A 71,864-nucleotide genomic window follows, 5' to 3' on the forward strand; every position below is an offset into this window, starting at 1 on the left:
TTTGCTACCACTTTGTGGCTTCATTAGATACTGCTCCAAGATCCACAAAGGAATTGCTTCTAATCTCATTCACCAAAGGGATATTTCATACCAAGCAGAAGGAATTTTGAAGGGGGTGGGAGAGCACCTGGCTCCCTTCCACTGCTCAAGAGTACTGCTGGGCATCAGTTGTGGGGCAGTGAGCTATTGCTTCTGCATCACTTGTTAGTCGTAACTATTATCTTCTTCCTTTTCTCTGTCTTAGTAAATAGTTTAATCTCAACCCATGAGTTCTTTTTTTCCTCTTCTCTCCATTACCCCATTGGGAAGGGAAGAGTAAGTGAATTACTGTGTGGGTTAAACCACAACATTAGCACCCAATCTGGGGCTCAAAGGCTTGAGTTAACAGCTGATCTGAGTGGAGCATGTTAACGCAGGATGTTGCAGTAATTTGATATTTGCTGCTCATGATGTTGATATTTTCCCTATGTATGGAGCTCTTTGAGAGTCTTCTCATGGAACTATATTGTGTAGCATTTTACTCACTGCTTGTTTTCCTTGTTGCGTTGTTTATCATCTCTGGGGGTTGGATTAAGGTTTTTATTTTGCTATGCTGTGTGGCCCTGGCTTATATCATAAAAAAATTGGCTGCCAAGAAACTAATGCTTTGTGCATATTAGTGATTACAGTCATCTTTGGGTTTTGGAAGCCATATTGTTGATACTATTAGTAATTAACTCTTTCCCTTGTCTCCTCAAGGAGCCTCGCTATGGAGGAGATAGGGGAAGACACTCAACTTCCCTTCTAATTTTCCTTCTTTCCCCAGAGCTCTAGAACTATACAACACTGCTTGATAATTTTGAGTATCCATGTTCAAACCAGTATGCTGCTATTACTGTGTCACAAATGTGTTTCCAGTTATGTTTTAAATTAAACAATTATTTAAGGAAATAATCCAGAGATCTGCCCAGAGGTGGGATAGTTCTGAGTGGCAGGGAGTGTTGTATGCTATGGGCAGGTGCGTAGAGCAGTGGACTGAAGTTCTAGACAACTGGGAGTGGTTTGGAACTTCACCTCTTCGTTACTGCAGAATTATTAAAAACTGGGAGAATATTTGGAAAAGGTCTCCTGTTGCCTTGGCAATCCTACAAAAGCACAAATCATGGCAGCATGCGGGGGCCTGGCCCATGCCTACTGAGCTCTGTCCAACATTATTCAGCATCCCCAAGGGTAAGAGAATCCCTATGGGTCTGAACTGAACAGAGATACCTATAGGTCTGATAATAAAGCAAAAGACTCATCCCTCATGACGAGCCCTGCAGTTGCTCCTGCTACAGGCTGTTGCAAGTATTGCAATGAGAAAAAAAAGTCCTCCCAAAGTAGGTGCTCCGTGCTCAGACAAATCTGTGGTTCATCCACCCCCTGCAACGGGTCCTGCAATTGATCTGACCTTTTCGACAGACCCCACAATTATTCTAAACCTTTTGATGCCACGACTCTCATGACCAGTCCTGTGCCACCTGCTGGATCAAACTGCAAGTACCCAGTTAATACTTTTCTTTATATGCGTTTACCATTTCAATCTCTTTTCCTTCTATGAATGGAAAAAAATCCAGCTCTGCAGCCTCTACCAGGCCTTATCAAGTCCTTGTATATGAGGATTGCATCTAATACAGTTCTTACACAGCTGGCCATGCTGGGAGCTGCCTGTTTTAGCTGTGAGCTGAAAGTACTGCTTGTCATTTGAGTTCTTTTGTAAATCATAGGTACTAGTTATTGCCATTTGCTTAATGTCTCTCTTACACTCTGTTTTTGCCTTCATTGCTTCATTTGGATGCTTTGTTCATCTGTTGCATCTTTTTGTAAGTTATTCCAGATCTGAACTGTAATGCATGCAGGCAGACAGCAAACAACAGTTGAACAGTGGCTTTTCTTTTTTCTGTAATTCTGTAATTTAGTGTTCAGAGAGCATTATTGCAGTCCTAATTGAAATCAGCTGTAATACAACTACACAGGAGAAGCTCTGTATGATAATGTAGGTATTTCAGAGAAATTAGTTTTCTCAGTGGATACATTTCCTTCTTTCACCATGGCAAAGCCATCTCTGCAGGTATACTGTATATCACCCAGTGTGAGTACACACTGAATTCAGAGAAATCTTCAGCCCTTCTGCAAAGATGCAGAGTAGAACATTGAGCAGTTACAGGAACATTCAGTGATACATTCAATAAATGTATCACCGTTAGTGAAATCACACCATCAGTTAGCAACTCCTGTATTACTAAGCCAATACAACTTGTTTGGTGGTCTGATTTGGGACATCGTGCCCTTGATCAGTGTTTAGGATCTGTTTTCTTTCTGTCTGTCCAATTTTGGATTTCTTTTTAGCAATTACCACCCTCACAATTTCCTAAAAGCTCTCTCCTTAGAAGGAACATATTTGCTGGACACAGTCTGTCTCATGTTCTCTGCAGTGGAGTTTTTAAGAAAAGTCTAGATGCTTAACTTAAATTTGTTATTCAAGAATTATAGTAAAGATCAGAAAGATCTTTCTGTCACAAACAGATTTTTGTGTGCATGCCACAACGTGAATTTTTAACTTTGAGACATCAGCGTGATACTCAGATGTAAAATGCAGCAGTTACCAGGAGTATTCAAGTGTGCTCAAATACCTGCTGGCTGCAGCCTCACAGAGAAGTGTGTGCACTACATTTCATGAGACAACTTTTGAAATCAAGGGTTACATTTGCAATTAAAACATTATTTTGAAGATTGGGAAAATAGCTAATGGTAAGCATGAACAGTTTAATATTCCAGAGTTTCAGGAATGTTCAAAACAGATTCTACTTAGAAAAAAGCTTCTAACTGATAATCTACATTAACTTGGGCTGTGAAGAGAGTGGGTTTTTTTCTCTTATTAAGAGCAAACTCTAATCAGTATGTCTGTTTAGAAGTCATTTTACTCCCTAAGTATCAATAAATAATGAATAATAATACACATTTATTTTTGAAAGTTAATATGTATTTACATATTAATACATGTACCTGTATTAAGTATCAAAATGTTTTACTGCATATGATACTGTAGTAAGCTGTTATTCTTCATCTTTTTTCAAATGTTTTATGTCTCATCTACGGATAAGTAAGAGGCATCAGATATGACGTGAAATCCCGGAGTGCTCAGGTGCAGATTGCTGTTGGCTCCAATAAAGCTACACACATGAATGAATGGTGAATTGAGTTCTCAAGTGTTTTGCTAAGTATGGCTGCAAGGCCAAACACTGAAGTAAAAGGGCTTGAATAGCATTCTTAATAATACGGTTAATATGGTCTTAATACCGTTCATCTTATGTCAGGATTTTGGAAGATTCAGACATCTGGCGTGGGCACTCAAGGATAACTCAAAGATAGCCATTATGTGAAAACACAAGTCTCCATGTAGAAGACATCCGCTGGATACCTTAAAGAGCAGACAGACAAGAACAATCTGAAAATAAGTTCCTTTCCTTAGGATAACTCCCAGTACAAATAAGCAGAAACAGGCTGTTGATTTTCCACAGAATTAAATGTTAGTCTCTTAATTAAATTAACTTGATTAGTAAAATGTAAGGTGAGAAAGCAAGTTTAATGGTAAAGGAATACTGAAGTATGAACCAAGACTATTACTGCATTGCACAAACATGGCTCCAAATAGGTTTGCCTGCTCATGGGTTTCCACAGCTGTTTTGGAAACATCCGGATTGAGCACCTCATGTCATGGTATCAGCAAATATCACAGGTAGTCTCCATAAGGAATTCTTGCTGTGACAGTGGACGAGGCCAGGCTTCTTTTTGCAATTGGGCTACATGTCAGGAAGAGAGCTATTTCGCTGGAATTGCTTTAGGAGATTTGATTCATTTCTCCATTACTACTCTTTTCCACTCAGGACAGCATGCTGTCTCTACATGTTCCACAGCTCTGCTTTTATTTTAAATGAAACCACTGCTAGAAAAACTTTGAGCTTCTATTTAGTAGTTGGTCATCTTGTACTTTCCTGAGTACAGTACTCACTGAGTCATTAGCAGTGCATTCTCTTACAACTGTGGTGCCAGCTGTATGTACCTTGCTGTCAAGAACATTTTATACATAAATCAGACTGTTACTTCTACTTACATTAAATCTTGTTCATTGATTGAATTTCTAGGATTGCTTTGCTATTTTCACCTGGCTAGAAATGCAACAGGCAGTAGCTTGTTCTTTTGAGAGAAAATTACATTATTACCAATTATTGTATATTGTCTTTGGGAACACCGTCTCTGCAAGTGTCCACTTGCCTACTGTTATTCAGATAACAATTATATTAAAGAATTTGTGACTAGTAAAAAAGTTACTTATATTCTTGAATTTTCACTTAATTTGTTTTCAGAAATGCTAATAGCCTTTCAGGACTCAGAAGGATGTCTGCCTCACATTACCCTGAAAATTGCGTGTATAAATTTTACCTGCTGTTTGCCACTTAATTTCTTGATACAGGAAATACATTCTGGTGTACCAGGAGTCCACATCAAAATTTTGGCAGAAAAGAGTGCCTGCACAAGTGGCTTCTGTGAGACAAGGTGTAGGACTGTGTTGGACACAGTGAATGCACAACGGACTCACCACAGGACATGTGCAAGTCTGTCAGCAGCACTGGTAGTGCCACTGTGAAATATTTATTAAGGGTAAAAAATGCTGTATAACAGCTGGGAGATAGGAGAGAGAAAACATGAGAGAAATGTCCCTGCAGCCCCCAAGGCCAGTGCAGCAGGAGGGCAGGATGAGCTCCAGGCACTGAGCAGCAGTTTGGCTGCTGCCTGTGGATAGGACAGCAATGAACCACGGTGCTGGCCCACACAGGACCGTGCCACAGCAGTGGTCCATGCTGCAGCCATTGAAGGACTCTACCCTGTGGCAGGTATGTCCTGAAGGAAGCTGCAACCTGTGGAGAGACCATATGGCAGAAGGAACTGCAGCCCGAGGGGGATCCGCGCTGGAGTAGTTAGCTCCTGATAGACAAACCTGTGGAGAGGACTAAAGCTGTTCTTGAAGAGCTGCATCTGGTGCAAAGGACTGTATCCTACGCAGACACCGTCGAGAGATCTCACACTGGGAAGAAGAAGCAGAGGCTGTTACAGAGGCCTGTGGACTAACTCCTACATTAGAGATGTAAGAGGTAGAAGAATTGAGGATGAGGGACTGAAGTTGACCCTGGGAAGAAAGCAGGGTGGAGGGGAAAGTGCTTGTCATTTTTTTTCTTAGTTTCTTACCACCCTACTCTATTGTTTATTGGCAGTAAATTCATTATTCCTAGGTTGAATCCATTTTGCCTTTGATGGTAATTGGTAAATCATTTCTCTATTCTTATCTCAACCCTTAAGCTCTTCATTCTTACTTTTTCTGCCCCTGTCCCGTGAAGGAGAGGGAATGAGAGACTGGCTGGGCAGGCATTGCTCAGCCATCTGATGTCAACTTACCACATATAGCACAGTGCATTAGGCCAACTGCTTTAGCGAAACTTATATCCCTGTTTGACTTTTTAGATGATAATATAAAATGAGCACACACTATTTGTAATTAAATAATTAAAATAAAGGCTAAAAATTCCTGCATCACTACATCTATACGTTTTTCAAACTGCATAACAAACAGTGCAAGCATAGTTTGTATAGCATTCCTTGTGGACAAGGATCTGCAGACTACCTAGCTGGTGTTCAATAGTGTAAACATTGTGATCTACTAATAAAGAAATGTAAAATACATTGAAGTGTACATTTATATTCATATGCCAAATTTAATTTCAGCAGTTAATGTATTTTGGAGAATACATGGAAGTACCATTCTTGAGAGGTTCTTTTCTCTGCCAGCACAATAATTTATTTTATGACTTCTAAAGAGAAACTCCAAACATGGCATTGATGCTGCAAATAGAGGCAAGTTACATGAAATGATGCTCTGGAAAAGATTGGAAAAATACATGAGAAAAGAACAATCTACTTTCAGACTGAGATGCTACTTGCAGTGAAATTCAGGTAAAAAATATTTACATGTAGATCAACAATATTCATACACTGAATTCTTAACTATCATCAAACAAATATGTCAGAACTAGAACAGCATATTCTACGCTCATACTTACATACTTTTATACTCTACAGTCTACACTCCTCCTGTACTCACAGTTCTGTACTGCTACTTCCTCATTCCACCCCACTGCACTCTTACTTCTACACGCCTGACTGTGATGCTGGATTTTGTTCTTTTAGCATTTTGCTAACAATACACCTAAGACTGGATGGCTGCCAAACTACTTTACAGAGCCCAGCAAATGTTACTTTGTCTTTATACATCACAGTTGTGAGAATAATTTCATCCTTGACTGCAAGTCTAAAAAAAATACTTTTTTGAGCAAACACAGTGTTTTCCTTAGTACTTCTAAATGCCATCAACCACATATACACTGCAATAAATTGCTGCGGACCCAATTTTCCAATTCCCTATGTGAGAAAGTTCAAGAACTACTGCAGAATCTTGAGTGAGTCATTGGGTTTTATCAGGGTAAGAGAATAGGCCTCCCTATCACTCTCTTTTTTATTTACTTTTTGAATTTGGATTGCATAGAATGCATCTCCAGTACCAGTAACACCAGCACTTGTTTCTGAAGAGCTTAATTCTTCCAAGATACTGGTCTAAAGTTCTAGTTCTGAAAATTTACAAGCAAATTTAATGGGCAACTACATACACCTAGAAAACTAAAATGGAAAAGAAAAGAAAATGAAACGCTAGTGCATTCTTGGGAAATTATAAATTAGCTATAGAAATATGTGGCTACTACTCGAAAATGATTAATATGTTTCTAACTGTTTTCATGAAGTCTCAGAAGTCTAAACAATATTTTCTAATGAAATTCTGAATTTCTGTACTTCAGCATAAATTTTTAGTAAAAAGACATACGTGCGGGAAAATATTACAAAAATAAATGTGTAAGAGTTCTGTATTTCAACAATTTTTGCTCCAGATTATAAAAAACCAAATATTTTTTTAGTTCCAAAAGTATCTGCCTATCCTTTAATTTTCCATTTTTGAAAGGAACTTTTTCTGGAAATACAAATATCAAGAATTATAAAATGTTCTTTGGGTTGCCCTAATAGAAAATTCCTTAAAGAGACAGGAAGACCTACAAAAGTATGCAAGAACTTTGAGTCTAAGCGAGCCTCATTCAATGTCACAGAAGGACATGCTATTAACAGAAACTAAGATGTCATTACACATTGACTAAAATGTCAGACATGATTAAACTAGTAATGATGAAAAGCTGAGCAGAAGAAATAAATGTATTATTGTAATTATGTAATAAATTTTTGATGAATTAATCCAATTTCATTTGAAATTTCATTTCAAAATAAATTTAGCTCTTTGACCATGTATAGCTAAGTACAGCTCTGGTAATGAAAGCTGTACAAGAATTACAGCCTGCTGCACTCTGTGTTGCCAGCTAACTCTCCTTGGTGTTCCTCAGGCTAAGATGCATGGGCATTGTGAGGGAACATCTAGTTAGATGTCTAGCAGCAGTGCTGAATAACAGTGCTTAGTTCCTGTCTATGCTCCCTATGCTTAATATGGAAAATTCAGTGTTCCTCAGGCATTGGAGATCCCCCTGCAATATCACCTTACACATTAACATTACCAAGCTGGACAGAGAACAGAAAGCATTTGTCCTTTCAAGCATTTAACTCTATGTGATTGAGTCTTGTAATCTTTATCTTCCTCCAACAGATAAAAAGCATTTCTGAAACTTATCATAATGCAAACAGACTATTTTTCACCCTACTTCAGTACTGAAATGCAGAAAGTTACTGTATATGTCAAAATTAATGTACTAATGGTACAGCTACCACAGCTCGCTGTGGCAGTTCAGCCTGGGCAGGTCTCTGCACTGAATCAAAATACTATGACTAATTCTATGCAATGAGGTCTAGAAAATGGTTCCTAAGCTAGGAGGAAATGTAAGGATAGGAAGAGTTAGCTAAAAGTATATTACTGTCTTATACGTTCCTTATACCATGAATTTTACCTACATAACTATCTATATCAGAAAGAAAAAAAAAAAAAAGAAAATTAACATATATATCCTTATAAATACAGCCGCATGTAAGTACACAGATGCAAGTTTTAGATAATGCACAATAAAGTACTATATAGTACATTCTGGATAACGTATTTTGTACATATGCAAATAGAATACAGAATGTAGCTTTTTTTTTTTTCATACTGTCCTTCTACATCCTCTTCATTCATTATTTTGTCACTTCCTAACTCTCGAGCATTTAATTTCTTGGGTGATTTTTCCTTGTGGTTTCTCATACACACGACTTTCAGAATCAATCACAGAATCACAGAATGGCTTGGGTTGGAAGCATCCCCAAGGACCATCAAGCCCCAGCCTCCCTATTGCAGGCAGGGCTGCCAACTTCCATATCTAATACCAGACCAGGCTGCCCAGGGCCCCATCCAATCTGGCCTTGAACACTTCCAGGGACGGGGCATCCACAACCTCTCTGGGCAGCCTGTTGCAGCACCTCACCACTCTTCTGTAAAGAACTTCCCACTGACATCCAACCTAAATCTTCCCTCCTTTAACTTAAAACCATTTCCCCTTGTCCTGCAGTTATCAACCCCTTCAAAGAGTTGATTCCTCTCCTGTTTGTAGGCTCCCTTTAGGTATTGAAAGGCTGCAAAGAGGTCACCCCGCAGCCTCCTTTTCTTCAGGTTGAACAAGCCCAGCTCCCTCAGCCTTTCATTGTAGGAGAGGTGCTCCAGCCCTCTATTTTCTAAGAATTTTCTTCCCAGATGGCTGAAAAAAGATTTTATGTACATTCCTGATAGTGAGACGGAAAGAAGTTACAAGATTGTACTGTAGACTGCAAAGACGTAGCTTTTTACAACAGAAAAGGAAGCCAGTGGTACACAAAAGAAAAAATTTCTACTAAACAACTCCTTTGCACTCAGCCAGGTCTTATACTCTACTACAATGAAAGCTTATCCATAAAAATAAGATAGGGTGTTATTTGCAGAGACAAAAGAACTGAATTTAAATGACCTATATCCATCTCAACGTTTTCTGAAACAAAGAACATTCACCCTTGAGGTCTCAGCATTTCTTTTTTTTCCTCAGTCTATACATATTTTATATTTCCATCTCACCCAGCTTTTTCTCTCTCTTTTCCCTTTAGGCTGTCCCGAGTGTTACTTCCTTAACACTGCTTCAGCCATGTCTACCCCATGTTTCTAGGCCTTTTGTACAACTATTTAGTAGTAAATTAACTCAAACAGAGTTTCAAAACTCTTTTAATCATTCAGTGTGCTTTACTATGAAAATTCACAAACAGTAGTTCATTTTTTTTCTAACTGGCATGCCTTTGGACTGTCCCGAGAGAAATACTGAGATTTTGAGCTTTCTTTAAAATATTTCCTGTGTGTTAAAGTGCCATGTCCTTCTACGGTATAATGCATATAATAAATAATACTGTGCATTTGTCTTCATGCAATCATGAAGTTCCAAGAATAACATGATAAAGCTGTCTAATGATGACACAAATTAAATAACTACAATCAGGAGGAAGGGCATAGTTTTTTTTAAGACCTGATAGTGATAGGGAAACAGAGGAATGATTTTAAAATAAAAGAGGAGAAACTCATGTTAGCTACCAGGAAGAAATTCTTTACGTCAAGGGTGTGAGGCACTGGTAAAAGCTGCCCAGAGAAGCTGAGGGTGCCAGGCTGGATGGGGCCCTGGGCAGCCTGAGCTGGTGGGAGACAACCAGGCAGGGGATTGGAACTGGGTGAACTTTAAGGTCCCAAACCATTCTGTGATTCTAATTATTTTCTGCTTGCTTAAAACAAAATTCTTAAGTTCCACCAATACATCTTTTCTTGAGGAACACTGCCACCTAGCAACAAAGTTCCCCCCTCACTTCTGGACGAAAGAACTGTCCTAGTAGCAGCTCTTAAAACTTTTTCACGTTGTTTAGGAAACAAAGCTTTTGTTGTTTTGCTAAGTAGAATTCAACGCCAGATTGTCTTCTGCAGAATATGGCAAAATTGTTAACCATTTTGTTTTACAAGCAGACTTAGGAGAGCAAGATAAAGAAACTGAAAAAAAAAACTAACAAAAAACCCAAAAATGTTAAGTCATCTAGTAGGCTGACTTTCAGTCCACATATCCTTACAAAGCCAAGAGAAAATATGACAATATCTGCTGCACAAACAGGTTACCTGATAAGATTAACTGTACATTTTTTTTCTTCCATGTTGTCAATAAAAAGACTAACATCAGCTCCAGTGTAAAACTGACAATTGCTTGTAATGTTAAATTTGATTAAAAATTAGAATTTGTATATGATAAAAACTAAACAAAGCAAAACAAGAAGCCTAGAAAAATACAAGAAAAAAAAACACCAAAAAACCCCCCCCCCCCCAAAAAAAAAAAAAAACAACCACCAAAAAAACAGTTAGAAAAATCAATTAGTTTAACAAATTCATCAAGATGATGGCTGATTCAGCAGGCATCATTTACCAAAATGATAATATAGAATGGGTCTGTTTCAGAGCTGTTTTCTATAGCAGAGATACCCAGTATCTCATCAAACCTTTTCATACTTCTGAAGACCTAAAACTTTCCAAAGTAATCAGAAATGTCTCTGCCTAGAAAAAGCAAGGGTTATATTCACAATTAGAAAATACAGGATGTTCTACATAAAAATGAGAAATCTGGCCAGAGGAAACACAAAACACTACAGTAAAAATTCCAAGTCTCATTTTTTTTTTAATGCTCTCGTGAAATCAAATATCTAAATAGCTTCCACAGCATTGTCAGAATATTGTCAGAATTGCTAAGCTGGCAATGAATGAACACGAATGAAAGCAATACAGCAAAATGGCTTAGATCTCCAAGACCTAGGTGCATATATGTTTTTACAAACATCTTGTACTTATTATACATCTAAAAACATAGTATGAAGCGTATTGTTAATAAAAACAGAGATTTTTCAATACTGACCGAGTTGGGCAATACAGAGCAATGAACAAACTCAAGGAATGCAGGAATAAAAGACAAAAAATAATATTCTCAACCACTAAGAGTACATGCAAAAATCATTTTCTAACACCGTGGATAATTTTTTCTGCAGAAAAGTTGGGTGCTCTGATACATTTATTTTTCATGTTTTATTTGTTCTTTCCAGATTAAATACAGGAGGCTGGCACAATTACTTGGAAATCTGTGAGAACAAAAGACTTCAGAATACTTTTCAATGGCTGGAATATAATATGGATTTTTTTTTCTTATTTGCAAAACCAGAGAGAATACAGTACATCTTCAGGTCAAATCTTTGTGTGGTTAGGGCTGAAGTAGCGAAAGCTTGCCCATGTGCTCATTTTCCTGGACATCCAGAACAGTTCTTGAATGACATTACATTATTAAATCTTTTACTAACTTACCAAAAATCCAAATCTTCATGCTATTTTCAAAGCACACAGTGGTCATAAAATAGGATTACTTCGGTTACTTACAGTTACTTGAATCACTTGCAGTTTGTATGCTGTGGAAACACCATGGATGCAAAACTGTGATGGGAACTGAGATAGTAATGGCAGATTCATTGTTATGTATATTTATAGCTGCTGCCTAGGGCATAAAGCCCACACTGAAAGTCTTCACAGCGATTCACATGCACAGAACATTTTTGATGCTTCCTCAGCACCCAGGCAGCTGAGGAAGATCCTGGGCAGATCTGTGCTACATTAACCAAAATTGATTATAAGAAAAAAGAAAAAAAACACTTTAAAGGAGCAAGTAGAATGAAAAACCAGTGAATTACAGAATCACAGAATCATTGAGGTGGGAAAAGAGCTTTGAGATCATCTAGCCCAGCTGTCCACCTACCACCAATAAATCAGTGTTGACAAAATGGATACTCAGCTCTGATTTGAAAAAAAGAAACAAGTCTGGTGAGAAGCAACCTGCATCAGATTCTCTGCAATATTCTGAATTTCCAATCTGAATATGTTTATTTACTAACAAATTCCCTTTTAATTATAACTTGATTGTGACCTTAGTAACTTGCAGATTTCAAGATCTAGGGCAATTGTTTGACAGAACATGATAGAAAATTGCAGGAGCTCTGTAACAGTGCAATCACTCCTCATCTTGATTTCTTCAGGTTTAATCTTGATGCAAACACATGACACTGTATGTGTAACAGTTGCATACAGACACGTTTCTTGCTTCATCCATATAGCAACGACAGGGATGCTATGATTCAAGTTCTGTTTTGAACTTCCAGTCTTTACAACTGAAGCATAACTGACACCAGAATTGACAACAAAACGTAAGGCTGAAGTGCTTCTGGTAGGTAATATCTTTAGATACCAAGTGTACTCCCCTGGAATCTTCAGAGATCCTTTCTATCTTCCATGGCTTAGAATGCACAGGATTCCAAGTTACAACTGAAATAATAGATTAAGTACTTTAGATTAATTTCCCAAAGGAAATGGGGAAACGATTATAAATTCAACTCATATGTGGTAAGATAGGGTTATAATTCATCTTATACCTTCGATTTGTAGGGTTAAGATTTGTAGACACCACCCTCCACAAAATCAGATTTTTGACTGAAAGAAAAAACAGCTCAAAAACCTAAAAGGAGTGAACAAAAAAAAAAAAAAAAAAAGTGATAAAGGACATATTAATCAAAAACAATTTCCAGTGCTTGTGAACTAGCACTGAAGATGTATTATAACTCCTATTCTGTTAATGGTGAGTTACCAAAACAGCACAGGCAGCATTTTATCTAGATGTGCCATAGATTTGAGTTTGCTTGAGTTTTGTCTGTGACCATAAGAGGCATTAGAAGCGCTGGGAACTTTGTGTTACAGTCAGAATCTTCTGTTACCATTTGGATGCTTATGGCCCTGCACAGTTTGCCTTTTATGCTCAATTCACAAAATGTCATGATGAAACAATTTGTACAGACAGTGACCTGAGACTTACTGAAATAATTCTCGTTCCAGCACACTTCATTGCATCACTTGGGCTGCTTTGGTTACTTCTGATGCTGATAACATCAGCTGTACATTGTATTACACCTCTGTGAACAGAAAGCATTCAGACAATGTTCTAAGGGCCTTGATCTGCTTAATTTCTTTAGATTTCCTATCTTTGAAGTTTAATCCTGCTGTCTGCAAGCAGACTAGAAACACTAACTGGCCAAATAAGCAAACTGCTGTGACACCGATTTATAGCAGGCATTTTCTTAAGTGGTTGGTGCGCCTTTCAGTGAATGACCTGCCATTCCAGGGTTGGGACACTGAGTACGTGGAATTGGTGGAGTTAGAAGGCAGGTACATCTAGGGCCCTCCACTGTGTGCTAACAAGGGCTTTCCAGTAGGGACTGCAATCAGGTCTTTCTGAATTAAGCCAGCAAGGTAATGAGAAACGTGACTAGGGAAGAAGGGTTTATTTGCTCTCCAAGCGCTCAGACCAGCTGTCGGAAGCTACTGCTGCCAGCCAAAATGCTGTGATGTACTCAGTTCACAGTGCCCACAACACGCCTCTCTGGTAGCGCAGATATAGGGACGGTAGGCAACAGGATTGCTGTTTTCCCGGCCTTTCCTTAAAAGCTCTTTTAAAAAAGGAAAGGTGTGACATACTAACAGCAAAACCTCCACGAATCGTTCTCCAGGCGGCAGTTTGCCCCGAGCACAAGCAGGCCTCTCACAAGGTGCACAACTAAGGCCGAGGTGCCGCGTTCCGCCCGCACACCCACACCTCCGCACGCGTCCCCAAGCCGCGCAACCCCCCACTGCCGGGGGGGCGGACGACGGGGAGCACGGCTCCACTCGGGGCGGGGCGGGGAAGGGGCGGGGCGGGAAGGGCGGTGGGCGCGGCCATTTTGAACGCATGGAGGGGCCATGGCAGAGGAGTGCCCGCGGCGACCTATTGGGGCTGGCTCGCTGCGCTACGTGGCGGCGGGCTGTTGGGCGGTTGGCTGCCAAGGGAACGGCCGCGCGTGTAGGGGCGGTCGTGCGGGCCGGGCGGCGGCGGAGCTGGCAGGCTGGGGAGGAGCTGCGAGGTTAGACCCGTACCCGCTCGTACGGGTGGGACTTGGGGCTGGGCAGGCGGGGGAAGGAGGCGGCCGTGCCTGTGCTGGGCGCAGCTGCGAGGAGACATGTGGAAGGAGGCGGCGGCCCGGCTGCGATAACCCGTCGGGCGGGGGCTCTGCCCCGCTTTGTGCAGGTTGGGCGATGCGCGTTGTCAGGGAAGTGGGGCGCAGAGGGCGGGAGGGCGGGAGGGAGGGAGGGAGGGAGGCAGCGAGGCAGCGAGGCAGCGAGGCAGCGAGGCAGCGAGGCAGCGCCCCTGGTGGCGGGGGCCGGGTGCGAGGTGAGAGCAGCAACGCACCGGTCTGCGCGCTGTGAGCGGGGCTCTGTTGTGCTGGGCGTTGGAAGCGCGCGGCTTGTGCTTCACGGTGCAGGCCGCGTCAGTCCGCTGTGCCCTGCCGGAGACCGGGAGGTGCTTAAGGAAGTGTATCGGCGGGGTGAACATGAGCTCGTGTTGCAGCTCAGGGTGCTGGGCACAGCCCGTGCTTCTGTGAGTGCGTCTCGTGTGAGACCCCCCCGTCTTTTTTTTGAATCCGTACGAACTTTCTGTTTACTGAAAGCTTTGTGCAGCTGAGTATCTCAGGTTTGTTATGTGCTCTATTTTAATGCTAGCCGATAGCAAATATACATATTGCTATATATACATATTTGATAACTTGCTTCTGTACCAAAAGAGCAAATTAGTTTTCCTTACTTTCTCAAAGCCAGTCAAGACATTCTGGAGTTTTGTTAGATCTGTTGATATCCCTCTGCAGAAGAGTGCTGGTTTACATAGTGGTTGCTCAGTTGGGAACCTGGATGGCCTTTCTACATTGAATGCTAGGGCCAGGAGCTCCATGGGTGTGATGGGCAAGTGGTGGAGCAAAATGAACCATGAGAAAGAATAGTGATGAAGTACCAGAGATGAAAGCTGTGGTGCTGTACACTGATTCATCCCCTGATCTCTGGATGATTTTACAACTGATGGTCACTTTCTGAATGTGAAGTATTGGACTGCAGTTCACTCATTTCAGTTCCAGTGACCACGATGTGCAAATTATCTAATGCTAGCAACTTGGAGAGCTGAAGTAAAAGGGAATAAATAATAATAACTAGTGAATAAATCGGAGTAGAGGAACTAAGAACAGCGCTATACAATTTCAGTCATTAAAGTAATAACTTTTTTTAATCCCAAGTTATATTCTCAGAAGTAGCAGTCATCGCAGGCTTGCACACATCCATTAATTCTCCTTTTCTGAAGGTTCTTGAAGCTTTGTAGCCTTTAACAGTACAAACAAAAATTTGGTATTCTGTGTGGGATACTTAATTCTATCTTGAGTCAATTTGCAACCCTCAGGCAAAAAAAAAAAAAAAAAAAAAAAAAAAAAAAAAAAGGCATGGGGTGCCTTTACATATTTCCCAAATGGGAATTTGGAGTTATGATTGCAGGAAGACAGTTTATGAGGGTGGATAGTGATAGGACAAGGGGAATGGTTTTAAACTGAGACAGGTTTAGGTTAGATATTAGGAGGAAGTTTTTCACACAGAGGTGGTGACGCACTGGAACAGGTTGTCCAAGGAGGCTGTGGATGCCCCATCCCTGGAGGCATTCAAGGCCAGGCTGGTTGTGGCTCTGGGCAGCCTGGTCTGGTGGTTGGTGACCCTGCACGTAGCAGGGGGGTTGAAACTCGGTGATCATTGTGGTCCTTATCAACCCAGGCTATTCTATGGTTCTGATAGAGAAAATAACAAGTAGTTCTGCTAGGAATAGCCATTTGTATCTTTTGATTTTTGGGTCAGGAGATTTTCAAGGCTTTCAGGAATCTGCAGATCCTGATGCAACTAAATTAAGCTTTAAAATGAAAATGTGAACTTATCAGTAGTTTGTGCTTGTATGTTAGATTTTTGTGGTTTTATTCAACTAATTCAGTATGCATGCTGAGTGGAGGTTGATGCTAAATGAATTTCTTGTTGAAAGAAGTTGATATATTTTTTCCTTATTTTACAGGAACATTTATCAAGTAGAAAAATGATTGATTCTGTCCAAGTAAGAAGACAATGCATGCTGGATTTCTACTCACACTATGAACATCTTTGTGCAGTTCAAGGCTCTGTCCCACTGAAAGCTGTGAAAGTTAACCTGACTCAGGGTACCCTTGATCTAACTGTAGATAGCATCAAAGCTGCTGACTGGACACCACTTTTAGATGCTATTAGGCATGATAAGAGTCTGACTTCTGTTGGAATAAGAAGTTTTCATCAACAAGGTCTTGGAGAATCAGGTTTGTAGGAGTGTCTCTGCTGATATGTATGTTAAAATTGTGTAAAACTTCTGTGTGATCAAGTGCTTGAAAAGGATTGAACCATCCAAGGAATTATTTTTATTTAAAAGCAGCAACAAAATGTTTTGTAATTATGCTTAGTTTCAAGTCAGTAAAGGCTGGGGGTTATCACTGTGTAAATTTTTGTTTACTAGGTGTTGAAAGATATAAAACCTACTTTAGAAGGAGAATTCCAGCAATTAGATCAAAAGATTTGACTGGCCAACTATGCAAAGCTGTCAAAGGCTGTCTCAGCATCTCAGATGTACTAAAAAATTTGGAACTGCAAGGTTTGCTTCTGAGGGAGAGAGATCTAATACTTCTAACAAAGGTGAGACTATATTAGTATGCAAATAAATGAAAAAATGCTTGGAGCCTAACAGGAGCTGCAACTAAACTTTATTTGTGACAAATAGATCATGTTAAAACAGGCACATTTTTGTACATGTCTGTGTTATACAGTGTATGCATGATTCTTTTGAGATACTTAGTGTAACGTTGTTTGTTCTGTCAAAACCTGTCAAAATCACACAGATTTCCTATGCCCTGATTAAGGAAGGCTTATATGAAAGTTATTAACAACTTTCCTGTGTTGTGTGTGGCTGTATATGACTTACACTTGTGGCTGTAACTACATTTAATGTGAATGGCAGAAGAAAAGTGATAAACCAAGAAGATTAAAGCAGGTCTCTAAGGTGTGTTAACTAGAATATGTCCTCTAGTTTGCGTTTGAATGGCTTTTAGGAAAGGAAGTGCTGCTTGTTGCAAGTAGGCTAGGTTCCTCCTGTGTTACAAAATGAACCATCTGAAAGTGAGCTTTACAATGACCTTCCTCCCAGCTCCCTAGGATTTCTTGTAGTCTTGGACTTCTATTTATTTGTATTTTTGAGTTTTGAGTCAGTAAAAAACACTGTTTTTATTCTGAAGGGCTTGGCCACAACTTCATCTCTAGAGAGCATTTCTTTAGCCCACTGTCCAATTGGAGATGGAGGATTAGAAAGTAAGTTGAGAATCAAAAATGTGTCAATATACTTCTTTCTTATAGTTTTCAAACAGGTCAGTTTTTGAAGCATTTGTCTTACTAAACTTATTTGTAGTGATTAAAATACACTTTATTCATGAGTTTACACTATTTAGACTTGAATGTCCTTTCTTGATACTGGCAAATAGCTAAACTACTTAATAATTACAACTGCTAGAAATAAAACTGTAAGTGTAATATGTAAGTTTGAGATGATGTCATCATGTTGAGATAAGTAAACAGAAATAACACCTTTTTTTGCATGTTCAGATAATCTTTGCTAAGCACCTGCACTGAAATATATAATCTTACAACAACTTAAAGGCATCTTTGACATGGCATTTGCCCACTAAAATTGATTCAGCTTCTTAATATGGCAGTGAAAAGATGTTTGTTTTGATAGCCTTATTGTGGTGTGTGTACTTAGTATGCAAGGGTTTTTTTTGTTTTGTTTTGTTTTTGGTTTTTTTTTGGTTTTTTTTCCAGCAGTCTGTCAGAGTGTGAAGAATTCAGCTACTATCAGATATGTTAACTTCACAGGATGTAGCCTTACCTGGCGAGGAGCAGAACACATGGGAAATGTATTAAAGGTAATTTCATCTCATTTCTGGGAACTAAATTTTCGCAGTAACTTAAATAACTAAGAATAACAACTAAATTCAGCTTGTAACAAATCCTTGTCCCATTTTTTAATTTGATCATAAAAGCAGTGCTAGTCCATGTATTGTACTGAGCTCAAGGAACGGTTCATGACTTTAAATCTCAGGGAAGAGAGATTATGGCAGCTATGTCACAAATTGCCCTCTCAAGATAGATATATAGATATATAGATATATAGATATAGATATAGATATATAGATAGATATATCTATATATCTATCTTGAAAACTGTGTTTCGTTGTGAGAGGGCTTTTGCCATGTTATTTTTTTTTTTTATGCTGAGCTAATTTTTATTGTAATGAATTTCATAAGCCTACAAGTGATTGTCTAGGGAGACTGAATTATTTGTTACTTTTGTTGAAGTAGATTTAAACATCTTAGTATATCACACAAGCAATAATAAAGGAAAATGTTCTGATTAACAATAAGAAAAGTATAGGCTATGCTGTGTAGCCTATACTGATCACTGTGTTATAATAGGACTGAGCTCAAAGGAAGCAGTATGTTTTGGAAGTAAGTTCTTTTACATCCTCTTCCAAGTTTTTCCCAATATATTAATAAATAGCAGGATTGAATAACGAGTGAGTTGTCATTCTAAGTGGCAGTGAATGTGCAGGCGTGTTTTTTGTTTTGGTTACTATGTATTTCCTTAACTCTGAGTGTAGAATTAACCTGTGTTATTGAGCGCTTGTTTTTTTCTTTCAAGCTCTAACCCATCAAAGCATATGTGATGTTAAATGTGTGAACAGTCCTTCTGAAGTTTGTGAAACTGCATTCAGAAGAAGCGTATTTGTGGTGTGGGAAATTAAACATGGTCTTCCTTAATAGGCTTTGCTTAAAGAAATAACAGTTTAGACTGTCTTTATTTTTTTTCAAATGGGGATTAGGGCTGTAAATGATAGCTGTTCTGAGGAGTGCTTTCATCATTGTCGCAAGTGTTTCAAAATGTTTTAAGTATTCTTAAGCATTTAGTAGAAATAATGTAATTGTTTGCTGTTGAAAAACTACTAATTAATAAGCTTGTGACTAGCACAATGTTCTAATTAATGTTAACATTGGCTTGCATGAAAGCACAAAACTTCCTACTGTGTATGTCTTATTCAAGATGCATTGTGAGTGGGCAAAGAAGGTGGTAAGGCGTTTAGAATTCTCTGTTCATATTTAATAACTTCACTGGGAACTGGATGATGTGAACAAACATGACTTAACTGTAATTTTGATGCATGACTTGTATTATAAATGCTTCTACACTCAAACTACTAAGTACTAGTATTTATCTGTTAGTTATTTATAATGGCTTTGTCTTCTTGCATTCGGTAACGTTTTGTTTCAAAGCACCAGGCAATGAAAAGACATGGTGAAGCTTGGGCTGAAAGTTTACGTTACAGGAGACCAGACCTTGACTATATGACAGGCTTGAGGCGTGTTACTTTCAACTGCAACATGCTTGTTGGAGATCGAGGAGCAAGTGCCTTTGCAGATTGTCTGGGAGAAGACCTGTGGCTTAAAGGTATTGTGATACTGTATTGTGATATAGTAGAGGCAGATGGGAAATAAAATTTGCTACCCATTACAGCAAATGTAAGCAGTAGAACAATTCTGTATTTATCTAGGAAAGAATAATCTCTTTGGAAAGCAATGTCTTCTTAGAGAAAGTGTCCTGTAGGATACTGGAGAAGTACTTTGTTCTATACTATGTATGTATAAAATGACTAATAGTGATAGTACAATTCAAAGCATTCTGTACATGGAATCTATTTCAATACCTAAGCCTCAGAGCCAGATGTACAGATAACATGCATATTGGTATAAGAATTACGGATTACTTAAGAATTAGGGATTACTTAAGTAAACTGGACATATGGTTGACTATGGGTCCTGATGGGATACATCACAAATGCTGTAGGAGATCCCTGATGTCATTGAGTTCTGTCTCCGTCTTTGACTGATCTAGGTGATTGGAAGAGGAGCCTGAATACAGGAGGAAAGCAAATGATACTACTTTTTTCAGGAAGGGCAGAAAGAATTCTGGGGAGTTGTTGGCCAGTGAGCCTTATTTTGATTTTTTGGGAAGGTGGAAAAGTGCTGCCACCCAGAGGGTCCTCAGCAAGCTGGAGAGATTCAGTGCAGTGAAGATGAGTTCAGAGTGCTGCACCTGGGAAGGAATAATCCCATGTACCTGTACATGCTGCGGGCTGACTGGCTGGAAAGCAGCTTAGCAGTGAAGTACATGGGGGTGTCCTTTTGTAAACAGTTGACTGTGAGCCAGCTGCTTGCCTCTGTGACAAGGAAGCTGTCATACATTAGAAGTGTTGGTAGCAGTTTGAGGAAAAATCCTCACTGCTCAGCACTAGTAAGGCCACCACACCTGGAGTAGTGCACTCTTGTGCAGGAGAGAGATGAATCTGCTAGAGAGAGTCTTTCAAAGGGCTTCTAAGATGGTCAAGAGACAGGGCAATATGTCCTGAAAGCTAAGGCTGAGGGAGCTATTGCTGTTCAGCATGGAGAGAGAAGTCTTAAGGGCAGATTTCCTCAAATGTACAGCTGTGTGAGAGGAGGCAGAGAAAAAAATGGAGCTGGATTCTATTCAGTATGTCTATTGACAGGAAAAGAGGCGATGGGCACAAACTGAAGCACAGGAGATTCCATTAGAAATGTTAAGAGAGATGTTTTGCTATGAAGGTGACAGAGCACTGGTACAGGTTGTCCACTGAGGTTGTGTAGGCTCCTTCCTTAGAAATTGTCAAAAAAAGATTCAAATCTTGCATCCCATTCAGATTGTGTATATTATGTTACTTTGGGCTGCTGAATTAACTGGTATCCGGAAATATATCTACTGGGAATTTTCAATCACAGTGACTTAACTGTGATTTTGTATTCCTTCATTTGCAGTTGCTTAGCAGTCATTTCTCAATGTTGGTCTGTAATACTGATTATTAATTTCAGAAGTGAAAGGTAGAAATTTCAATGTTCTCCATTTATGTTCTGTGAAACAGGGTCTTTGAAAGGTATGGATTAAATTGTATTAGATATTCACTAGAAGTTATACCACTGACTAACTTATTTTTTTTAACCTCCCTAAATATTTTAGCACTTGATTTACAGCAGTGTGGAATATCCAATGAAGGAGCAAGGTCACTATTAGATGCTCTTCAAACTAATACAACATTAGTGATTCTTGATATAAGAAAAAATCCATTGATTGGTATGTATCTGTAGCTGCCTCTGTCCTCTTCCGCGTAGGTTTTTTTTTTTTTTTTTTTCCTAGTAACTTGAGTGGGTGAAAATACAATGTTTTCAAAGAAAAAAGCATGCAACAATACTTTGTTCAAGCATTTAAAAGTGGCTGACAAGAGGGGGCAGCCATTAGTTATACAGTGATCTATTTTTATAAATACCTGTCTCATAGGAAATTCTCTCAAATTGAATTCTTAAGACTTCTTAATTCATTCTAGATCACGTTTTGATGAAAAACATCATTGAAAGAGTTCTCGTGAATGGAAATAGTGCTAATTCAGAGGTATGTGATAGGCATTTTGTTTTGTTTTTCTTGCACCTGGCTTTGCATTGTTTTGTTTTGTTTTTTTTTTTTTTGGCAAGGTTTTGTTCAGACTTAATCTAAGGCAGCTATTCTAGTTACAAATAGGGAAGTGACACTTAAGCATTAAAAAACCCGCTTAATTTAAACCTTAATTTATTTTGATACTTAATAGTGTTGATAATTTACATCATCAATTTTTAAGTTACTGGAGACTATTCTTTCCAGTATTAATCATCTTAAAAAAAAGTAAAAAATTCTAGAGATGTACAGCACCTTTTGCCATCTTAGTATGTAATACTGTGTACAGTGCTTAGAGTAACTTCCATAAAATGTCCAGACCATTTAAATACTAAATCCTTTGTTCATAACATAAAAATCTGATTTAGTTGCCCGAAGAGCTAGTAAGCAAATAGGTTTACTCTTGTTTTCTGAGAAGTGCAGCAATCACAGGTCCTGTTTTGGAGCTTACTGCATTCTGGCTTTGAAAAAGCTTGAAAGTTAGAGCTGTGGGTTCTACAGGGAGAATTTAACTAACTGTGAATTTCATTTTGGCATCTCTTGGATTAATATGGTTTTCCATTTCAATGTCTTATTTACCTTTCTGGAATAACTGTGAAAGACTCCTCTTTCTCCTTGGCAAATGCAGTCAACACTTAAAAAATGTTGCAGATATGACATGAAAATTGGTATCTGCCTAGTGAGAATGTAGCTCAAGGTGATTGGAAAGTTGAACTATGAAAAGAAGCAATTGTCTGGGGAATGTCCCATTTACTGAGATTGCTCTACTCAAGACATTTGTTTTATATTCATCAAAATAGTTCAGTATACTGTGTCTTACTGTCAGTGCTAACAGTCTTACATGTCCAGTTAACAATATAAATGAAAAATAACACATCAGCAGCTTGCTAAATAGCAGCTTCTTCCACAAATTACAACACACCAGACTATAACTATTATCTCATAAACTCTGGGGGTGGTCTGTTGTAAGTAGCATTTACTGTTTATCATGGTGACAGTGGAGACATTCAAAGTTGGATAATCTTGTTTAGCCAGATGAATACAAACATTTGACGTTGTGGTTGATACTCTTTTGAAACTGAAACATTTACTATCCTAAGCTCAGTTTTTATATTTAATTTTTTTTTTTTTTTTTTTAAGCTCAATTACATGAGCCTTAATATTATCACAGAATCATAGGGATTGGAAGGGACCTCCAGAGATCATCCTGTATCTTGATGTAGTACATACTAACAACAGTATTGATGTGTTATGTTTTGCATAGGATTTGGTGCATTTTTTTTTTTATTTTTTTTTATTTTTTTTATTTTTTAACAATAAAAACTGAAAGAATGAACTTTAGAGGTTGTCAGGAATATCACATCATGACTTGGTTTGGAAGGAGCTCAGTGATCACCCAGTTCCATCCTCCTCCTGTGGGTAAGGTTGGCATCCAACTGGACAGGCCAACCAGGGCTCCATCTGCCTCTAGGGATGGGGCACCCACAGCTTTTCTAGGCACCCTGTGCCAGCATCTTACCACCGAGTAAAAAATTTGCTTGTAACATCTAACCTAGATCTCCCCTTTTACTTGAAAGCCATTCTCCCTTGTCCTATCACTGTGTAACTTTGTCTGAAACTAGTCAATGGTTTGTTCTTCTAATAAGTTTCCTAACTCACCTGTCGTGTGGAGCCAACTAAAGATTTCCTTGAATGATTGTCCTTAGGACGTTCTCCAGATTCATCTATCTCTGCTTACAGCTTTTTAACTTGCCAGGCTAACTGCTACAAATTCCATGAGTAAAATTCAGAAAATGTGGAATCAGCCACCCCTCAGATACATACAGAGCTCTGCTCTATGCTATATAAGCAGGGTGCCTACTATGTGAAATCTGGTTTTTGCCTAACCTGCTTGTCCAGATAGGAAAAAAGGATGAGGTGCTGGTGTGTTGCTTCCTAAAGTGGAGTTGTGGACTTTTGAATGGCATTGTAATAATAAGCCTAATTACAGAAGATGATGTACTGGCTGTCACAGTCTTTGTTGTACTGTTATGACTTTTTCATTGGCTATCAGTCACAACAGTCCTTCACTTCTTATGAAGAAAAGGATGAATTGCTTCTTTGCCTTTCAGTAGCATATACATTCTTGCTGTTTGTGTTGTTTTTTCAGTTTTACAAGGTGGGTTGCTAACTAAAGCCTCTAAACATAAGAAATTTTCCCACAAATATAAAGGGACCCTTAAAACAAATGAAGTTGTATTATCCTAGCAGCACTGTATGGCTCTAATATTGTGGACTGCAATTACAGATATTGTATGTAACAGATACTGAAAGTTTGTGTAGTTTCTGGGAGAGACAGAAAAAGTTTAAAAATTCACTGAAAGTTCCTATAAAACAAATTATTCCCATAGCCTGAGCTTAAGAACTTAGTCATATTTCAACAGTCTTAATATGTTTGCTGTCTCTATTCTTGGGTGTTGTACAACAGAAGCAGGTATCTAGAAGCATGTAGCTATCTTCTCAGTTACAGATGAATGTCAAGTTTAATATACTAATAGCTGCTGTTTAACATGAAGTAAAGCAAAGTTATTTTTACTCTCAAAAGTTTAGAGTTGATTTTATTTTGTAGTTGGAAATGAGCAGCTTACTTCTGTCAAGAGCTAGCTCAAAATATAGCTTATATAAGGCTTATTTAAGTCTGAAGGTTTTTCTTTTTTTAAAAAAAAAAAAAAAAAAAAAAGAGGGGTAGTGGGGGGGAAGGCAGTGGGACAGGAAAGGGTCCTACCAGTGATAAAACTGTGCTGGAATTGCTTGGTTAAAACACAGTAAGTGCATCTTTCCTGTGCAGTAGGTAGGGATGACATCAGCTTACTGTTCATAGTACTCTGATGTAGGCTTAGGGCTGTCTGAAATAATATTTGCATTAGTATTTGTTACCTGTGATGGCTGCTTCATTAGTGAATTTTGTATCAATTATGCATACTGAAAGCTTTGTGACATAGTAGCTTGATTATCTACGTGGAATAACAATAAATAATAACTAATAATAAAACTAATTGGCAGATGAGAAACCTTTAAAGCATAAAGCTGTTGCTGTGAAGAAGTAAACAACTGCTTTTGGTTATTGTTGCCTTAATTATAATTTGGATATTCTAGAGGCAATGAAAATTAAACTTTTTATTTTTTTAATTACTGACTTCGGTTTAAAAAAAAAAAAAATAAAATAAAAAATCATGTAAGTTAAGTTTTTATTACTTTGGAGAACCCTGGCCTGAGCTAGTCATTCTTAGTAAGACAGCTTGCTTTAGAGAATGAAAAGCAAGAGCCAGAGTTTCCTTTTATGGAGTTGATGCTTTTATTTTCTCTATAAAAGGAAAAGTGTTTTGCTGATAATACAGCATTCAGACTTGCACTGAATCTGTCGCTGAGTTGGGGCGTTGTGGGATTTTTTATTTGCTTTATAGTTTTTTATTAAGTTGTATGTAATGAGCAGAGGCCTACATATATCTAACAAAAAAATCACTTAGTCTTAAATGAGCACCTTTTTAAATACCAGGTTCTAAAATAACTTTTCTTTCTTTATAAATCTAGTATAAGTGGCTGTCTTCCCTGTCTTCCAAGGATGCTTTGAAAGCTAGACCAAAGAAAAGAACTATTGTTCTAGGAAGTGGTCGAAAAGGAAAAGCTACTATTCGTATTGGTAATTTTGTCTTCATTTTCTTTAAGCATTTCATAAATTCATTACAGTCTGTGTTTAAATGTCAGTGTTCTGCAAAATCTTTTTTTTAAAGAATAGTTTATACTTAATAGTGTCTTACTGTTAGAAATTTGTATAGCAAATTTACTCTTGCTTTTAATGTTGCTACATATATGGCTGGCAGAACAGGAGAATACACTGACTTGAATATGGTGAATCACATAATTCTGAGTGCATTCTCCCCACAAGTGTTTGCTTCTAGGACACTTGCTGTAGTGAGTTGTCTATTTTTTTCTGATTTTTGTAGTCTTTCTGGAGCAGACTGTCCTCTGCCAAAACAAACAAGAATGATTTTTCTTCTACTGTTGTACAAAGAATGTTCTTTTTTTTTAACTTCGTATAAGCTCATTATAAGCAGTGTATTTAAAATAACATAGGTGTTGTGAATATTTATAAATATTCACAGTAGAAATACACCATTTCTGAATATGTTACTGAAAACTTTACTATAATACATTTGGCACTTTCATCTTTGCTCCAGTTATCTGGAAGTAGAGAGGTAAGCATAATTCCATTTAAAATCTGTAGAAATAAACTCTGGTTGAGCAGAGTAATGGGAGAAGAAAATACCTTACTCAAATACAGGATCCAGGAAGGGAGAAGAATGTTGAAAAATAAACAAACTCAGCCAACCTCTCTTGCCTTGCTTACTTGCTGAGAACAAACTGAAATTTGGAATACAGTTACTAGAGTTCTGTATTTCTGCATCATTAAAAAAAAATTGGTTGCTTTACTGCACGTTCTCAAAGAATGAGTAACTTCAGTCTGCTCCCGTTTAACAGTTTTGAATTGGTTACTTTCTAAATTTCTTTGCATTATGGTATAAGACTTTGTTATAGAATACATGATGCTTTGGTGATCATTCTACCTTCTAAATTTCTTTGCATTACAGTATAAGACTCGAACAATGACAAAAGGTTGAAGCAGTGAATATGAATTTTCATTATTATTCCTGTTAAGTGGTGATATTGCTGGTGGTCTGTGGAAGTGACAAACACGAATCCCAGCTTTAAACCATCTTGGAAAAGTTAAAAAATACTTTTCTCACTGGAACCACTAGAGGGCTATTTAAAGAACATAAATTTCATTACTTTCTACTTGGGCTGTCTAAGCTGCAAGTTCAGAGAAGTTAGTTGAATAACTCAGATTACTCATATGAATAAAACTCTGTGTGTGTGGAACTTTGCACTCTTTTCTGATACAACAGTTAAGCATACTAGACTGGAAACACATTAGCTGGCCAGCCCTCCTTTTGAGAAACAAAACAAAAGTTAGTTCTTGAACACTTCATTAAAATAAGACTGAAAGATAGATTTCCCACAGCCCCTGTTACTGCTTCAGAGATTTTGCTTATAAATAATAAACTCTGATTTTATATGTAAATCCCTAGGTAACATGAATTTTCTCATATTCTTGCTATTCAATACAGGATTAACCTCTAAAAAATCTGTGAGTCCTGGGAAAAAGAATATATCATTGAAAGACAGTTATTCACCAAAGCCACAACCACCAGGCACAAAAGGCTTCCTTCCCTGGCGCACTGCAGAACGTGCAAAGAGGTGCAGGTGAGACCTTACTACAAGGGGAGAATACTAAAGCATAAAAACCTGCATGTAGGAGAGAACAGCATTTTTTTTCTCTTAAATACATGTTTGAAAGTTGAACATTTAAAAAAAAAAATAATAAAAATCTGAAGATAGGAGAATTCTTTAAGGGTGTTACAAATCCTGCTGAAGTAAATTTTGAAAATATACACCATAGGAATCAACAAGTGTACAAAAATCTTGCTGACTTGTTCTTTTGTTACTCATGATTTATCAACGTTGTGTAGCTGAAAATGTAATTTACTGCAAGCTTGGAAATGTATAATTGATCTGGGGTCCAGTTCAAACTGTCTAGGTAGTCTGCCCGTCTTTTCTTCCTACTTTGTTTCCCTACTGTCAGTATTATTACTGCCTAATAACTATCTTAACAGTATGAAGTTGAAGAAAATATTAATTTTACAACACTTGGAAGTTGTTATACTGTTGTTATGCTTCTCTTCCAACAGCATGGGGGGAAAAAAATGTGCACACAAAAAACTATAACCACAGATCCTTAGATATTGCATGCTCAAAGTTGAGGTCATTCAAATGAGCATACAAAAAAATTTACCTAATGCTTTATCATTACTATTTTTATTAAACTTTTTTTTCTAGAGGTTCTGGACACTAAATTCTTCTGATTTTATAATAAACTGAGCAAGTTACCTATTGAAGGTGTTGTTAGCATCCAGTAATGCTGCCCTCAATCATGATTAAATAGGAATAGTAGCAGAACAGACTGTGGATGTAATGAATGTTAAAGGAATGCTAAAAGTGTCTAACACTGTTTTAAGTGTTAGACTTTTCCCTAGAATTTCATATCTCCTAGAACCCTGGGAAATAGAAGTAGCAATGATGACATGATAAATTCCTGTTTTCAAGATGTTTATTTTCTGACTTTTTAGGGGAGAGCCAGTGGATAATTCTGAAGAGTTACCAGTGAAGATTCAGGTACTTTCTTACTCTTATGGCAGTTTATCTCTTAGATGAGTGCCTATAAAAAGATGTGTGCTCATTAGAATCTTAGTATCTAACAGTTGAAACCGAAACATTATAACTTAGTTTCTTTGTCTCATAGAAGTGCAGAGTAAGTTTTCTTCAGCATTCGGTTGAAAATTTGGTACTTAGTTTGTTCCCACTTCTTTATCACTAGCTTTTTATCTTACTCTAATTGGCAAGCTGGTCCATCCTGAGGCTATAAGAAGAATTCACATTTTTTTTCTCTTGGAGATGCTGCTTTCTCCTTTCCTCTCTTCCTTCTGCTTTTGGACTATTTAGTTTTACATACTTGAGTTTGAATCTATCTGAAACTACCAAATTGTGGGGGAGGTAGGTGGAGGAAGGGAAGAAATCTCTTCCCTTCTCCGTCTTCATATTCCATTGTTGTCCTGTCCCACCTTCTCTTCTTCCCTGTACATCAGGAAGAAACTGCATAGTTGGACAGGTTGAATGTGCATTTTAATGGACTTATGGAAAGTTTTACATTTAAATAAAGCTTTTGATGCTATTCAATTTTTTATTTTATTGCACGGATTGATACTGTTGCTGGACGTGGTTTTGTTTTATGGCGCGATCAGATGGGTATTCCTGTGAAAGTGACTGTAGAAAGTGCTTCAACATCTGAAACTGAAGAGACTGAAGATTTAGAAGATGTAATCCATCATCCTGTTTTGACAAAATCCCAAGATAAGGTTAATGTAACAGAGTATCAACAATTCCAGGTAAGAAGCATGTTTTGTGCCCTAAATTTCATGAATACCAATGATATCAATTCAGCTATGTTTGAAAGGTGGAATATTAGGTGGGTAAGGAGTTGGTTAGATGATTGCATTGTGGTCAATGGCTCTCTGTGCAAATGGAGACCTGTAACAGGCAATGTCCCTCACGGATCCATCTTGAGACCAATACAGTTCAACATCTTTACCAGTGACATAGATGATTGAATTGAGCGTACCTTCAGCAAGTTTGCTGATGTCACCAGGCTGCATGGAGTGGTTGATACAGCAGAAGGAAAGGATGCCATCCAGACGGACCTTGGTAAACTTGAACAGTGGGCCCTTGTGATCCTAAAGAGGGTCAACAAAGCAGGGTGCAAGGTTCTGCACTTAGTCGAGATAATCCCAGATCTGTATACAAACTGGGAGAACTTGAGAGTAGCCCTGCCAAGAAGGATTTAAGGGTCCTGGCTGATGGAAAACTTAACAAGTCAGCTGTGTGCTTTTGCATATTTGTTCTTTATTCCTGCTGCTACTTTGGTAGTTGTAAATAAATAAATAAAAAATTAAGAGTAGTAGTGAGAGTACAAATATCTTCACAGGGCACATTCTAATGAAATTAAAACAAAGGGCATGTTTAAGTGAGCCCATAACTCTACTGTCCTATTCTAGTTATGTTATAAAAATAACATGCTCACTCAGAGATATAATCTCACGTGTTGTTAAGATTTGAAATTTGAATGGAGAAGTGGAGAATGCCTCCAAGTACATACTGCTTAAAATAAGACCTGCAGTTGGTTTTCATGATGGCTGTCATTGTGCACAACATTTAGTGGACAAACTGCTCAGGTCTGTAAATATGAGGATGACAGAGCTGTCTTTAGATAGCCACAGTGAAGTCAAAACTTCATGCTGTTGCAGATCTGCATTCAGTGGCAAAGTTAGGATAGCTTAGAGTTAATAGGAAAAGCAAAATGACTACAGATACAGGGTAAATAATAATGTGACTTTTTTCAGCTAGTGTATACTTCAGGCTTGTCATTTTTCTCTGGAAATTTTATTCAGGAATGTTTTCCATGGGCCTGAGTTAAAGTTGTGTAGGAGCTTTCTTCTTTGTAAGTGGTTTCATATTAATACTGTTCATGTGCAGCACACTGATGTTGTACTGCACAGTGATTTCAACACTCTCAGCTAGAGTATTGTTGGAATCGTGGAAATCCATGTCGTATGAATATTGTGCCAGAAACTTGTATGCAGCAAGAACCTCACTGTTTTCAGGAACTACTTGATGTTTTTGTTCCTGGTATTTGGATAGAGTGGAATATTAATTTCAGGACACAATAATTAGAGTGTGAAGAAGTTCAACAAGGAGAATTTTGAAGTCCTGTTGTTCCTGGAGAGGAACAACTCCAGGCACCAGTAGATAAAGGGAGCTACCCTTATAGAAGGGAACTTCACATAAAAGCACCTTAATTTCCTGGTGCACGTCATATTGAACAATAGCCAATGCTGAAGGGCAGCAAAGAAGGTCAGTAGTATTCTGGGCTCCATTAGGAAGAGTTCTCAGCAGGTTCAGAGACATGGCCCTTCTCCTCCTCAGCCATGGTGAGGCCATATCCAGAGTGCTGTGTTCAGTTCTGGGCTTCCCAATGCAACAGAACCATGGACATCCTGGTGAAGGGTCCAAGGAACAGCCATGAAAGTAACAAAGGGACTGGAGCATCTCTCTTATTAGGAAAGGCTGTTTATTAGGGTGTTCAGCCTAAGGTAGAGAAGGCTCAGGGGGAATCATTAATACGTATAAATTTATGAAGTGAGGATGCAGAGAACACAGAGCTAGTCCCTTCAGTGCCAAGTGCCAGTACAAGAAGCAGTGGACACAAACTGGAAAACAGGAGATTTCGTCAAAAACATCAGGAGAAACTTCTTACTGTGAGGGTGACCAAGCATTGACATAAGTAATCTTTTGATTACGTGTAGTGCATCCATTAGGAAGGGAAAACTTGTGATTAATTTGTTTCCTGAGAAAACTATGAATTTTAGGGATATATTTGAAATATATCAAAATTGGCTCCAAATGCAACCATCTAGATTTTCCTGATTTTGTTTTGAATTGTTTTTTAGTTATATTAAGAACATAATTGTAGTGTTGTTTTCTATATTTGATAAACAAAACACTTCCGAGTTCCGTAGGTATGTATCTGATAGCACTGTTTAAGCAATATTGGGCAGTTCCCATATCTTTTTGTTATGCTGACGTAAAAGCAGTGTTTCACACCATGGCAGAATGAAACTAACTATTTGCCAGCAATTAATTGTGAGGTCTGCTTTCCCTGCATCTTTTCATATTCTTCCATTTCTTAATTTTCCTTTCCTATCTTGTATCTTTTTCTGTTTATCACATGGCAAGATGATTCAACATGCTGTTTTGGCAGAAAGTGATGTTTTTCCAGGTTAGTGCTCAGCCATGTTGATGATTCGTACTTGCCAGTGTGACTGGCTGAATTTCAGAAATAGATCAAGACGAATGGCAGAAGTCTGTGGCTAATAATGTGAGACAGGAAGTGATGGACACTTCAGCTGTCGTGACTGGACTTAGGTTGTTAATCAGCAGTTATCACACTGATCAAGAGTTAGCTTGAGGAGTTGATCTAGCTGAGAAGCAATCAAAATGTTCAGTTGTAGCAGGATTTGTCATGTTCTGCTACTGAAGTGGGACAATCGTATGGGTAGCATAATGATGAGATTGCAAAATGGGAATAAACAGTAAAAGGTGGAAACTCCTTATACAGCTAGCATGCCAGAAAAGATCAAACATCTTTGATGTGACTGAATGACTAGGATTTGACTTCATTATGCAACACCTTGAGAACTTAGCATCCTTCTGCTCAAGAAAAGGATTTAAGCATTCTATTCAGTTGAAATAGAGTTTTGTTTCCATCATTCACAAAAAATGCTTGGCATACCAAACTTTTAATTTCTGCTTAAATAGAAGGTAAGATTTGATAAATACTTGTTCCTTCCACTAGAGGGAAATTGAGCTGTCAGAGCTACTTAATGATGAGAATGTAGTTGAGGGAACTTGCGGATCTTAAAGTTGTTGCTTTTACATGTTGTGTTCATGTGTAATACATTTGGAAATAAATCTTCTGTTTTGTGATAGCTGGAGCTGGAAGAATGCATGGAAAAACTAAAGGAAGAACAAAGAGCAAGAGTCACTGCTGAGGAACGGATAATGGAGGTAGTAATTCTTAACTATTTACCATCTTTACACCAATCAAACTACTCACTTACGTATTTGGAGTAATTTTCAGTAACTTCCTAACTCATAGCTTCCAGAACTTCAGTTCAAAGTTATATGGATCATTCACTAGCCTAAGGACAATGATGAAACCTACATTTAGTAATGTGTTTGTTCTGTTGATCCTATTCCAGAACCTTGAACTCCTGGCTGTGCTGAACTTCCAATGTACTTCATTCTTTAGGTCTGTCAGTTACAAACAGGAGCATTTTGGAATTGCTTTTCCTTGAGAAAAGGATTTGTTCTGCTTGAAAGTTTTAACAGTTACAGTTCTTCGATTTGCACTGAGAAGCTGTTTGTTTGTAAATATATATTTTACTTATGCTGTTCCTTTTATTTATTTAACCATTCCTGTTGATGATGAAAATCTCAGATGCATTTACGGGTAGTCAGCTTGTTGGCCATAGTTATGAGTTACTATTGCTGACCTAGATAAGACCCTTTTGATTTAAGGGTAATCACTAAGCAGAATTCTTTGCCACAGAGTTAAAGTAATGTAAAATAAACAGATTTTATTCTTAGATGTGATCTGCAGTGGGATGAATAAAAAAAGGGTGGCCAGCAGGGAGAGGGAAGTGATTGTATCCCTCTACTGTGAGGCCTCATCTGGAGTACTGTGTCTAGGCCTGGGGCCCCCAGTATAAGAAAGATGCAAAGCTTTTGGACCAAGTCCAGAGGAGGGCCACTAAGATGATCAGAGAGCTGGAGCACCTTTCCTATGAAGAAAGGTTGAGGGAATTGGGCTTGTTTAGCTTGGAGAAGGCTCGTGGAGACCACACTGTGGTCTTTCAATAGTTGAAAGGAACATACAAACAAGAGGGTGAATGACCATTTACTTGGGTTGATAGTGATAGGACAAGGAGGAATGGTTTTAAACTGAGACAGGGGAGTTTGGGGTTAGATATTAGGAGGAAGTTTTTCACCCAGAGTGTGGTGACACGCTGGAACAGGTTGCTCAAGGAGGCTGTGGATGCCCCATCCCTGGAGGCATTCAAGGCCAGGCTGGATGTGGCTCTGGGCAGCCAGGTTTAGTGGTTGGTGACCCTGCATATAGCAGGGGGGGTTGAAACTAGATCTCTGAGATCATTTTCAACCAGGCCATTCTGTGATTCTGATAGTGGTGGTACCTTTTTGAACTTTAACAATAAATGGTGCCCAGTACAGTGAGCAAATTTCCCCCAAAAGAATCTGTGCTTTATAAGGTTCGTTGTTGTTCTTCATTGTGGATATTCCTATTCTGTCATGTGCAGTGGGCTCTGATAGTTGTATTTATATATTTTCTAGGTTAAATATCCCCTGCAGGATGTCTGTCTTTCTCATGCTAGACTGCCTGGGGTTGTACCTTGCCTTAAGGGAAGGGATAATCTAAGTAGCAGCAATATCTTAAGTTTTTCACTTACTAGTTTAACAGCTAGAGTATACTACTTAGATCTCTGTTTTCTGTTCTCTGTTGTAAAAGATGAAAGAAAGCCTGTGGTAGCCGTGATTATATAGCTAAAATAAGTGAATGACAATGCTTCTCTCATACAAAAACCCCTGTGTATCCTACAGTTGTCATTCAGCTCTAGATAATCACTGATGTGATTCATGTTGAATATGAAGAAAATGTAGGTTATCTTAGTTCCATTTCTGACGTGCACAGAGGTGGTAAGATAGATAATATGCATTCCCTTCGATACAGAGAGATGAATATAGGAGAATGATGGCCTTCATTATGGTTTTTATAAGTAAAAATAAGTTATTTGTGAATGTATTATGTGTCTGGAACTACGTGATTTAAAAATAATGGCTTTTTGCTTGCACTTGCTCTGCACTGTTCAGTGCATACTGCAGATAATGCTGAATCATCAGTTTTGAGTTCTTGACGCAAGTTCACATATGGTAGCATAGAATTGCATCTGTAGACAAACAAACCTGTTCCATGTGGCAGTGCTCTGAATAGTTCTGGTACAGGAAGCTTGCCATTAGTTATTTTGCCTATTTCTTTTTGTGATCTCTATAAGCTTGCAAAGATGTTTGCTTATTTTTTGAACGGAGAATGATAGGAATGGCTTTACTTTTTTTCTTTAGCTGGAAGTTGAAAATGCAAGGCTGAGGAATCTAAATACTTCTCTATCTGAAGCTCTTCATGCGCAGTCGGTAACCAACATGATTTTGGAAGATGAAGGTGTTCTAGGCAGCATTGAGAACTCTTTCCAAAAGTTTCATGCTTTTTTAGACCTCCTTAAAGATGCTGGGTAAGTTCTCGCTTTACTTGAGTTTAACTGTCTCTGTTGAGATTTTATTATAGTTATGCTTTGAATTAATTATGTGGCCTTCTTCCTTCAGCTCTCTAGAATTGTAGTAGTAAAGAGCTAAGGGAAAAAACGAATTGCTGCACATTCTTACTGTTCATTCCCTTTGTTCAGTGACACAAGCACTGTCCCACTGAATTCAAGGATCTGTCCCTCACAAAGATTTTGAAGAAACGTGTTTCCAAGAGCAAGAAAGCTGCTATTAAAAAATCTTTGCTCAATCTTTGTTGGATTGTCTGTTGCTTTTAGCATTCCTGTGGTTCAAAAGGCTTAGAGTGCAGTTGATCTGGCTTCAGAAAGTTTTGGGCCCCTTTCTGCTGATTGATAGAAAGGAAGATGGATGAAAATATCCTCTGTACTTAAGTTTTAGATTGCTTATTAGAACTTGAAATATTCAAGAGAACACTGATTAAAGTTTATATTAATATTCTGACATATTTTGTAGTGTCTTAGAGTTTGGTTTACCTTTCTCATTCATCAAACTTAAGTCCTTAAACCTGTTCTTGTAAGGCTTATTTAGCAAGCCATGGCATATTTGCCTTGTAGAATGAGGGAAAGACATGAAAATATGCTGTAGCCTACTCAGATGTTCAGAGAAGGCTACAGTTTTATTTGCCTTCCCTGCCTCCTGCTACCCCTTCCATTCTCCAAATTACAGTAATGAAGCTCAATGTAGACTTCACTGTGAAGTAATTTTCTATTTTTTAACCAATCAGTGGAGTTACCATTACTTCTAGGATGAATGTCAAACTTTGGAGAAAGGGAAATGTGTTCTCTTTTTTACATCAAAAATATGTTTTTCAAATGTGCCACACCTTCAGTCAGAATTTGTTAAAATTACTGGGAGTAATTGAATAATGCTCATCGTAGGTTCTTTCACATAGCTGCCCTGAAACTTACAAAATGCCAATCAAAAAGACTGGCTTCCTCAGTAAGCTTCTCTGATGTGCTGTGTTATCAAATGGTGGCAGCAACTTCTCACTTACTAAGACTTAGGCAAGCAAACCTCATATTGACAGGTTTGGCTGACTACTAAGCTGGCAGATACAACAACATGACTGTATTTGTGAAGCATATAATTGCATTTGGCTGTTAAAGGTGATGCTAATTTGGGAGATGTGCACAAAGTTTCTGCTTGAATGATACAGTTTTAGTCTTTGTTCTGCCTGATAGGGAGAATGTTTGCTAGTATCCTGCTCTGGGATCAATGCTAACTGGAAGAACTTCATTACTTCCCCTGGTAACACTGAGTCAAAACTGACAGTTTAGTACAAGCTAATTAGTGCGAAGATGAGAAAATAGCTTTCACCACCTGTTTTGATCTTCTGTAGTCTGTTTTGGGCCTCTTAAAAATGGAAAAATATCTTCAAAAGTTCAAATAGATACTGTTTCTTCTGGTTTGAAATTTGTAGATCTTTTACATGGATAATAATTTAGTCTTATTTAACTTTGTTTTACAGACTTGGACAACTTGCTGTATTAGCTGGGATAGACCAGTCAGATTTTGGTCTTTTGGGACATCCACAAATGAATTCTACTCTCAGTAAACCTGCTAATATGCTAAAGGAGAAGTCCTTTGAAGAAGGAAGACAAGAACATGCTCAAAACAGCCAGGTCAGTCTATAGAGGGAGTTCTAGCTGTGGTGTACTTGATGCAATTTTAATGAATTTTCCAGCAGTTTTTCCACTCTGGACGATTACCCAGTGATCCAATTATCACAATTTTTTTCTGTAGCTGTATTTTACAGATGATAGCAAATCAGTGCTTCAGCTTTTTAAGTAATCAGCATTTTCCACATTTGCAGTTGGAATATGTTAAAAGTAATGGGAGTAATTGAGTAATTCTATCATAGTTCTTTCACATAGCTGTTGTTCCACTTGCAACAGTGGTTTCTCTGTGATGTTAACTTGTTCACAGACCTAACCATGATTTTTCTAATTCCACTACATTTAGAAGCCTGAATTGAAAGTATTTAAGTTATATGTGGCAAAAGATGAGTACAAAAACCTCCAATTAATGTTTACGCTATCTCATACTTTCTCCTAGGACTTCATGGTTTAGATCCTTTTGGCAGCTAAGTATTGTGGGATAGGTTACTGGTATCAAGCTGCTGTAAACTCATAGCATAGTGAATTTCAAGTATTTCAGAATGTTTGTAGAGAATGTGCTTTGGCTCCAGTAGTGTGACTGACTCATTTCTGTAGCATAAAGTTCAAGCTAATAGGGAAACAGTGAAATATACCTACTCTGTCATGACCACTTTAGCAATCTTCTGACACTTGCTTGCTTTGTAAGTAATAAAGGTTATTATAAGGTAATAACTCTTATATATTATAAGAGACTGCTCTTGTCTTTCAACGTTTTCTATGTTATGTGAATACTTTATTTTGCTATGTAGATTCTAGCATATAACAGTTGCAGTGCTGGATTTTCTCTATCAGAATCTTTACCAGAATCTCTTATTTCAGAACAGAGATGGGAACATCCATCTTTCTCCTGGCACATCTGAATCTCAGATGATTGTGAACTTCTCTGCTCTTAAAGAAATGCATGAATATCAGACTGCTGTGCAACAGCTGCAGCCAGCCTTATGGAAAGAAAAGGAAGCTCAAGCAACTGAGCAAACTAAAGAGGATAAAACTCGAAATGGCACTCCAGCATTATCTGAGAGGAGAGTCAAACAGAATGAACAAGCAAAAGGACATCATTCAACAAGGCAGGTGGTTACTAGTCTGAATGCATTTACTGATTCGAGTGTAAATATTAAACATAACGGTAGTGGCACATCCAGTTCTTCTGGTGAAAAAAGCAAAAATTGTTTCTCAAAGAAATATATTCCTAAAGTGACTGAAACTGTAATTGCTAATGATGAAGAAAGAGGAGAACAAAGTAGACTGCAAGTGGTAGACCATTCTGGAACTGACATTGTAGAATCTGTGTCTGAAATACAAGAAAGTATACAAAGTATTGCCAACACTTGAAATGTTTGGACTGTTCATTACATATGCAGGGTTAAAAATAAGTTTTGAAGTTCTGTGCAAGTTGAGAAATTTTCTGTAAAGCAATGTAGACTTGAAGACTTAGCATTCCATAGTAGTAGTAGTATATAGTAATAGTTTTGTTTCATGTTTACAGCACTTTTCAACAGATTTTTGTTTTTTTGAAATGCATTATGTACTGGTACCCTTCACTTTTTACCACTTGAAAAGAATTTCCTGGAGTATGCTTTTGTTTGTCATTGATCTTTTTATAGAGTGTAAATGTTTTCTGCTAATAAAACAGTTTAAATTTAGTTTTTTTTTAATTTACTTCTAGTCTGTTGCAGTGGGAGTGGACACAATGGTTTTTGGGGGAAACACCAGTTCATGCCTAACTATGAGGGCATGATACTCACAAGCATAATGGAAGCATAATGGATATGAAAGTGAACACAAACATCTCTAAAATGTTTAAATACTGTCATTATGGCTGTGATTGCAATTCAAAACATAATATATTGTGGAACGTACCTCAGAAGGGTGTGCAGTCCAACTCAGGTTGCTCTCAGAAGCTAGAGAAATGTGAGAAGATAGAAGAGTTGTCATTGTTTTGAAACTCCTGGGATTTTTCCTCCTGGTACTATGTCCTGTCTCTTCACAGACAGCTGCCTTGCAACTTCCAACTACGGCATGTAGTAACAGACTTTGACTTGCATGCAGCAATGCAGGAAGTATCATTTTGCACAGTAGATGCACTTCAGTATGGCACTGAAAAATAGTGCAGTATTTTTTTTTATATCTGTACGCTTGGAAAAGGCAATCTAAGAGTCTAGTATGATTTGTACTGTAATTGTAATTTTCTTTGCTAATTTTAACAATGTTTTGGGTTTTTTGGGGGGAGATATATTATTGTTTTCTTCATACAGAGTTCTGTAAAGTTAACTTCTTGGGACAGGTCATAGAAATGAAGTTGTTGAACATTTAAACAAGGTCTCTGAACAATTTTTAAGTTTGTCAGCAAGGCAAAATTTGCACTTGGAAGAATGGAAGAACCTACATTTTTCTAGATTAGACTACAGCCCAGGTCACTTGGTTGTTGAGCAATAGGAATTAGTTTTCACTTTGAATAAGCCAGTCAATTTTCTTTGCTTAAAAGATTCATGATCCTTGAGGTCCCTTCCAGCTCTGGCCATTCTGTGATTCTGTGAATTTTCCTGTGGCTTTTTCACATGCATGTGCTTGCATTGGTCTTGATTCTGAAAAACTGCCTCTTTTAAAAGTAGATTAAATGTTGAAGTTTTATCTTAATTTCATATCTTATAGCTGATGTTTTCTGTAATCAAAAACTTTCACCAATTAGTGATGAAGATTTTTATTTTTTTCTTGACTTTGGGATTTCTTCCAGAGAGCTAGGAGGAACAAGGAAGTAGAGCAGTGGAAGACTGATTTTTACATGTATGAATTAGGCAACATAATTTGGGCTGATCTGAGGGGTGCAGAAATTACCATGTAATCTTTTTTTCCTTTCTGTTATGTGTTGTGAGAATTCTGTAACACAAAAGATCTGTAGAAATTCCTGTCTCTGTTTCCGTGAGAATTATGAACATACACATGAATCCTCAAATTTTGTTCTGAGCAAATAGCAGATCACCTTGGCTGTTGCAACAGTGCACAAGTAATTGCACAATGAAAGTGCACTATTTACACAGTCTTCAGAATAGCAGAGTAATATATTAATCTATGTGGTTTTAGATATTCTCTTAAACGTTTGAGATCTGTGACTTCAGTCATGATTCACTGCTTGTGATTTTGGAATGACTGTCTCATTTGTTGATGAAATCAGATTCTTCAGCAGTAAAATGCTATGTGTGATCATTTTAAAACAAAAACGATAAAGCTAATCACTATGAAATAATGTATAACAAAATTTCAGAAGTGTCCATCTGTGTGAGATTAGGAATTGCTTGTTATGTGCCTCTAAGAGTACTATCAAAACCTTAAAACAGTTTATGCATTGTGTCTCTGTTAACAGGTGGCACAAGTGATGACTGTTAATACTTCAGAAGCAAATACTAATGGTGTCTATTTATGTCAAAAATAATCATGTAAAGCAAAACTGATCAGGTGGTACATAATTTAGATGGTCTTTCTTGTCTTCATCTTGTCGGAGGAACTGTTTTGTACCTGCCCTACTGTCAGAATCTGGTGTGCATACTTTTACAGTTGAATGTTGCATCTGAAATCAGTAGAGAAAATGGTTGCAAGGGGGAAAAGCATTTTTTTTAAGGCTATCATGAATACTTTCAAATTTCAAGATTATTTTTAAAAAGTATTAAGAAAAAAAAAAAAAACAAACACAACTTTTGGTATACAAAAATGTGAATAAAGTATTTTAATAGAAAGTAATATAAGTATTACAGTATTTTGTTGGTATACATCTCAAAGGATTACCTAAGCACCTTACCACTGAGTTTTGCTCTAGGTTGTTTCAACCACTTGCTATTTGTTAATGTTTTACATAACTTGTCTATGTTCTTGTTTGACATAAAAATCTAGAATCAATAAGTAGCCCAGCTATTTGCTAGAGAATGCATTACTGTTAACGATAAAGCTCTAGCATTTTAGTCGTCTTCTTAGTTTCCCAGGAATTATTACACACATTCTGTAATTGTATTATTTGAAGTCAAATCTCTGAGGAAAACAAAACAATACCCTCTAAACTACCTGCATTTTATTTTCAGTCTCATCAAAATTTGCCAGTCTGGCTAGTTTGCTGGGCCAGACATCCTGCCTGCCTCCTGAAATGGATGCCAGGTTGCTATGTAGTCAGCATTATTTGCCTTTGAATAATGACGTCAGTTTACTCATAGTTGGACTAGACAGAGAACGTGTGTGTACTCAGTCTCCTGGAGTGAGTCAATTCTTTTCCAACAGTAGCTGGTGAAAGTTTTTCTCTCTAGCATGATATTAAATCATGATGAACCCAATGAAAGTTCACTGGAAACTTCGGGATTTAAATTTCTCTAAATTTTGATTTGCTTTTTCTAGTATCCCTCAGAGTAAAAACAGCGCTCACTGATTTGAAGTTTTTAATTATACAAATTCACATTTGCAGGGGCTTGTGCTACTTACAGGGTCACAAATCAAATACTGGAAGCCAGAAGTAGTACTGTAAGACGTGATTTTTAAAGCCTATGTTTTATGCAGGATGCTTATAAATACTGGCATAATGAATGTATGGATTTTGACGTAATAAAAAGATAATAATTGCTGGTAGCAAAATATTAAAATAACAGAAATCTCAATTTAAAAGTAACAAAACTTTGATGTGACCTTCACCATTTTTCTGCATTTTCTCCAATTGCAAAAGCTTAATAGTTGCATGTGAATAGAAATGGACTGTTCTGTGTTCAGGTAACTGTCAGGTTTATTCATCCTTATCAATTTTATTTACTCCCTTTCAGCACACAGGATGTAATGGATTTTTTTAAAGCACTGGGCAAGTCTTTCAGCAACCTCAAAGGAGCTGCTGATTTTTATCTTCTTGGTCATGATGGGGCTCTCCTGAAGTGAAAGAAGACAGTAGCTGGTATTTACTCCCTGTGCTCGGAGGTGATAGATTCTACTTTTGTGTTCTAGCAGCAGGTACCAGAAATGTGAACAACATTTAATTCCAAAGTTTTAATTTACATTTTGGGTTGTGACACACAGTATTCAAGACTGATGCTGTTTGGACATCAGTGTGCTTGGTATGGTAGGGCCCAGTTTGTTGATGTGAGCCACCAACCTGCATTATTTCTGATCATTTCCACCACCCCTCCTTGGGTACCTTGTTCCCGTCAAGTTCAGAGTTGATCCTCTAGGCAAATAGAGGTACTTTTGGCCTGTACAAAGATCATGTACCTCTTTGCCCACTTCTCTTAGAGCCTCTAACAAAGACAATTATATTGTGGCACCTTTTATGTTGTTACTGGACAGCTCAGCTGGGATTTCCATTCAGTTAGAACTAGTCTGAATAATTAGAAGTAATTTAGTTGTCTTGGGTCTTGTGGCCTAAAGAGAACTTTAAAAATACCCTGATATTTTGGAGAGAATGTATCAGATCAACATTTCTCAAGTTTGCTTTTAGTTCTTCAGAACCAAGGAAGGCTCTGGTGCCTCAATGCAAGTTTGGTGAAGTTCTTAAACTATGTCCATGGCCAGAATGAAGGTCATCTCTTCTGTAAAGCTGCCATCTCTGTTAACTTTTCTTAAGCAAATTAACATGCACAAGATGAAAATGTTTTTATGCCAGAAAATTTTTTTCATAGTACCAGATTGACTTGGTTAAACAGGGAAATGAACAAATTAAAGAGTATTTCTTCGCTGAAAAAAATTTGTAATGGATAGTGATTAGTGAGGTAATCATTTCTCTGCACTTGGCACTGGTGGAACCACACCTTGAGTTCTGTGTTCAGTTTTGGGCACCTTGCTACAAGGAAGACATTGAGCCCTTGTAGTGTGTTCGGAGAAGGGCAGTGAAGCTGGTGAGGGGTCTGTAGCACAATTCTTATGAGGAGCAGCTGAGGGAGCTGGGATTTCAGTCTGGAAGAGACTCAAGGGGAGACCTCACTGCACTCTACAACTAGCTGAAGGGAGGTTGTGATGAAGTGGGGTTTGGCCTCTTCTCCCAGGTAACAGCAATAGAATGGGAGAGCATGGCTTTAAATTGGCTGGGAAGGTTCAGGTTGGATATTAGGAGAAAATAATTCTTTGAATGAGTGCTCAGGTGCTGGAACAAGAATATCATTATATCTGAGAAAGAAGATCAGCATGCACAGGCTGAGGCAACATGAGCTCTTGGGTACTGCTGAGCAAAGGGGGGTCCAGAGTGTGCACTTCATGCAACTGTGCAAGAGAACAGCAAATCTTCGAGATATTTGGAAATTATGGGGCTCTTAAGAGCCCATCTGTTTTCAATCATACTTCATAGTTTGTTTTGTCACAAGTGACTTACTGCCATTTGCTTTAAAATCACTTCTGAAAATGGAGTGTGGCGCAGTTCTTCTCTCACTAAAACTATGAGAGGAAATTGAATGAGCTAAAGACTTTCCCTCAGCAGCAACAATCTCGTGTTAACTCCGTGTTTCTGCACCAAGCTATCTGTGGAAAGAATGCTGCATATCGGCCTGGAAGAGCCAGACCCGGCCCTGCTCCCCGCTCCGCGACATTAACCATACGCTCGGCCTTGCGTGGGGCGCACGGATTGGGAGAGGGGAAGAGGGGGACAGTGGGAGCGCGGAGGCGTATGCGGGGCGTGCGCGGGGCGTCTCCCGGCTGATCACGCCTCCGCCTCGTGGCCGCGCCGCCAGGAGCCGGCCGGGGCGCTGCCCACGGGCGGCCAATCGACGGGGCGGTCCGGCAGCGGCCCCTCCCACGGGGTGTGAGCGAGAGCAGCCAATCGGCGAGCGGGCGGCGGGGGGTTTATACCGGCGCGGCGGCCGGGGGCGGTGAGCGGCGGTGGGCGAGCGGCGCCATCATGGAGGGGGCGAGGCAGGTGGCTAACTTCGGCGCTGGGCCGGCCAAGCTGCCGCGCTCTGTGAGTAGGGGCCGGGACCCGCCAGGTCTGGCGGCGAGGTGGGGGGCGCGCTGGGAGTACCTCGCTGTGGCCGCGCTCCCGGTGTGGCCGCGCTCCCGGTGTGGCCCTGTGGGGCTACCGCTGCCGAGCGAGGGCCGGGAAGCTGAGACGAAGAGCGATAAAGTCGACCGCGTAGCTCTCCGTTCCTTTATCCCGGCTGCCGTCCCAAGTCAGCGTCCGGTGAGCCGCTGCCCCTTCTCCCGGAGCGGCTCCGCCGGCGCTGCAGCGCGGCGTGCTGGCGTTGTCCTGCGCTCAGGCGGCTTCTGTGTGGAGCGCTGGAGTCCCGTCGGTGCGCTGCGTGTTCGTGTCGAGTTTGATGCTTATGAGCTGATAGAGGGCATAGCAACCCGGTGCCATCTCTTCGTTTAAAGAAATGGTAATGAGTGCAGTGCAGACTCAACTCTGTGGGAAGTTGCATCAGCAGCCGTAGATTACACAGTTGCATATGGAGCGAGGGTGTCTCCAGCTGGATCACAGGCATCCGGCTGCCGGCGTAGGGGCGACGTACCGTGAGAGTTCGTGCTTCTTGTGTTGGTTTCCTCCATAGTTTTCTTACTTATTTTCTATGTTTTTTCTTTACCAGTTTTACTAGGTAAATCAGCTTGCTTTACAGCGATTTTATTTACGAGTTTCCTCCTGGAAACATCCCCTATAGACCACACTGCAAGGACATTGATTGCTCCATACGGTAGAGCTGCTTGTTCCAAAAGGAGCTCTTGCCGTGACTGCAGCAACTTTGGTCATGCTGTCACAGTTAACTGGGTGTTTGAGGAGGGCCCTGGTGTGCTCCAAGCTGCTGGTCACTTAAGCACCTTCAGAAACACAGCAGCAGGAATGGGCTGTGCTGCCGCAGTTGTTTCATGTTGTTTGATTTTGAGGTGATGCTGCATGCAGGGTGCTCAGACTGTCTAAAGACAGAGCTCTTCATGCCTTCTAGGAAGAGCCGTAAGTGTTGATAGTGAGGCGTGTGCAGCTTCTCAGATAAAGCTACTAACAGAACTGGATTCTACACAGCAGTTTAACGAGCCCTTTCTGATGCTCTGCAAGTTCGCTCTAACTTATTAAACTCATTTGGCATGGGTATGTTCGTAGCGTGAAACACATTTGTTAAAATATTGTGATCTTGGAGATGAAAAGCTGCACGCTATTCATGGTTGAACTGCAGGTGACCAGCTTTACAGCTGACAAATCACACAGATGCCCTGTCAGCAAAGCTCCTGCAGCTGCCTGAAGCATGCGGTGTCTTGGCAGACCCCGAGATGTGCACATACAGCAGTTGCTCTGGAGGCTTTTCTACTGGATTTCCATCTCCTGCATCTATTTGGAGGGGCTAACAAAGGTTTGCCTCTCATGCAGGAATTCACTGAAACCAGAAGTAATGATGAAACAGATGGTTAGGATCTAATTCTGCTTTGTTGATATGTAAGAGCTATGAGAGAAAGGCAAATTAAAAGCTTGAAGCAGCAGATCAGCTTGCCAAGGCTGCTAAAAGTAACCTGATTTTTGTTGCCTCAGAGTTTTCATTTAATTCTTTTCTTAACTTTCAGTAACAGATAACATGCATCTTTAGGAAGTGCAGGACTTTGTTCTATGAAACCAGGCCTTGTGGCATTGAATCACTGTGAGGTATCAAGTGCCACATGCTGTTTTTTGATTATTCTTTCGATATCTCAGTTAGCCTATTTGTGGGAGGTGAGTGAAAGAACACAAGATGGGGGAAATAAGAATAGAAAAAACACGTTTCTGAACATTAAGCCTTCTATAAGCATTTAGGAGTTCCACTCAGCACTTAAAAGTCATTCTAAAGTAATCTGGAAGTGCAGCTATTGAAATAATGACTTGAAATGTGAAGTCTCTACATGAAGCATAGGATTTAATTATGCTATTTTAAGACAAGCCTTCATCTACTAGATAAAATGAAATTACATGGAGCCTATTATTTTGTTAATTTCCTTAGAGAATTGTTAGGCTACTGCACTATGGAGCAGCTGGTATATGTATGATACATTAGGGATTCCACATAGTAGAAAATTCTCAATTTATTTGTGGATTTTTTTTTGTTTGTTTGTTTTGTTAGGTATTATTAGCAGCACAAAAAGAATTGGTGGACTACAAAGGACTTGGCATTAGTGTTCTCGGTAAGTAAGACTTCCAAATTTTTGTATGATTTTCGGAGTGTAGATTCTTAATTCAATTTCTTAAAAAAGAAAAAAAGGCTTCTGCTATTGATATTTGCAACTGAATACCTCATTTTCTTGTGTAACAGCTTGTAATACCTTGTTTGGTTATGTTTGGTTATGTCCTTTTGTAAACTGCTGTTCTTTCCTTGCTTTTTATTCATTCAGGGGATCATAAAACGATCCACAGGTTGCTGTTTACTAATCCAACATAAAGCACTATGGATGAAAGTAACTAATCATAGAATGGTTTGGGTTGGAAGGGACCTTTAAGATCATCTTGTTCCAACCCCCGTGCTTAGGCAGGGCAGCTCCACTTGACCAGGATGCTCAATGTCCCATTAAGCCAGGCCTTGAATGCCTTCAGGGAGGGGGCATCCACAACCTCTCTGGGCAACCTGTACCACTGTCTTACCAGCCTCAGAGTGAAGAATTTCTTCTTGATTTCTTGTCTAAATCTACCTCCTTCCAGTTTAAAATTGTTTCCCCTTGTCCTGTTGCTACATGCCCTTGTAAAATGTCCCTGCCCAGCTATCCTGTAGACAACCTTCAGATACTGGGAGGCTACTATAAGGTCCCTCAAAGCCTTCTCTTCTCCAGGCTGAACAGCTCCAGCTCTCTCAGCCTAATTAATCATAATTAAAGCCCTATTATTTCTGGATCTTTAAGAAATTACCTGCGTTTTTATTTACATAAAATGCTATATGTGGATATACACATACTGTGCACTTGTATGTCTGCACTCGTTATCTCATGTACCACCTGGCAAAACAGTTCAGATGTATTTGATGTCTAGTGTCCTTTCCTTTAGGAAGTCTGTGCTATTCAGCCAGAAAGATGAGGTGCTTTATGTTACTTGCATGGCTGAGTCATTATTCAGTCCCAGAGGCATAAAACATTTAAGAGCAAGCATGCCCAACATTTTACTACCCCCTCTGAAATTTTTAATTGCTAAATTTATCATATACAGCAGTCTCTTTGGGGTACAGATTTGTGTTAAAATTGTTTGCTCTTCTAGACAGAAGGAAGACTATGGTTTAATAAAAGAAATTAAAATTCAGTAGCCTGAAGTTCTAATTTGGACTACTGCATTATTAAGTTTTTGTGAAATAAGATAATAAGACAACCCCCTGTACTGGTTTAGCAGGTATAGAGTAAAGTAATAACTAAGGATGTTTTTAGAGTGAAGAAATTTGCACCTTCCTAGGGAATGTTTTTATTTGCCTGCTTTTTTTTGGGGGGGGGAGGGTTGGGGATGGGAGAGGGGAGAGGGGGAGGAGTAGTTAGGTCATGTGGCTGCCAAATATTAGTGGGGAGGATTTGCACAGAATCGGACAAAATCTGAAAAGTAAGGGTTTTGTGGGCATTTGGAAGGGCTCAACAAAAACAGGAGTTGGAACTGGGAACGGAAGCCTTTGGGTGTTGGGTCTGTGAGTGTAAAAATGTTAAAGCTTAGCACAATTGGTAAAATCACATTCATACGTGTCTGTCTTGTTCCATGCTATGCTTTTTTTTCCGCTACCATAGAAATGAGCCATCGGACCTCGGATTTCTCAAAAATTTTAAATACAGCTGAAAATCTCTTGCGTGAATTACTGTAAGTGAACTACTTCCTATTTTTAAATTAAACTTGTGATAGTTGCACTAAAATTGCCAAGTGTGGAGACTTTTCCTTGAAGGTTCCTAGTTTGTTTAGATAGGCATCTGATTAAGTAATGGAGAGGATATCGGCCTTCCACTTGCCTAGTTCTTAAGAAATCTGTTTTAAGAAATAAGTGGAAATAACAGAAATATGTTCTCTGATGGCATGCAGGTGATCTGTATATTGCTGATTCATACATTACCTTATTTTACTAACATAATATTTATAAGAAATGACTGGTCAAGAGCCCCTTTCTTACATGTGCTGTAATGCTTAAAAAAGTTTCAAGTAAAAAATTTTTAGATCATGGATTAGGGTTAATGTTTTTATATCATGCATTAGAATTAGTGTACTATTCTCACAGTAGTTTTATATGAAAGGACCATACTTTGTTTTTTAAAGCTTGACTCCTTGTCACAGCCAGTGTGAGTAGTTCGAACAAGTAATTTTTGTGATGATGTAAATAGCTCCTCCACATGCTCCGCATGTACAATGTACTGTGCAGTTGCATGTGCAAATTAAGAGTCTAAAAACTGAATTGTACTTCGAGAACTTTGTTGTGAAGCCATCTCAATTCAGAAATGTCGTGAAGCTTGTAAGAGACAAAACTTCAAGTGAGCATTAGCTCTGCTGGAATACTGTTTGAGCCTGTGTGCTGTGATAGAAGCTTCTCAGGAATGAATTTGCTTATAGTTTGGGTCAAAATTTGCTTATTTCCAGTAAATGTTTTTAAATCCAATATAGCACTATTCCTACTGTTTAGGTTCTTATTCAAGACCGGCTTTGAGGTAAGTTGGCAGGATTTGGTTTAACCTCTGAAAAACATCTACTGAAATAGCAGTACTCCTTCTCTGTAGGTTTGCAGTCAAATGTATGTAAGTGGTATGTGTCCTTTGTCTTTTGAGAATAAAATATGGTAATTTCTTGCTTGCAGAATTATACCAGAAAACTACAAAGTTATTTTCCTCCAAGGAGGTGGATCTGGTCAGTTCAGTGCAGTCCCACTAAACCTGATTGGCTTAAAGGAGGGTAGACAGGCGGATTATGTGGTTACTGGAGCTTGGTCAGCAAAAGCTGCTAAAGAAGCAGAGAAGTATGCCAAAGTGAATATTGTTCATCCGAAACTATCAGCCTATACAAGTAAGTTGATGATTACACATATTGATGTGAACGCTTGCTTTTCTGAATTGCTATAAAAATTGGCCTGTCTCAGCTATTGTGTTATTGAGCGTTAACTAGTTAAATGGTTGACTGGCCAGCACTCAAAAACTGTCTGCTGCATGTCTCCACATCCATGACTAAGAGATTGGTTAGGTAGCCTAGTGGCCTCCACCAGGCAAGCATTCTGAGGTGAGAGTGACCGGGTTCCAGAACTTGAGCGGTAGGAAGGAGACAGGAAAATTATGTGGGCTGTCTGAATTATTTTATTTTTTAACTTAGATTTTAAGGTATTTGCAGGTATATGCTGAAGTAATTCAATTTCTTATGCATTCAGTAATAAATTATTATGAAATTAAGAAGTATATTTGGCATCTTATGTGTACTGGCCCAGGAGATGGGTGATGGGTACTTTCTGTTACGGTCTTTCAGGGGTTCCCAAACACTCATCTCCTGACCATTTGTTAGTTAGCTCTGAAATAGGAAAGGCACTTCTAACTTCATCTCATAGAGCATATGGATATGACATAATTTTAATGACCACTATGTACAAGGAAGAGAGGTTATGTGTGACTTCTTTGTTAGAAAATCTGTTTCAGGACATTTTACATGTATGCTTTAAGTGGTCACTGGTTATAAATAAATAATTATTGGACTAGGGATATCTAAATTCTTCTGTTAATTGTGCTTTTATTTCTTTTCTCTGCTCTGTGATACACAATTTAAAGTCAAAAGAGTGGCAGCAGGGAAGACAAAGAATATTCCCCAAACCAGTTGGTGCCCCGATTACCATTTATATAATCTTCCAGGTTAATAAATCCTCTAAGACACAGGAATTATTTAAACCAATGACTTATTATAGGGGAATGTATTTGGCAGCTATAATTAAAGTAAGAGGGAATAAACAATGGGAGAGGCAAAAGCAGCATATATTCCCCGCATCTTTTGGAGAAGAGGAGAAGAGAGGGAAACCCATTTGTTCTATGCAAAACCTGTTCTGTTTGGGCTTGCCAGTGTATGGCCTATTGACTGAGGCAAATTTTAATTTTGTAGATCCCTTATAAGGTTTAGATAGGAGACAGCTGAACACATACTTTCTTTGAGAGGTCTAAAAATGCTTCTAGAGGTTCGTGTAAACAGAGATTCCAGTAACTTTACCAGTAAGAATTTGTATGCTTCAGTAGTTTCAAAGACATGTAGAAGATTCCGCCTGATGAAGATTCCTTAAGGAAAAAGGACTGAAAGTCAGATGAATGTTTGTAAGCCTGATGATGGCCCACCACAGAATACTGGGGATGTGCTGATATATTTCTTCTGTGGATACCTTACCAGGAAGCTACAATGCAGCTTTTCACTTCAGGCTGCAAAATCATTCTGGGTTTATACTTGAGGGTCTAGCCTTAAAATAAAACTGCGTGCCAGGAAAATTACATCTGTGTAGTGACCTTTGATATTCTTTTTGTCTGTTTTAGACATTCCTGACCCAGGCACTTGGAATCTCAATCCAGATGCATCGTATGTGTACTACTGTGCTAATGAGACTGTTCATGGTGTTGAGTTTGACTTTGTACCTGATGTCAAAGGAGCAGTCTTGGTTTGTGATATGTCATCAAATTTCCTGTCAAGGCCTGTGGATATTTCCAAGGTAGAGTGCAGTTAAGGAGGGGGTGAAGGATGGAAGGAGTAGGACTCAGGAGAAGTAGGATTTACTAGTACTTTCATCTTCAACTGTTTTTGTTTTTTTTTTCCTGTTTTGCTTTCCCTTGAGCAGGTGGATTATATGATGCCTCTTGTGAAATACCAAGCTGATTGGAAATAGTTTTGTCTATGTGTTTTTCGCAGATTTTGCTTGCAGTAGTGTGCAAATGGGGACAAGTTGCCTTGAGAATCATTTGTGACTATTAAGTATTTGGCAAATTACTGGAAAACCTGTTGAATGAAGATATACATGGGATAACAATTATAGCTGGAAGCACACCTTGAAATTAGAGCTTCTGCTGGCATGTCCTTGACCAACTTACTTATGACATGTTCTCCAAACTGTTCAGTTGTATAATCCATATAAAAATACTGGTTTCTTATTCAGTTAATTGATGTATGTTGTGATCCCTTCCTTTCTTTCTGTCAGTTTGGTGTGATTTTTGCTGGTGCACAGAAGAATGTTGGCTGTGCTGGAGTTACTGTTGTAATAGTACGTGAGGACTTGCTGGGATTTGCACTGAAGGAATGCCCTGTAGTGATGGATTACAAAACACAAGCAGCGAATGGCTCTTTATATAACACTCCTCCATGCTACAGGTAACTTATCCAGCTTTTTAATATCTGTTATTCAGGAAGTTTCTGCATTACCATCTGCTATGCTTAGTGGAAAAAAAAGTTTCAGAACAGAGTGTTGCTTGTCTTCAAGTAACTGATCTGCTAAAGGATTTCATGTGATTTTGCTGAAAATATTTGAAGTGATTGTAGTAGGCCTTGCTGCCCGATGAATGGGACTTGGACATAAAGGATGTAGTATTTTTAGAATTAAACACTGTGTGCCATAATTTCATCATTGAATTTCAGGATCTAGTTCTTTAGCTTAAACAAACATGACTCGAGCTGCTACAATACTAATGGTTCTAAGACTCTAAGACTGTGAGTATGTAACTGGGGCAATTAGTCTTGCTGCTTGAGCACTCATTACACTTCATTTAATTTCTACCTGAAACCACTGTCAGCAATTAAACCTTCATCCATTTCTGCCTTCATGCTAGGAAATAATAAATGGTGTCATCATTACTAAATGTTTTTAAAATATAAAATATGAGATATATTTTAAAATTTCTTGGAACATTTCTAGTTTGAACTAAACCATTCACTGCAATGAGTTTTGAAATGAAACTAGAGAAAAGTTTTAAAAAGGGTGGTGTTGTCATTGCTTTCCCTTCTTTTCTAGTAAGACTTTCCATATTTCTTTAGGTACTACCTCAGTGCTTGGCTTGGGATTAAAAAATAAAATTGGTCAATCTTTGTAATTATTGGTAGCAGTCAAGATAATAAAATAGTCATGTTATCAGGGAATTCATGTACGCATGAGGTAAAACAGACTATAGCTTGCTTTTTTAAAAGCAGTGTCTCTCATCTTCTGATACCTAGTTAGATGATACTTTGCTAAGGAATGCTTAGGCATTAAATTAGTAATATTTAGCCCTACTTAATATGGCACTTCTAAACTGAAATAATTAAAAATACTATACCAATGCCAACTAAAACAGCTGCTTTTTAAAAAATAAAATCTTAAGTTAGAAACTTCCTTTCCAAAAAGTATTTTTGCAATATGTCAAAAAATAACTTCTTTTTTTTCAAAGTTTGCATCATCTCTTATCAACAGGAAATTCTGTTTCATGCTGGCAATGTTTGACTGCAGCTCTTAGACTCCATTTAGTACAAGCCAGAGTTTGTGAAGTTACAGTACCTAATGATATCCAGCAGATTTCATGTACACTGTATCAAAATGAGTTACAATGATTCCTGCACATAAAGTCTACCTTAATACCTTTATAATTTAAATTCAGTAGAATTTTGAGGTACAGATTACGTTATTGAATCTATGTTTCTCATAGTGTGGCGCGTAAGGTGTGTATTAGTGGAAAGGCATAGACGTATAGTTGATCTTAATTTATCAAAAGGAAAAGTAAATCCTGTACCTATATGTTTATTTCATATTCTGTTGCATAACTGGAATTTTCCAAAGCAATATGGCCACTGTAGAGTGGGTAGTACTGTAATGATGTGCTCCTGCAGCCATCTGAAGACTGCCTTACTGACTAAGCATAGCCACTATCATTAGGATTTGCATTTAAAAGAAAAATTAACCTAAATTTGCCAGATTATTCTCTTCCTCTCTGCAGTACACAGGCAGTATGAGCACTTTCTTCAACAACTGATAAAGCCTCTCTCTTGTAATTGATTATTTTCTGACTGCCAAGTCATGCATACCATTTTGGACACTGTGTGCTTGCATTGCACATGCTGGGTTTCAAATCCAGCCATTCATGTTTTCCAAGTGCAAAGCTATTTCCATTTAAAGAAGCAAAGTTCTCAACACTTCAGCAGTGCTGCTTCTCTGATTTGAAAAGAAAAACCAAAATTAAGTTTTGCAGTCTTTTAATTAATTTTAACCACTGTGAATAAATTCTGAAAAGCAAATGCAGCTTCAGCTGTAATTCAATGTCTTTCAAGAACACTAATAGAATAGTGGAGAACTAAAAGAATGGAAAATAAAGTTGGTCTAACAACCTTTCTCCTTTCTGACTGCTGCGTTGCTTTATTTCACTTGATGCTGCAGACTCAAGTTGGAGTGTGCTCCAGAATCCAAAATGTAACGCAGACAGAAATGTTGGCTTGGTGTTTGTCTATTTGGCTTGGTTCTAAGTGCCTGTTCCAGTTTTTATAAGGAACTGGCAAAACTTCTTAACTTTTTTTTCCTCTCTTCTTTTCCTTGCACTCTCTTAGGGTTTGTGGCAAACAGGCAGGAAATATTAACAGAATATACAGCAGCTATTTCAGCAGGATGATAAGTTAAATTGAAAGGATGCCAATGGCTTTAACATTTTGGTGCTACAGCGCTTAACTCTTTGACCCTGATCTACTTTGCTAAAATCTGCAATGCGTTTCCTATTTAAAAAAAACACTAATTTCAAGCTCCAAGGGTTTGTTTAGTGTTTAAAATTGCTCCTGAAACATTATTTTGGCTGACATGTAACATGGATTAAGGGTTTAATCTGGCTGACCTTTGTGGATGATTCCAGGCCTAACTTCTTTAAGCATTACTTGTCCAAAATTTTCACTTGAGGAAATGAAAGCACGAGATGAATGTGGCCCTGTGTACCTGTCAGGGGTCTAGGCAATTCTTCATTTAATGGGGCTGTTGGCAGCCTGCTGTCATAAATGTAGCAAGGCTGTGCTCTCAAATCTATAAGGTGTATTTGTAAAAGGCAATCTGTAACCTGATTTATTCTACAGTCTTTCTGAAGTGTTCTAAGATTTGAGAATAGCATCCCCTGAGAGATTGGAAGGAGTGAAGTTTAAAACAAACTCCTGTTAGACTTATGTTAGGGGAACTTGCAGGGTAATGTTCTCTGAGTACTCCCTTGGAATTTGTAATGAAGGGATAAAATAAAAGCAAATCTGTTGGAAAGGTGCCATAAAAACTTGTGAACAGTTTATTATGCAAAATGTTGTAGTTGTGGGAAATGTCTGAACTTGAACAAGCTGAGTTTTATAGCGAAAGCACAAAGGCAAAAGGCCTTGGGGACTTTTTTTTTTTTTTTTTTTTTTTTATGTTGCTCTGTGTAACTGGCATTGAAATACTTGGTCTCTGGACATGATTTCAGTAGGCTTCCAGGACCCTGCTTAAACTTGAATGGTAATGAATAACTAAGTGCAATACATTAATTATTTGTTTCGTCAAACATCACTGTTCAGGAGGGGAAAATGATCTTTTTAGACAGAAATGGGATTGTAGGTTTATTCTTAACAGTTGTGAAAACATGATTAGATTTCTGGCATTCTTACTTCATGTAGATTTGAGGTTTGTTCTTACGTCTTGAGTAGAGCAGCTGTACAGGTCTCATACTGTAACAAATACCTTAAAAATAAATGTAACATCTCACAGTTAAAACTTTAATGTACTATTATTCATGACTGTTTTTGTTTTTTCAGTCAGATAAAAAGAAACAACAAATATTTTCTTTTGTTGCAGTATCTATATCATGGGACTGGTGCTGGAGTGGATAAAGAACAATGGTGGAGCTGCAGCCATGGACAAACTTAGTTTAATCAAATCACAAATGATTTATGATATTATAGATAGGTCTAATGGATTCTATGTGTAAGTTGTGTGTTTTCCCCTTGCTTTAAAAATTTGTTGTGCAGCTAAAGTTAAAGCATAACTTCAAGTTCATTTTTAAGTTACTTTTTCAATATACTGAAATTGAGGAGTCCTGAAATCCTAGAGATTATTTATGCAAATAATTCACTTGGTAACTCTCCAAGGGTGAGTTTTGTTCCAGTAGGATGTTATTTCCTATTATCCTATACAAATCGCTTGAGAAGCCCTTAGTAAAACACAGGAGCCTAGGAGGCGTGTACTGAAAGCAGGTTGCAGCTATTTAGTATGCTTACTGCATTTTTGAGAATTACAGGCCAAAACCAAGAAGGTGGCTGGTAAGAAGCTGGTAAGAGGAGTTCTGCATCATCTCCTTTCTAACCATCTCTCCAGAAATCAAAACCTCTACTTTTTTTTTTTTTTTTTTAGTACACTCAGGAAGAGTATCTGTATTAATTGTAGTCAGTTCTGTAACACTTGCTGAATTAGTCAGAATGTAATCTGTGCATAAAAATCTGTGCATAAAGTATTTTGTTTTCAGCTGTTTTTGATGTTATTTAAAAACAGATTTGACAGTTTGTGTATGGATGCAAGGCTTTTTTCCTTGGACAGGACCCGAAATGTGTAGTTAAATCTTGGTGTTGTAAAAAGCAACAATGGTTTCAATACCCATAAGTTCAAAAACTATCAAATGACAGACTGCAAAATATTTTCCTTTGCCTTCAGTATATAGTCAAAATTTGGGACCTAAATAACTTTAGAGTCAAAGTTAGGATAGAGAAATTAAATTTAGATTTTAAATTTAAGTTGGCCTCAACCTTAATTGGCAAAGATATAGTTCATAATATTCAGTGCATTCTGCTGATCCATTTTCATGATGGGAGCAACTTTGCCTTTGGCATTGCAATGATTAGAATTGTGATCCTACTTTATTAAAACCCTGAGGGCTTTTTCATAAAACGGTGAGCAAATCAAGCTTTGAAAAAACATTTTATGGCAAATAAAAAATCTTTGTTTTTGGCAAGTGGGCCTATAGGACTTGATAGGCAAATCCAGTGCAAGTAGGATGGTGAACTGGCAAATAAGGAAAGCAAAGCAAACTTCATTAAGTGATCTGTATGCATCTTGCATAGCAGCACAGTTCAAGTCATTTTTTTAGTCACAGATCCATTCTTATCCATTCTTATTTGAAGCTGCCTTCCTAGTTGTAATGTACCACCCATCCATGGCATGCTTCACTGAGCAAGAGGTGTGACAAGCTTTTTGTGAATCGAGGCTATTCCACAAAGTGCTGCGTGCCATTTGCAGTTTGTTGCTTTCTAAAGACTCTGCACTACAGCTTGAGTTGTGTTAGATTGCCTGAATGGAAATGGGTCATCTTACATGGAGCATACATATATATATCCAAATGTGAGAATCCTTACAAGCATAGGCCTTTTGAAAAAGTGCTTTCCTGGTTACAGATGGCACAGAGAACTTACATATGTTAATATTATGATTAGTTACTACTTAGTCTGCACAAAGGAACCAATGGAGAACTCAACACCCCTGCTGCATACAAAAAACAGTCCAACCTAAACTCAACCCACAACCATGTCAAAAATAGAATAATAAAAAATATTTCCTTGTGAATGTATGCAATGTATGCAAGAATTTACATCACAATTTTGGAGAATACTGTGGCTTTGTATCTCTTTTGTCACCAGAAGCACTAAGGACAAGTATTTAAGTATTAAATGCTTCCCTCCATTTTCCCCTTATGTTTTGCCCTGCCATGTTTTTTCTGTCCACAATAACTACAAATGAAACAGAATCCATAAAACAAACACAGATTAGAAAAAAATGAAGAGTAATTTTGCTTTAAATGCATCTTAAATCTTCTGCTTTAGATTAAAGGAATATGTTGTGGCCACGTATGTAATGTAAAATTTGTTCTGGAGATCACTCTCCTCTCTGTGTTCATGATTCTTAATAACACCAAATAAGACATTGATAAGAGGGACTGAAACTACTAATTAAAGTCTCCAGTGGAAGCTTCCTTATACTGTGGTGGTTTGTTTGTTTGTTTTACCTCTGTTTGGGTGGGTCAAACTCAATTCTAGTAGCAGTTGTGGCCAGCAGAATAGAAATATCTGTCAGAGACAATTTTGAGTATGTCAGAAAGGCCTTCCACTTCTTATTACCATAATTATACTTTGTTGAAAAAAGGATGTTTGCTTTCTTTCACAGAAAGTAATGATTGCTTTAGTTACGGAACAATGACTTTTGAGCTGGATGCAATTATTCACTTTCTGAAATTGTTTGTAATGGAAAATGTAAATTTAGCAAAAAGCAGGATAATCATTAATTTTGCATCTTTTCTAGATGTCCAGTGGAGAAGAAGAACCGAAGCAGAATGAACGTCCCCTTCCGCATTGGCAGCATCAAGGGTGATGAAGTCCTGGAAAAGAAATTCCTTGAGAAAGCTGTGGAACTTAACATGATATCTCTGAAAGGACATCGGTAAGTGCTGCATTGAGATGAATCCCCTTGCTGTGCAGAATAAAAAATTATTACAGCGATACAGCAGCAGGCATTGTGTATTGACTTACCAGCATTTCTTGCTTACAAGCTGTTCTTCATATTGGTTTGGGAGCACTGGGAATTGCAGTCTTGAGACTGTAATTAAAAATCGGTGGTGAATCAACTATAGTTTAGGTGTGATGGGGCACAGCTTTCTTGTTAATTCTGCCTTCTCTCAACTTGATTAAACTTTCTTGTCTCTGTTCAAATGCCAAAGAAGGTGACATTTTGTCAAATTCTGTCATTGCGTAAAGTCTCCATTACATTACTTATCTAGCTGATGGAAAGAATTCCTTCCCGTGTTACAGTGGTATTTGTGGAGTTAAAAAAGTTAGATTTTTTTTGATGTCATAAGGCTACAGTGTAAAGCTATAACAACAAATACTAAGTTGCTTTAGATTGCCTGCTTACCTTGAGTAAAATTTTACCTCTCATTCATATAAAATATGAATTTCTTTCTGTTCAGTTGGGGAAAAGTAACTGTAAATGATATTTGTCTTTTCTTGGCATATACAAAACTTTTTTTTTTTTTTTCTCTCCTGTTTGCAATTCAGATCTGTGGGAGGAATCCGTGCCTCTTTGTATAATGCAGTGACTGTAGAAGATGTTCAGAAGCTTGCAACATTCATGAGAAGCTTCATGCAGATGCATCAGTCATAAATGCACATGTGTTAGAGCCATGCTGCACGTCTATCAAATAAAAGCTAAAGTGTTTGGAAATCACTGTGCTTATGCACAGACATAGCGCACAAATTACATATTCTTGTACATCCAGTAGCTATTTTAGTTATCTGCATGGAATTAAGGCCTTCCAGGGGCTTGGCAGTCTTGGCTCCTATCTGAAGATGAAGAGTATTAGACTGATCAAGATTGGAACCAAAATTTGCAAAGCAACAGTCTTAATGTATAGTTAAAGCATTGTGAGATGCTATGGATCTCAGTTCTGACCATAGACATGTCACTACAATGCTCAGTTGAAACTAGTCGTTCTTTAATTATACATAAACGCAGAATAGGAATCAGTACTACTTTTTGGAAAAAAAAAAATCTCAGCTGTCTCTTGTTGCTAGTTAGAAAATGACTTCTTCAAATATACCTTGTTATCAGTAAATTCCTAAAGGCAGAATTTCTTACAAGTTTTCTATAGAGCTGTACTCAGACTATACAACTGAACAGTGAGTGGCAAACTAACATTAAGTGTTCTCTAAGAGTGTCTAGTTAGTTTATCAGATGTTTCAGTAATAGTTTTCAGGAGTTAATATCTAGTTTCTGAACTTCAGGCCACTGTGTTCAAAACTTTGTTTCCCTGCATGAGTTTTCAGGACAGTCCCATGCAGTAGTACACACTAGTGACTGGGCCTTTTTTTTTGGTATTTCTACTTACTGGTTGAGACCTAAGATGCATGGACTTAGAATTCAATTAGTATATAATATGAACTGCATAGAGAAACTTATTTTAAACTTCAGTTTATTAACTTTGTATTCTTATACTGGAGTGTGAGTATTGCTGCTCCTACCAAAAACCTGCTTTAATTTGCTACCCTTGTGCCAATTTGGATTGCTGTATTCCACTCTATGAATCTGTGACTTTCTCTGCACTGACTTCTTAGTCCAAAGTGTCTTTCCTCTCTAAGTATTTTCTTTGCCTTCTCGTTGCTTCAGTTCTGTCAGCTTTTGTATGTGGGATTCTGCCCAGCTGCTGTAAGTGAGTCTTGACTTCTGATTATTCCTGACAATACATCACACTTTAGGTCTATTTTTCTTACTTGAATCTTAAGGCTTATTCCAGACTTCGATACTCTGGGGTAGGGGAGGAACTATGTTAATGCAAAGATCTTCAGAAGATCTTCTATGTAATACCCTACTTGGGTTACTTTTCCTTCTTGGCCTGTGAATTTGGTGCCAATTAATGTATTTTGATACTGGCTTCCTATTTTAAATTACATAAACGCTCTCTGATCGTATTATAACATTCAGTATTACTGCAACTGATTTCAGACTGCTGTGTTTCTGGTAAAGAACTGAGTCTTTTTGTTTTATGTAACACTAATACAGTAGTAATAATCTAATAATACCAATGATGGACTGCTCCTTTTCTTGTGAAATCTCACAGCAAACAAGGGGATAGGGGCAAGGGGTGACTTCCTCTTGTCATCATTTTATGACTGCTGTTAGGAGATGTTTATCAGTGTAATGTAACTCAAAATAATTAAATAAAGTTGATGAAGAAAAAAAAACGTTTCACAGCATGCTGTGAAGCACAGTGTGTTTGAAGCTTTTTGTGACAAAAGGGTGAGAACTCCATGCCTAGTATGTGTTAGAATTTTAGACTCCAGTATCATCCTTTTTCCTTATTAATGTTTCCCTCACCTATTATTTTTCTGAAAATATTTCCTACAATTACCATGGAAAAAAAGACTGCACAATAGGCTTAAAGGATGCTTTTCATGCCATTCATGAAGATTTAACTCAAGTCTTATATTAAAGCTATTTAACATTTAATTAGAATTCAGTTTCCTACAGAGTTCTCCTACAGAGTTCTGTAGACTTATTTTCAACGTTAACTGTGACTTGAAAGTTAATAAATGATTCTTTGCTTCAAAAGCCTCTGAGCCTCCTATTCTCGTTAGCAGGCAGAGTTTCCAGTGTGGTGACAAAAGAGAAAAAGAAAGGCTAAAATGGCTGTATGTGGCTGATCCACTGACCCAAAGGAGAACCTCTTTGCTTCTTCTCAATTGTGTTGAACATTTTGGCAATTTTTTTTTTTTAAAATCACATGGGCAGACATTGTGGAAAAGCAAAATGTGGTGTTTATGATTTCACAAAAGGAGTTGCTAGCATTCTATTTAGTTTGTAATATAAAAGTCCCTAGTCTAAGGAGGGAGGAGGGTGGGTGGGAAAAGGGAAAAATGAAAAAAAGCACATGATACCCAAAGAGGAACCTAGGTAAGAATACTTGAGTGAATTGGACATCATGAGGCCCCATACTGCATCCAAGCCTAAAGCCCCCAATACAAGAAGGATGTGGAGCACTTGGAGTGGATCCAGAGGAGGGCCACTAAGATGATCAGAGGCTGGAGCACCTCTCCTATGAAGAAAGGTAGAGGGAACTGGGGTTGTTCAGCTGGAAAAAGAGAAAGCGCCAGAGAGACCGCATTGTGGCCTTCCAGTACTTGAAGGGAGCATATAAACAGGAGGGGGAACAGCTGTTTATGAGCATGGATAGTGGTTGGACAAGGGGGAATGGTTTTAAACTGAGACGGGGAGGTTTAGGTTAGATATTAGAAGGAATTTTTTCACACAGAGGGTGGTGATGCATTGGAACAGGTTGCTCAAAGAGGTTGTGGATGCCCCATCCCTGGAGGCATTCGAGGCCAGGCTGGATGGGCAGCCTGGTCTGGTGGTTGGCGACCCTGTATATAGCAAGGGGGTTGGAGCTAGATGATCATTGTGGTCCTTTTCAACCCAGGCCATTCTATGATTCTGTGATTTGCAAGTTCACCTGTGAGTGCTGCAGAACATGGCTGGTGTCATTAGGATGTCCCTCTATTATTGTTGCTTGACTGTGAAAACTAGAAGTGCCTGAAGACTGGATGAGAAAAAAAGTCATAAAAAAGGGCAAGGAGGACCCAGTGAGCTACAGGTAGTCAGCCATGCCTGAATCTTGGGAAGAGGATGGAAAGCTCATACTAAAAACCATTTATAGGCACATGAAGCAAAAGAAAATCATTGGTAGTTAGCATAGACTCACCAATAGGAAATCATGCCTGACTGAGCTGGTGGATCCTGGGAACTCGTGAGTATTGTCCTCCTGAACTTCACTAACGTTTTCAACCTTGTCTGCTGTAGGGTTCCTCTAGAGAAGCTGATGAGGTATGATAAGCATATAGTGAGGTGGATCAAAAGCTGGATGAACTGCTGCACCCATGGGTGGTGATCAGTGTTGTGAAGTTTAATCAGAGGCCAGTAATAAGGGGTGTACCCCAGGAATGATACTGGATTGAGTCCTGTTTAACGTCTTTGTTAATGTTCTGAATTTGGGTTAGAATGCTCCCTCAGCAAATTTGTGGATGGCGTGAGACTGGAGAAGGGACTGGTGCACCAGAGAGCAATGCTGCCATCCAGACAGACCTTGACAGGCTGCAAAAGGGGGCTGACAAGAATCTCACTGTGTTCAGCTGGGAGAATATCCTCTACTTGGGGAGGAATGGTCTCATGTACACGTATTTGCTTGGGACCACCTCACTGCAAAGTGGCTCTGCAGAAAAGGCCCGAGAGTCCTGGTGGCCACCAAGTGTGAGCCAGCAGTGTACACGCAGGCTAATAGTATTCTTGGCTGCTATAGCAGAGCATTGCCAACAGGTTAAGAGAGGTGATTCTTCCCCTAAATGCTGGTGAAACCACACCTACAGTTCATGTCCAGTTCTGGAACAAGAGAGTCATGGCCATGCTGGAATAAGTCCATAAGAGAGCCACCAAGGTGATGAAGAGACTAAAGCACCTCTCCTTTGAGGAGAGGCTGGGAGAGCTGGGGCTTTTCAGCCTGGAAGAGTCTCAAGACCTATAAATGCCCAAAGGGAAATATGCAAAGGAGATGGAGACAGGACAAGTGGTAGTGAGCACAAACTGGAAAACAGGAGGCTCTTTCTGAGCGCCAGGAAGCATTTCTGTGCTGTCAGGACAATGGAGAACTAGCACAGGCTGCCCAGAGGCTGGGGGGGGGTCTCCTGCTTGGAGATAGCCAAAGGCTGCCTCTGACATGGGCTGGGGCACCGGTCCTGCTCAAGCAATGGGGTTGAGTCTGATGGACTCAGAGGACCCTGCTAGCTCAATGAGTCTGTGATTTCCATAGCACAACTGTTGTACTATCTCCAAGCCTAGCACAAAATAATGAAATAAGAATTAGAAGCTAGTTTGGCACGTCCTTATTTGTCTAGATAATCCTATTGGAAGAAAATGATTTATACGAACAGTGATGCGGAGAGTCCTGCTCCATTGTCAGCTGGCACTTTGCATATTCATATTTTTCTTGTTTGTGCTTAAATTAAATTTTGTTTTTCTTCTCAAAGTGTAAGTGGCTTAACATTTTAAGATGTACCAGGAGAATATGCTTGGTTGTAAAAAATTTACGCCTCTTTCTGGCTTTGAAGTAAATGTTTGGAGTGAAACAGAAATAAAAATTAAATACGTTTCAGAAGCTGATAGACTGGAAATTGTTAATGTATGCTGAAAGCATTATTAGGTCTGGAACTATATCAGTATATGATTAATGTTTTCTGTACTTCGCTCTCTGGATAAAAAATAAAATGAGGGTGAATCTCTTCATATTTGATGGGAGTGTACATAATTAAGAAGGGAAATGTTACAAGGTTTTACATGTCATCAATCACTTTAATTGGAAAGCAGTAACCTCATTTCTATCTTTAATTGGACTCTTGATAATTCAGAACCAAGATTCATGACAGCCTGTGATAAATTGGTCTCTTTCAGGCTAAAGAAGCTAGGAAGTTATAATTACCCATGGATTACTGAATGATTGGAGGACCTTGATCAAAGAGAAGCAATGAGATTTGTGGAAGACCAGGTAGATTCTGAGTATGATTTATTTATTTATTTATTTATTTTTAAGTGGCTAAGGAATAGATGTCTGTTTGATGTGACAAAAACCAAAGCTGTATGGTTTCTGAAATCCTAGAAAATTCAAATTCAATCTCCTGCCTTTGCACCCTGCATGAAAAGCAAAAAATGAGTATTTTATAAGTGGGTTATTTACAGAACGGTCTGAAGAAAATATGAGAAAGGTTGCAATTTTCTAAACTGTTATGAAAGGAATTGCCATTAATCTACTTAGAATTTGTACCATAATGAATAAATCTGAGTTCACAGATGTTTTGACATGATTCTTTGCTTTAGTTCCATGATGAAAACCAGAGTCATCTGTGAGCTTTATTACTAGAACTAGTGTTAAGAAATTTAATTTTTGATGCATAAGTGAAAAAAAATATTCTTTTGGGAGTAGTGTGTTTTTACCTGTTGGTGTGTACGTTGGAGTCACCTTAAGAGGCAGTCCTGTGCTTTCCCTTCCTGCCCTCCTGGATACTGAGGCTCAATGAATACTAATATCAGGGTAACGCAGCAAAACTGTGGCTAGGGAAAGTGTGGCAGATTACACAGTGGCAAGCTACATATATCACCCACAATGTGTAGTTCACTTGACCTATATCACAGTGATAACTGCAGATGAAAAAAGTTCCAAGTTCAATTACTTCTTTACATCCTTGTTAAATCAGGGAAGCAGTCCCATTGTGTTCTGAATACCCTCTGGCCCTGGTTTTAATTATGACATTACTTCAAAAGGAAATTGCTTGACAGCAGTAGTCAGAGACTTTAACTGGCAGCTGAGTGTACATTTCAGGAAGTGAAATAAATCACTCTATGACTAGCAAAACTCTAACCTTTTCATGTAAAATACATAAACTTATGTGTTTATAGTAAGCCAAATTGCTACTTAACTCCCAGTTGCATTTGGCACTGAGAATGTAAGTGCATATCTGGGATTTTGACACCAACCTTTTCCCAAGTTTGGTTTGATCTTTCTGCTGTTTGTTGAGTGCTTTTAGCCACATCTAAGTGAGAAAATGTTGTTCCCTACATCTGGGAAAGAATGCATCTGAAAATCAGCTACAGATCCTTCAAGTTTCGTTAGATATCATATGTAGGTAAATATTTGATTGTCTTTATGAAATCTTAATTTGAGATCTGATTGCTCTGATTCCTATGACTTTACATAGACACTGAATTGTAACTTCCTTATCCAATACAGAAGCAGTTCCTTCTGTGGATACTGATCTCAAGATGTTCAGCTCTGCCAAAAAAATCGTGCTGGTAGTATATGAAATGTTGAAAAAAATCTTCTGTTTTACGGTACTTAATGCTAGTGTAAATCCTAGTTCGAGCTACCACTGAATTTACTTAATGCATTCCAAAACAGTAGAAGTTCATCCTCATTGACAATCCATGCCAAGAAGGGCTAAAAGAATAGGTGAAGTTCACAGATCGGAAAAGATTTGGCTTAAAAATACTGAAAACAACACCTGAAAATACTAAGCCTAAATGGTAATTATCATTGATAAATCCCAACTGATGTGAAATGAACAGCAGAGGACTTCTGGGCCCAGCACATGTGCTTTTAGTTCTCACTTTCATAAAAGAATTGTATTTATTTAGATAGCTTACTTCATTTAAAATGCATGATTTTTGAAAATGTGGAGCTTATTTTATTAAGAATGCTCATGTACAAAACTTTATGGTGAAAGAAAGACTTGGAGGAATTTGCTTCCAATAACGGCTGCCTGGGGCTGAGATATGGGGCAGCAAACACCTTGTGTTTGCTTCTCCTGCTTCTGTGAAAGGGAGGACATTTTGTGCGAAAGCCTCTTGTTCAGAGGTGGAATAATGCCAAGTCAGGAAGGTGTATGTCTTCATAGAACAATCAAATTATGTTCATAGAGACTAATGCTCCAAAGACAGCATAAACAATCTGCAGTGGTGATATCCATTATCCCCTGTGCTAACTCCCAGAGGCTCCTTGTATCTTTTACATTCACAGATAGAATAATATTATATTACAAGAGATGTCTTATTTTTCATATTAAGCCAGACTAATAGGCCAGCCATCTGGAAAACCTGAAAGGCTGGATAGTTCTCTGAGTTACAGCTGTTGATGTGAGAGATTTGCAAAAGCAGAAGGGGATCAGTGATCATTAGTGTTATGCTTGCTCCTGTGCTGTAGCGAAGAGCCTCACTAGTGGCCTGTGCACCCATCTATGTAAAAGACATTGGAACAGAATTACACAGTAATATAAAAGCATATGACAAACAAATAACTGTACATAAATGCAGCTCTGGGCAGAGGTAACATGAAATGTCAATACGTATAACAGCGTGTTACAAGGCTTAACAGATTTTCAAATTTAACAAATACTAGTTCAGGTCAAAAAGAAATCCATTCTGTGGGGCGTTAATATAGTTTAGCATTATTTGACTCTATATGAAAATACAGGAGGCCCAAGAATGCACAACAGCAACAGTTTGTAGCTCAAATTGCACAACAATGAAAGGACAGATGAGCAGCATTAAACTCTGGCATAATCGGGGATGTCAATATCTGTGGTGTGACCAGCATGACCTTAAAAAAACTTACTCACTTTGGCCCACAAACAGAAAAAAGCTTACAGTCTCCACTAGAGACATGTTGTGGCACAGCTCTGAGAAGCTCAGAGTTTCCAGATCTGCAGTGTGGAACTATGGAAGATAAATTTATTTTATTTCAGTATTTGAAGAGTGGTGATCAGGGTGTTTGTTACATATCTGTCTGACTCTGTTCAGAGTCTTTAGGCTCTGATTATATACAACAGATTATATACAACAGATTATATACAACAGATATTCCACCTGCCCAACCTTTGGCTAAGTTTCTGACACTAAATGTTGCCAGTTCTTAAGAGTGAGGGCTGCTTCTAAGTGGTTTCTTAAGTTGCTGTATGCCTTATGATCAATTTTTCTGTAAGGATAAATAAGATCTAAAGTGGAGTCTCAAAAACTACAGTCCATAGATTAAAATGCTGCAATAGTATTAAAAACTCAATTGCAAAATATAGTGATTAAACTATTAAACTATAGTCCTAAACTATTAAACTATAGTCCAAAAAAGGATTTTATGACTCTCATTCTATTGCTCCTATTCATTCAAGTGGTTCTGTTTTATGAAGGAGAACTGATGTCAGACTGTTAGTTATAGCAACAAGATGTAAACTTACAGTAATTAAGCCAGAAGCCTTCTTGGCAACAGGCCTCAGTAAGTAGTGCCCCAAGACTATTCTGGCGACCTGATTGGAGTTGTGGCATTTTTTGAAACTTTCATCACCCAAGCCCTCAGCCAGTTGTGTTAGCTGCAAACATGGTGTAGTTAGACCATTATATACTTACCTGTGGCAGTGTACTCATTGTCGAGATTGCAGTGCTCCCAGAAACTGTGCAGCTGTGCTAATGCTACTGAGTCCGCTCTTATATCTACTGAGTGTGACACAAAAGGATTAATGAATGGAGGGGAGAGCAACTCAGCCAAAACTTGAGTGGTCAACTGGTATGTGTTTCATGCCCCTGTAAAGGAGATGGAAAAGTCATTTCTATTAGTCAAGGGACAATAAACATGAAATCCAGCTGTGCTGTTACAAAGATACTATTCAGTAACAGGCATTGAAGGCAGAGAGAGTTTTGATTCACACCAGTGTAACTGAAACAATGTTCTGGGCCAGGGAAGTTCAGAGACCACACGATCAAACTGAGAATAGCAGCAGAGATAAAGAGAACACAAGAAAAAAATATCTCATCAGAATTATAGCCTTTTAGTTGGCTCGGGTTGGGGCTGTTACAAAATGTGGATGTTCATGTCCTGGTAGGAAGAGCACTATGCATCGCATAGCAGATGTTGTACTCTGTTGGTAATGTAATTTTAATGGCCACACAGTCGCCCTTTGTTATGAAAAGCACAGATGATCCACTGATTCCAGTAGTAGGCCTCTGCTCTTATAGCATGCTCAGAAAGTAATCCTTGTAAAAACACATCCAATGCGTGGAATTGTTCTACTTTTCATAGATGTGTAGTGTTAAACAACGAAACCATTCACAACAAAAGACATTTTTATGACTTTTCTTAAGTCATTCCCACCATCCCTCAAAACAATGGAGATTGCAATTGAAATGGTTACATTACCAGTACCAGCTTAGTCTGAAATTTCCTGTTCTAAAAGACCTTATTTGGTAGCTTGAAATTTTGCAAAAATCTATAGGCAGGCTTGATTAAATACCTGCCTCATGATGATCTTCCAGGAAAAGAAATTGGGAAAGTGTTCAGTCATTTCTTTATTCCCAAATGCAGATAACAATGTCAACTATGTGGAATAAGAGGTGACCAGAGTTAGGGAACAGAAGAGATTCATTGTTCTTAAGCAAGATTTTGCAGAGTCTGTGCAAATAACATGTAAAAGAAGGGCTCGAGCCCTCTATCTGAACTTGGCTGTGCTATAAATCTGTCAGAAAATCGCACCTGCACAAGTTCAGCAGGCTTAGTTCCTTGGAAAATCTGACCTTTGCAGGTATGCCAAAGTCTCTCTTGTTCTGCCAGTGCAACCAGCCTGTCTATAACTCACGTCCATGTGTTGTTGAGCATCCTGCAGGGATGAAGCTGAATCCCAGGAAACAGGGACAAAAAGGAAAGAAACAGAGAGAGATCCTGATTCTTGTTCATGTGTGCTGCAGGCACAGACCCAGGAGTTCTCAGATGCAGATCATCTGCTACCTGGGAGATTTGGATTAGCCCTAAGGGCTGATGTGGCGCCTTGCCCTGCAGGTGCTACATGGCTCCAATGCTTCTCACTGCCTGTTTTTCAAAGATGTCCAGTCTTGCTCCCTGCTGCTCTGCAGTGCATGTTATGTATAGATGCCATGGTTCTATGTTTGTTTTTGTTTTTGGGTTTCAGTATTCCACATCAAAACATCATGTAGTGTACGGGGCATTAAAGTGTCACTGCCCAATCCCAGGTACCTATCCCTGTACGTTACAGAAGTCATGGGATCTGGCCCTTCTGGGTGGGGGGGCGCTCTCTTGCTGCCTTGCAGTGGGTGCTGGAGGGTGCTTTCCTGGCCGTTCCAAGCTTTTCAGGTTTGAATCGGTCCCGGGAACTCTCTCTCTCTCATCTTGTCTGATTTATTAATCTCAATTTCAATTAAATTGTATTATATTTTGTTATCTTGTATTCCGATATTACAGTAAAATAAGTTTTCCTCCATAGATTGCTGCTGCTGCTCTTTTCCTCCCTTCCTTCCTTCCCATTTTTGTGGGACTGGGGTGGAGGGGGAGGGCAGAGGCCTGTTGCCCCTGTCACGGACGTAGATTGATCTGGTCAACTCTGTGACAACAGATCAGGATAGATGGAAAGAGATTGTGTGCTTGGTTACGGTGGAAACACGGGTGCTTGTCAGTGGTCTCTTATGTCCCTCTGAAACCAGGTTTCCAAAGTTGATGGAGTAAATGGACGAAGACTCTCACTAAGAGAGAACTAGAAGTCCTACTATTTCTTAGGAAGATTGTGAAGGAACTGAGGAATGAACGACTCTGGTTTTTGACTGGTAGGCGCACAACTCAAAGTAGGCTTCCTGGCTCTTGGGAAACATTAGGTGCAGAGACTTTTCCAGCAATGCACTCCCATGCCAACAAATGCTTCTGCTGTGTCTGGATGGCTGTTCACAAACAAGTGTTGACAAGCCAGCTGAGGTGGTGAGGTCCTGGAAGAGGACAAAAAACTAAGTGCTGTCCTTAGCTGTGCTGCACTGTGGATGCAGATGTCTCCAGCCCACTGAGACACTGGTGCTTAGCACCAGGCCCTTCAGTCAGAGATCTCAATGACAGCAGCCTATGACACTTCTGCACAAGCAACTGAGGGCTCACAGTGGTGAGCAAGAATCTGCTTATTCTGCCTTCAAAAGCAGCTAAAGGCAACAATTTTCCCTTTGGTTTCCCTCCCTGCCACAGGCTGTGACCCCTCAGGATAAGCTGCTGGGGGGGGGGGGGGGGGGGTGGGGGGGGGGGGTGTGCTGACAGTCCTGTGTCTGCAGAGCTGAGGCTGCTGTGGTTCTGCAGGGAGGTGGAGGCAGGTGGGCTTTGTAACTCCCTACTTCAGGGCATGTCTTCTGCCCTGCCCTTTGGGCACTGGAGCATGATGTACCTGCTGGAGGCACCCCATTTCCTGAGAGGAACACTGCCGTATTCTATTCACGTGATTATTTTGGTGAAGCAAAGCTTTGGGAGAGGGATTATCTTGTATTGCACTCACTGGACATTATTTCAGCCCCTGTTTGTTACAGCTAGCTTCTCCCGCAGTCAGTGCTGTGATGCTTGTGCTACCCGCAGCTGCACTGCTTTAAGGAGTCTGATTCTCCAGATCTGGTTTTCCTGAGGTGCTGTGGAGTACAGTCTGAAGTGTAACCACGTGAGTGGCTGCAGGCTTCACTTTCTCATCATGAACAGATTTTTCTGCTGCACAGTACTCTCCAATTTGCTGCAAGATAACTTAGTTTTCTAAAATATAGTTTAAAGGCTTAACTCTATCAGCAAATGAGATTGTTCATGGGATTATTTAGTTGCTCATTAATGTAGATCTTGGATGATCTTGGATGATATAAAGGAAAGTCTGTCTTCCACACAGTTATACTGTGGCTCTTTTAGTAGCCAAATAAAGCATACTTTGTAGTATCTTGCTTTTTTAAGTTGAACACCTCCTTTTGTTTGGGAACAAGAGGGTATAAATTGAATTTATCTAGCTCTTGGAACTTGGAACTTGCTATTTTCTCATCCAGCACACTGTTGCAATGGGGCAGAGGGATTAGATTAATCCATTTGGAATTTATTTAAATTAAAAAAAAAAAAAAATAGAAAGTTCTATTAGCAAGAAAGTATGAAGCAGCTGTACAGGGTAGGGTTTGGGGCATGTACTTTGCCTTTCTAAATTCCAAACAGAGGTGCAGGCTACTGAGGTTACCAGAATACAGATCTGTCTGCTCCAAGCCTGGCACATGGGTTTTGGGGAGCAGAGCTCAGCTGTCAGAGCAGGCAGTGGGGAGCTGGGCTGCTCCCAGGGATGTTTTCCACTAAGCAGAGGTGAGCATCCCAACATCATAATGTACTTTGTGGGCATCACAGGCCCGGGCCATGTGAAGGCTCAGCACAGAGTACCGGTGCATCTTTTCAGGTGCAGGAGTAGTATAAGACAGGGCCAAATGAGCGAGTGTTACCATCAGACAGCAGAATCTGAAAAAATTGAGTGCAATTGAGTGAAAAACTTGAGTGTCCTAAGGGATGCTTTGCAAGTACCCGCTTACCCAGTGCTCCTTCTGTCTTTGTCTCTGCTTTCCAAGTCATCCTTCCCATCATCTGCCTGTAATCCAAATACAAGACCTTTTCAGCTAGTGATATTTAGTACACACACATTGCCCAGAAAGGAACTAGTAATTAGTCAAAGAGCAGAATGAAATTAAGAAATTTGCTTGTTGGCACTGGACTCCATGCTGAGAGAACCTGTAAAGGCCAACAGAAGAGGAGCTCAGCTTGACTGGACCATCTGGTTCAAGGCCCGAGTCACTTCTCTGGCAGAGCCTGAGGTGCATACACAATCAGCACAGGGAATGTTGGCTTGCTGTTTTCTCTTAGATTCTCTAGACTATGAATGCAACCTTTGCTTTACTCCTCAGTTATGTTTTTCTTACAGTATAAGATCTGTAGGACAGAGGGACTCGTCCTTTACTTGCTTTTAGAGTGGCTGATGTTCCTTGGCTACTGTACAACTAATGGCTGCTCCTCAGAGGGCTATGGCTTTCTTTGTCCCTTGGTAAAGACACCCAGGATTTAGTAAACGTTTCGGATGACTTGTTAAAACATGAACACTGTAGCAGCTGCTCTGTCATTCTGTTACAATGCTCCAATTTAAGCTTAAAGTCACTCTTTTTCTTTCCCACTGCTGGAATTGTAAAAATAAGACACTACTGCAGAAAACAATCCAGCCTTCAATTTTATTTTCATGTACTACTCAAGGGATGTCTGTTTGGTTTTCTTTAAAGAGGCTACTAATCTCTTTTGCTGCCGCCAATGTGAAATGATGGCACTTGATTGCTGAGGACACAGAGCCACAAATTTCATGTCTGATGACTTTCATTAGAAGGAGAGCTCCCTTGAAAGTGATGCTGCTCAGACGGGCTAATTTCAAGTGCTTTTTCTCTCACAGGCAGATGTAACTGTTGTAGGGTATTTGGGGTATAGCAGCTGCTCGTGTTGTAGAAGCAGCTCCAGTTCCCAGAAAGAAATCCAAGAATGGGTTGGCTCTTCTGGCAAACTGATATGTGGACTATAGTCCCTAATGAGTTTGCTACCTGGCTCTGGAAATCAGCTGTTACATATCACAATAATAAGGGAAGAAAAATGGTAGGGTGTTTGTCATCAGCTGCAGTCCTTTGAATTATTGCTCCGTATCTTTTCCAGTAAGAGATGAGTTTCTGAGATAAAGAGAATACTGACATAATAAAGGGTGAAAAAAGCAAGGCTGAACCTGGATTTAAACCAAATTCTGTGCTTCAAAGTACTCCATGCTTTTTAGAGATGATCTCTTCATTTTTAAAATTCAACATATTATAATAGCTAAAAATAAGCAATCATTAGAAGACTCATCTTTTTTTTTTTCCCCTTGGTTATATAATCCTCTATCACTTGCTGCTGCACGTTTCTAATTCACTCCTACAGTATGTTGTAAGCAATGATGCTGAAGTAGTTTATAGATACTAATTAGACATTGTAATAAATAATGCTGATGGTTTACAACATTTTTATTATACCTGTTACTATAAAAGGAAATACACACTTGTATATTGCAATCTTGTATGAATCCTTGACTGGAATCAAACCAGAGGCTATCTTTCCTGTGCATCTAAATGCTTTTTAGAAGCTTTGTTGTGTTCAGGAAACAAACAAATGATCAAAACCCAAAGCATATCCCCAACTGTACCTAGAGCATAAAAATTCCAACATGTAATGCAATACACATACAATACTGTTAATTGCAAAAGAGTAGCAGGTTGAGTGACCATGGTCAGGGGAGTGGTCCGACAGAACTGGTGATGTCCAGAGCCTTAGGGAATTGGTATTACATTTAAAAATAGTCAAATTTTTCTCCCACTTCCAATGAATTTGAGATAACTTTCTGCACATCCGGGCTTTCAAAAATGGTCAGTCATTTTGGGAACTTTTTGAACAGAAAGGCCAAAATGGTATTTTGAATTTGTGGTGAGACTTTGTCCTTTTCAATCCTGTGAGAATCTGGAAATTCCTTCTACTTTTTGTTGCTATTTACCCTTTATATCAATAGAAGTTATTGGTAGAAGCTGTACAGTGGACTTACTGATTTCCTTCTCCTAATAAGAGTTAGCCTTGTGTATTTTATTGAGTCAGTATGTGATTCACATCTATCTGTTTAGAAAATCTGATGCCTATCTCTGAAGCATAATCACAAAGAAGTCCTTAGGTACGTAAGACCCTCCGAAGAGGCAGAATTTAAATTTTTGTTTTGTATAATCAATCTCTTGTTTCTGAGGTGCTGTATAATTAGACAAAATCAGCCTATGAGCTTTTTCAAGACTCTTTATTCTCTGTGGTGCTCCAATCATGCCAGCTACATTTGATCATTGCATTAGGCCACTTAGCACCGCAGAACAGGGATTTTATTCTTTACAGTTAATCTGTATGTACACTTCTGGTTGTCATAGTAAGAATGATCGGCACATATGCAGAACTGTGTGTAAATTTTTTACCCTCAAGAAGTTGTAATTGTAGGCAAGTAAAGCATACATATATATTCCTCAAAAATGGCATTTAGACGTGTATAGTGGAAGTAACAACTTGGGGGAGAAAGAAGAAACTAGTTTATATTTTGTGT

At 38.8% G+C, this 71,864-nt stretch overlaps 2 protein-coding genes across 8 annotated transcripts; both read left to right on the forward strand.

The window, feature by feature from the left end:
• The first annotated feature begins 14,095 nt into the window (after window positions 1-14,095).
• On the forward strand, window positions 14,096-39,588 carry CEP78 (centrosomal protein 78). 7 transcript variants are annotated; one of them, XM_042826938.1, is made up of 16 exons: window positions 14,096-14,127; window positions 16,140-16,413; window positions 16,608-16,783; window positions 17,380-17,452; window positions 17,960-18,063; window positions 19,469-19,643; window positions 21,225-21,338; window positions 21,589-21,653; window positions 25,263-25,371; window positions 26,858-26,993; window positions 27,917-27,962; window positions 28,589-28,732; window positions 31,890-31,967; window positions 34,098-34,264; window positions 35,782-35,935; window positions 36,791-39,588. In XM_042826938.1, exons 2-16 carry the CDS (start codon window positions 16,161-16,163, stop codon window positions 37,301-37,303), a joined length of 2,307 nt encoding a protein of 768 aa, XP_042682872.1. In that variant the 5' UTR covers window positions 14,096-14,127; window positions 16,140-16,160; the 3' UTR covers window positions 37,304-39,588. The 7 variants fall into 7 exon arrangements, with proteins under 7 accessions (XP_042682872.1, XP_042682871.1, XP_042682875.1 ...); XM_042826937.1 differs by lacking the exon at window positions 14,096-14,127 and adding an exon at window positions 14,202-14,291; XM_042826941.1 differs by lacking the exon at window positions 14,096-14,127 and adding an exon at window positions 14,202-14,291 and having other exon boundaries at window positions 17,963-18,063.
• Window positions 39,589-42,802: 3,214 nt separating this feature from the next.
• Window positions 42,803-58,929, forward strand: PSAT1 (phosphoserine aminotransferase 1). Its single transcript, XM_042826897.1, has 9 exons — window positions 42,803-42,878; window positions 44,995-45,055; window positions 46,622-46,691; window positions 47,671-47,876; window positions 49,367-49,539; window positions 50,023-50,192; window positions 53,638-53,766; window positions 56,128-56,265; window positions 56,880-58,929. Exons 1-9 carry the CDS (start codon window positions 42,819-42,821, stop codon window positions 56,983-56,985), a joined length of 1,113 nt encoding a protein of 370 aa, XP_042682831.1. The 5' UTR covers window positions 42,803-42,818; the 3' UTR covers window positions 56,986-58,929.
• Window positions 58,930-71,864: the final 12,935 nt, after the last annotated feature.

Source organism: Centrocercus urophasianus, unplaced genomic scaffold (assembly GCF_019232065.1).
Source record: "Centrocercus urophasianus isolate 14NV4802_14NV808 unplaced genomic scaffold, USGS_Curo_1.0 seq_27, whole genome shotgun sequence".
Taxonomy (NCBI): Eukaryota; Metazoa; Chordata; class Aves; order Galliformes; family Phasianidae; genus Centrocercus; species Centrocercus urophasianus.

Excerpts from the sequence above, each read along its gene's own strand:
- CEP78 (XM_042826938.1), top strand. The coding sequence starts at position 16,161 with ATGATTGATTCTGTCCAAGTAAGAAGACAATGCATGCTGGATTTCTAC. Across the intron at positions 16,414-16,607 it reads ACAAGGTCTTGGAGAATCAG|GTGTTGAAAGATATAAAACC; the intron begins GTTTGTAGGAGT and ends TTTGTTTACTAG. Across the intron at positions 21,339-21,588 it reads AAGAAAAAATCCATTGATTG|ATCACGTTTTGATGAAAAAC; the intron begins GTATGTATCTGT and ends AATTCATTCTAG.
- PSAT1 (XM_042826897.1), top strand. The coding sequence starts at position 42,819 with ATGGAGGGGGCGAGGCAGGTGGCTAACTTCGGCGCTGGGCCGGCCAAG. Across the intron at positions 42,879-44,994 it reads CGGCCAAGCTGCCGCGCTCT|GTATTATTAGCAGCACAAAA; the intron begins GTGAGTAGGGGC and ends TTGTTTTGTTAG. Across the intron at positions 46,692-47,670 it reads AATCTCTTGCGTGAATTACT|AATTATACCAGAAAACTACA; the intron begins GTAAGTGAACTA and ends TCTTGCTTGCAG.